The sequence below is a fragment of the Ammospiza caudacuta genome, chromosome 10, assembly GCF_027887145.1.
Source record: "Ammospiza caudacuta isolate bAmmCau1 chromosome 10, bAmmCau1.pri, whole genome shotgun sequence".
NCBI classification, from domain to species: Eukaryota; Metazoa; Chordata; class Aves; order Passeriformes; family Passerellidae; genus Ammospiza; species Ammospiza caudacuta.
This window is the reverse complement of record NC_080602.1, coordinates 2,676,717-2,746,508: the sequence shown is the minus strand read 5'-3', so window position 1 is coordinate 2,746,508 and position 69,792 is coordinate 2,676,717. Positions and strand designations below refer to the sequence as shown.

Sequence of the window (69,792 nt, the reverse complement as noted above, 5' to 3'; positions counted from 1 at the left end):
TAGGTTGAAATTTGCGTTAATTAGCTGTTGGGTAGTTATTGGGACAGTGTAATGAAAATCACAACCTATGATCTTGGTAAAGTTGCATACACAAAAGTTAGTATTGTTAGTCTCTTCTAGGCAATTATCTATAGTGACGTTGTCACAAGCTGTCCTTACGCAAGCACACCCATTTCCTATATAGTAAACTTGTGATTGTGTTCTATCATGCGGAAGCATTTCTAAGGTACATACACTATTTTCAGCATCTAAGCATAAATCTTCGGCTTCTACCACAGCATTTTCGCAAACATAGCCTAATTGTCCTCTAGGGATGCATGCTTCTGTGCTAACCGATTGCCACTTATTTTTGGTGTAATCATAACTGGCCCAGACGTTATGGTTTATTGGCCTGACAATGACATCTTGATGTATTGTCCCTAAAGTGAGGATGGGAAAGATACCTCTTTCCTCTGCCGCACTAATGGTGAGGACATAAGCTTCAACGTGTTCTTGTTGAGGTTCGTAAGTGAAGTTTACTAATTGCCACCAAGCTTGATGGTCCCTTTCAAATCGTGTAGTATGATTGTCCTTTAATATTGCTTCCCTTATTTCTTGAGGTAATATACCTGCCGTTCCTTCTCTCATTATTCCTGCCGCTACTGACTGTACCCATTGTTGCGTCTGAGAGCATTGGATAGCGAGTGCAATGTCTTTGCCAAGCTCCCCTGTGTAGTTAGCGAGCTTCACAAAATCCTCTGCAGTGTGGTTCGCTACCATGGTTAGTAATTTCACCACTAGCGATTGTGTTTCAGCTAATGTAAGCATGGATGTACTGAGAGGCACCTTAAGCTTTCCTAAGCTCGATGTGACGGTACTTAGATCGTTTACTAATACCTCTTGATCTATTGTGTTTACTATGCCAAATCCGGTGCCAATCCACCCACTTAGATCTCTTTTTGTTTTTCTGTGATGAGACCTTGTCGCTAGCCATGCATTCCATCCCTTAAGGCTTTGCTGTATAAATGGTCGGCAATCCTTTTGCAAATAAGTAATATCGGTGTGAATTTGCACCTTTTTTCAGGGAATAAGTGGGGTCTAACAATAATTTTAGTTCGTTAGATTTTCTTATCACCTGAGGCCCTATAAAGGTTAGGTTGTGTACTGCTTTACACTCCACTGGTAGGGTGGTTTCTTGAGGCAAGTCTAGATCTGGATACAATGGGATCACGTCTTCTGGTAATTGTATCCTATAATCGACAGCACGCCCGAGAGCACGCCCGAGGGAGCTAATATCCTGTCCCAGTGTTTTCAACTCCCTTTCACATGTGAACGTCATTGACTGATCCAATCTAAATGCCATCTCACACAGTGCTTTTCCTCCCTCAGGACCACTAGATATTACAATTTCTCCCGGAGAATGGAGAAGGGGGTGAGGGTCATAGGTTATGTTTTGAGGGCGTAGCTCCCCAAGTGAATCTTCTCTATAAATCACCCCCTTTATCGGTTGTTGTGATCCAGGTGGATCCTCCCTGAAGTCGCTCCACTGACATGAAATTGGGCCTTTTTGCTGGATCCAGACTGTGGGCCTGCCCATTTTCACTGGACTAAAGGTAATTAGGTTATGTTTAAAGGCTGGCATCAAGGGTTTAATTGTTAATACTAGCCGCCTTGTTTTCCCTTCCTCTGGGTCAAGTTCTCGACACCCAATTTGGACTTGGTCTCCCTTGTATGCTACCATGGAGGGCTGATCCCACACTTCACTTGCATATGGCTGATTGTTACGTAAGGCATAAACCTCAAAATAGGGCCCTCTCGTTCCCAACTCTGGGTGGATACACTGGTGCGCATGAGACCATGGGTCTATTGGGGAAGAGTCTTGGGGAAGCACTATACTTATCATTAGTCCAATGATCAGGGTTGTGAAGATCTGAGGTGGAGTCAGGATCATGATGTCTGCTCCTCTTTTTTATTCTCCGGAGCTTTCTTGACTCGTGAGTAATGGATCCACGTGGGTCGCTCCTTGATCCGAACCGCAGTGAAGGTAGTCAGCAGTACTTGGAAAGGTCCCTCCCACTTCTCTTGTAGGGGTTTTCCTAAAAGATTCTTAACATACACCCAATCACCGGGATTAAACGGATGCAATTTGCAGTCGGGTTGTTTAGGTTGGTGCCCTATCACCACAGTAGCATTCTTATCAAACTGTTTCCCCACCGTAATTACATAATCATAAATATACTGATTACCGATTTGGTCTATAGCGTCCCCATTTACAACTTGCATAGCATAAGGTCTACCATACAAAATTTCAAATGGGCTTAACTTTTCTTTTGATCTTGGTTTGACTCTCAGCCTAAGCAGAGCAATAGGCAAAGCCTGATACCACTGCAAATTAGTCTCCTGGCATATTTTGGCAATTTGCTGTTTGATGAGATGATTCATCTTTTCCACTTGCCCACTGGCCTGTGGACGATAAGGTGTGTGTAGTTGCCATTTGATTTGTAATGCTTTGCTTATTGCTCTCACCACTTTTGCACAGAAGTGTGTACCTCTATCCGAAGAAATGCTCTTTGGTACCCCAAACCGTGGAATAATTTCATTCAACAGTACTTTAGTCACTTCTCTTTCCTTATTTGTCCTACAAGGGAATGCTTCAGGCCACCCAGAAAATGTATCAGTTAGTACCAACAAATACCGAAACCCCCCTTTTCTTGGGAGTTCAGAAAAATCAATTTGCCATACTTCACCTGGGAATTTACCTCGATTTATGGCTCCTTGATGTACTTTGGTTCCTGTGTTCGGGTTACTTTTCAGACACCGCTCGCACTGGGATGTGACGTGCTTTACAGTAGTAAATAATTTCGGTCCTGCTATCCTGGCTCGCAAATGTTGATAAAGCGGATCTAGACCCCAATGGGCCTTTTCATGCTCCGCCTTCACAATCTGCCACATTATGTTCCCTGGTATTATCAACTGTCCTGTTTCTAATTGTCCCCATCCACTGTCTAACAGTTTACCTTTATTCTTTTGAATCCATCTATGATCTGATTCTTGGTATTCTGGCTGGATATTGGTATCCAGCTCTCCTGGTATTAGGGCCACTATTTCCACTTCTCTTTTCCTTGTGGCAGCCAATTTAGCTTCTGTATCTGCCTTCCTGTTCCCTATTTCTGGAATAGTGTTACCTTTCAGATGTCCTTTACAATGCATTATGGCCACTTGTGCTGGGAGTTGGACCGCCTCTAGCAATCGCAGAATCTCTTCTGCATGTTTGACTGTTTTTCCTTGTGTAGTCAATAGTCCTCTTTCTTTCCAGATGGCCCCATGAGCATGTACAACAGAGAAGGCATATTTAGAGTCTGTCCATATATTAATTTGTATGTTTTCTGCCAATTCCAGGGCTCGGGTCAGAGCTATCAGCTCTGCCTTTTGGGCTGAGGTCCCTGCAGGCAAGGGGTTTGACTCAATTACCCTTTCTGTAGTGGTGACTGCATAGCCAGCCATTCTTACTCCTTGCTTCACGAAGCTGCTGCCATCTGAGAACCAGTTGTCCGCACCTTCGAGCGGCTCTTCTTTGAGATCTGGGCGACTGGAATAGACGGCTTCAATTGTTTCCAGGCAGTCGTGTTCGATGGGTTCTGCTGGGGCTCTCCCTTCTAGAAATGAAGCTGGGTTCACAATGTTAGTTACCTGAATGGTTACGTCATCTGATTCAGCCAAGATGGCCTGGTATTTTAGGAATCTGGAAGGGGACAACCAATGGTTGCCTTTCTGTTCCAGCACAGCCGACACAGTGTGAGATACTAACACAGTCATCTTTTGGCCCAGTGTGAGCTTTCTGGCCTCTTCTATGTTAATTATCACTGCGGCCACTGCCCTCAGACAGCCTGGCCATCCTTTACTTACTTCATCCAATCGCTTGGAGAAGTAGGCCACAGCTCTCTTGTGTGTTCCCAACTGCTGTGCCAGGACTCCTAGGGCCATCCCTTGTCGTTCATGGGAGAACAGCCAGAATGGTTTTGATACATCTGGGAGACCTAAAGCCGGTGCTCTCATTAGCTCCAGCTTCAACTTCTTGAAGGCCCCTTCTGCCTCGGGAGTCCAAACTAGAACATCCTTAGTTTCTTTCAACAAATCGTACAGTGGTTTAGCGAGTATCCCGTACTGGTAGATCCATAGCCGACACCAACCTGTCATCCCCAGAAAGGCGCGCAGATCTCTCACTGTCTCTGGTTTAGGCATTTGACAGATGGCCTCTTTCCTAGCTGCTCCCAGGGATCGCTGTCCTCTGGAGACTTCGTATCCCAGGTACACCACTTCTTTTTGCACCAGCTGTGCTTTCTGTTGAGAGACTCGGTATCCACTTAAACCCAGGAAATTTAACAAGGAAATAGTCCATTCAATGCATTCTTCCTCTGTCACTGTTGCTATTAAGAGGTCATCTACGTATTGCAGAAGGGTGCCATCTCCCAGCGGCCTTTCCCACTGTTCTAATTCTTTGGCTAACTGATTCCCAAAAATCGTAGGGGAGTTCGCCCATCCTTGGGGCAATACCGTCCAGGTAAGTTGGGTCTTTCTTCCTTTATCTACAGATTCCCATTCAAAGGCAAAAATCTTTTGACTCTCGGGAGCTAAGGGAAGGCAGAAGAATGCATCTTTCAAGTCTAATACAGTGAACCAGGCCAAATTATCCTTGAGTCTAGTTAAAAGCGTGTATGGATTAGCAACCAAAGGATGTAATATCTTGGTTATTTCGTTTACTGCTCTCAAGTCCTGAACTAGTCTATAAGCTCCATTAGGTTTTTTTTTTTACTGGCAAGATTGGTGTATTAAAATCCGATTCACATTCTACCAATAACCCCAGTTCCAGAAACCTTTTGATTATGGGCTCAATCCCCTTCCTGTCTTCTATTCTCAAAGGGTATTGTTTTCTTACCACCGGTCTTGCCCCGTCTTTAAGTTCAACAACAATCGGTGCTGCTTGTTTTGATTTTCCAGGTATATCAGTAGCCCATACTAATGGGTATGCCTCGCTCAGGACTCGCTCAAAATTGTGATTCTCAGGTTTAGGTTTCACACAACTGATTGTTAGGCTTAGGGCTGTAATCAGTTGTTCTTCTTTTACTTGAAATTCAAATCTGTCCTTTTTGAACTTTATTATGGCTCCCAAGTTCTCTAGTAAGTCTCTCCCTAGTAGAGGTTTTGGCGAATTTGGCAAATACAAATCTGTATTTGATAGGTTTCAAAAAGTAAGCTTTTTCTGGTTGGCCTGTTGCTCCCACAACTTGTACAAATTCATCACTTTTAGGTACCAATTCTTGATTTAAAACCGAAAAAGTTGCTCCCGCATTAACCAAAAGTACTGTTTGAACTGTGCTTTAACCCACTGAGTTAATTGATCTACTATAATTAACAGATATTTCCACCGACCTACTTTAAGCAAGTCTACAGAATTAACCTGGATCTTTTGAAATAGCCGCTAGGCTGTTTTGCATCCTCCAGAGGGAGGGCTTTTAAACACCTTCTTATTTACCTTTTAACAGGTGAGACACCCCTGGGTAATTTGCCTTTTAATTTCAAATATCCCCATACACCAAAAAATTTTAAAAGGTGATCACAAAAGGCTCTTGTTATCCCAGTATGTCCGTCTATACAAGTTATCTAAGATCTAATGTGCCACTGGTTTTGGCATCATAATTCTATCATCAAGAAAAACTCACTTTTCCTCCTTAAATGTTGCTCCTAATTTCCTTATAGCTACCAATTTTACTAGCAGGAGGGAAAGAGTCTCCTGCTGGATTTCTATTTTTATTTTTGTAAGGTCATGATTTTAGTATCTCCTTTTCTTGAGGTCGCTCTTCTGCTTTTTTTTTTTTTATCAGCCAAATTATTTTTCTGACTCTATTATCCTTAAGTCCCCTTTCCTTCCAAACTTCTTTAAAAGTATGTACTACACTAAAAGCATATTTGGAGTCTGTATAAATAGTCCCTTCTTGCCTTTTTAAAATCCACAGGCTTGCCCCGACCAGGAGGGACTAAAGGGACCAGACTCCTTCACTCTAAACCTTTTTCTACCTCACCTGGATGCCAACCCATGTCATTAATTTCTAGATTGTCTTCTTCAGGTAAAGAATGAATTTCAAGTTTTCCTTCACAGGGTTTTATCTGTAAATTTAGGGCTATTATTAGATCTCTGCCTAACATATCTTCCTCGGCCTCTGGTATCAACAATAAATCATTTACTCCAAATTTGTCATTCGTTTCAACTTTTACTCCTTTTATTACAGGAACAGGGAAAGCTTCTCCTGTAACTCCGATTACTGAGATTTGTTCACAACTGATCTCACATCCCTGGGGTAATTTCATCACTGTTGACCGAGAAACTCCTGTATTTACTAAAAATACAAATTCTTCACTCTGAGGACCTACTCTTAGTTTTATTATCAAGGGCTCTTCTAGGTGTAATTCGATCCTCTTCGTTAAACAAAACTCTTGCCCTTTCTGATTCTCCTGAGAAGTTTTCTCATCTTGCTGTTTCTTCTGTTTCTTTCTGCAATTTTTTTTTGCAGGTGCCCCTTTTTATGACAATAAAAACAGGTAGGTCCCGCACCCTTCAAAGTGGGGCAAGAATTTTTAAAGTGGTTTTTTTTTTTTTTTTTTTTGTTTTTTTTTTTTTTTTTTTTGCTGCGGGAAAAATGCACAGGTCTTGTGTTCCTAAGAATAGATCCTGGCATCCACTGTTTGTCTTTCCCTGCAAATTTTCTGTATTCAAAACTGTCTGCAATTCTTGAACTGCTGCCACCAAAATTCTGGCATCTGCTTTCTGCTTTTTCTCATTTCTACTACATGCATCACAGCAACGTTCTTTAGGCTTCGAACCTTTCTTATCCTTTTCCAGGGCGAGTACCAGGGGGTCCTGAGGTGCTACGTTTACCCCGCACTCTCTTTGCCACTCCTGTTTATTTCTTAGGGTAAAGAACATGTCAGCATACATCACTTCGTACTCTGTTGACCTCCCATAGTTATTCCCTGTGTTGGTTTAACACTTCACACACAATTTTCAGTCGCTTTGTCCTGGCTTCTCGCGTCGCAGCGATGCTGCGTCTCATTCACTCTCAGCCATACCCACACACCTTTATAAAATAGTTCCTACCTTATGGTCTATATCAGAACAGACTGTTTTACCAGGTTTGGTCACAAGAGGTCGCTTACAGACCATGAGACACCGGTTTGCCAGATTCATACAATCGCAGCCGTAGACAATATAACAATTGCAGGGGGTCACAATTTTCTTCCGGATGTCTATCAACTGATTCTCTTCTAAAAGATTACAAAGAGAGTGACAAGGCGTTTCCTGTAAAATTTTGCAACAGACACATAGAACAGACACAAGAAGATCACCGGCCGACAAACCTCTCAGATAGCAGTCTCAGTTCTTAACCCTTAATTCGCAGTATTATAACATCAAACACAATGTTGAGACAGTTTCCCATACAGTATAAACGAACCAAAGATACCAAGATAAACAAATACTCCTTTCAGCAGGACTTTAACCTGCGTTCTCCCTCTTCTTTGTTTTTTTTTTTTTGTTTTGTTTTGTTTTTTTTTTTTTTTTTTTGTTTTTGTTTTTTTTTTTTTGTTTTTTTTTTTTTTTTGTTTTGTTTTTTTTTTTTTTTTTTTTTTTTGTTGTTTTTTTTTTTTTTACCCCTGTGTTTCTATTACCGGGACTCTAACCCAGTGTGGCAGGACTTTAACCTGCGTTTCTATTACCAGGACTCTAACCCAGTGTGGCAGGACTTTAACCTGCGTTTCTATTACCGGGACTCTCACTCAGTAGCAGGACTTTATCCTTTTCTCTACAAAAACAATGCCGGGAATCTAACCCTGGCAACCCAATGCTAGCAACCCAATGCTAGCAACCCAATGCTAGCAACCCAATGCTGGGGTTTTAACCCAGCTGGGATTCGTTACCGGGGCGTCCCCCAGCTTTCCCCTCGGGCGGTCACGTCTGACCCCCGTTTCCCTACCAATAAAACCAATAAACAATTAAAATACCTCTTAATTGAAGCAGGAGATGCAGGGAACCCTCCGTCCACCAAGGCGCCGGTCCAGGGGGGTCTCTTCTGACAAAAAATTCGTCAGGGGCGCCCAGAGAATCCCGACCCCGGACCCGGCCCGGGAGGACCTCAGGGCCCGGATCTCCTGTCTGGTCCCATCTGGGTCGCCAGAAAATGATGCCGAATTTTGCCCCAAAAGGCGAGAATAACTGCTTAAGAGACTCAGCCTAAGTCAGATAAGCAGGAGGTATTTTATTACGACGCGTCGGAGAAATCACGAAGTGGATTTCTGAGTTCACATAGCAAAAGCAAGCCTTATATACAATTTTGGGTATAGGATTACATCAGATCAGATACATAATCATGCATATTCATATGGGGCGTGGTGTAGGCGGAGCGTAGGTGGAGACATCTCTTTTGGGGAATTTTCAGGTGGTCGTTCCTGTTGCCTTCATCATAGATGGGGTCTTTCCGATGAGTCTTCCTCTTTAAACTTTTGAACCTCTTCCCTAATTTGGTTAATTCCCGGTGTACTTGGCTTGGTCTCTATAGCTTGGCAGAGTTCTTAGGGTCAGTTTGACATTGTTGGCTCTGAACATGCTTAGCCCATCAGTTCCCCCTATTCCTATCTCCTTCCTGTCCTTGTGTTCCATGCTTTAGCTGATTAATTGCTCTATGTGTTTCCTAATACTATGCCTTCTTCAAATGCCTCACATTCTATGTTTTAACTCATTATTTCTTGGAGGCTATCTGCTTTGGGGCTTCAGTCTTTTGATTCTGTCTTTAAGTTTTTATGAGGTTTTTTTTTTTAATTCTAGCTATTTTATTTTGATGATGAAAAATAGTAAATAAATAAACACAATTGAAAAAACCAAAAGGAGAAAGTGAGACCAGGACCTGCTAGCCTAGAGATTATGGGAGTGCAGCTCACTCAATGTGCCAGTGTCTCACCACATCCTTTCCTCATTGGGCCTCTCCTATTCCTCTTTGGCCATGTTTTCTTTGTGTCATCTGTGCTGCTCTTTGTTACTTGGCATTACAACGGGGCCACACATTGACACGTTTGGGGGACAATGGATCCAAAAGATCCTGTCTAGTCAAAGGTTTTCTACCTAGGTGTGTTCTGTGCTCACCAAAGGCCTGAGCAAAGAAACCAAGAGAAGTGTGCCCAAATCCCAAAGCTTTGCTCCTTTGCAATCTCCCACTGATCTGGCTCACAGGTGTCTTCAATCACAATTCCATAGCTAAGAAAAGGTCATGTATTTCACTGGGAAATGATGCACTGCTTTGGCAAAGTTCACCTGTATGTATATTTACCCGGGACAGCAGTGCAGCTGTGTTGTTTGCACCTTGTTTGCAGAAGATCATTTGGGATCTCCTTTTTGTGTCTCATGCAGAAAGGGAGCTCTTAATTATACCACGCTACCTAAACCACATTGGGATGTAGCTCTGTAGTGGTTCACAATGAAGCAGACGGCCTGCTGTGTCACTGCCAGCCCTGCTGAGCCTGCGAGGGACTGTAGTGTATCCCATGCCTGTTTTGCCTCCAAGCAGAGCTTGGTTTTCCTTATTAGTGTGGAGTAAATACAAGAGTAATAAAATGGGCAATTAAACTGGCCCCTTTGGAGGATACGCTCATGCTTTGGCATGTCAGTCCTGTACCTCATGCACCCAAGGCTTGTTACTCATCATGAAATATTTTAACAAAAAACCTCCGCTCTCATGTTACATCTGAATAAAACTGCATCAGATCATCAAGAATTCTGCTGTCAGGAACAAGACAAGAGCCTTCCGACACTCACTTGCAGCTGTCCCGGATTGCTGCAGCCCTTTGTGCAAAGCTGCTGCAGACAGAGTGTTTGGAGTTGGTTTGGGCCTTTATGAAAGATCTGTGGAGCAGTGTGCAGGGCTCTCCTGGCAGGAAACTGTTTGTCCAAGCCCAGGGACACGGTGCTGGCAGGAGCGGAGCGGCCCCGCTCCCAGCCCGAGAGTCTGTGGGCTGAGCCACGCCGGGGAGACAAGGCAGCGAGGGGCTCCAGCCCAGCTGCTTCACTGCCCTGCCCGCCCCATGGAGCTCTGCCGTGGGAGAAAGCCGACACCGGATGAGTCCCCGAGCTTCCATCAGCTGCTGGAACTGCTCCGTGACAGCTCCTGTTCTTCCGAGAGAGACCCCGGCGCCTTCTTGGAACGCGTGTCATGGGGGATTCTGTTTGATAATAAACTGTTGGGGGTTTTCCACTTTCATCTATCAGTAATAATTTCCCATTGCTGGAAAGGGATTGCAGGAACACTTTAGAGGAGACGACTTCTTGCACAATATCCTGTTTGAAGTTGTCTGAAACTGTGTGAGACAGATGGCTTCACACAGGAGCATCCCCAAGGCTGCTGAGGGGAAGGCACAGAGGAAGACAAACCCAGTATTTCTAAGGGAACTCCTTGACACCAAACCAACCTGAGTTGTCAAACAGCAGACCTGATGTTTCGAGACATGGGCCACAGGGGAAACCTTTCAGTGTGTTTGGTCCAGGCTGGGCTATGCTTGAGGCAAAGGTGTGTCAGTGTGTTGGATAATACTCTTTTCTTGACCTAGAGATGGGGCAACTGAGAGGTGTTTTAAAAACTTTTATTCCATTTTCAGTGTCATGAGAAGGGTGAGACAATACAGATGTTATAATTCACGCCATCACAATCAGAAGCCAACTACTTCCTAAATATTTTACATTATAAGTGTTTCTTGGTCTTTCAGCCTTTTGCCATGCCATGTTGTAGATGCGTTAAAGCCAATTATTTAAAAATACCCCTTGTGGGTCCCACTACAATGCATCTTTCATAGCTCTGTTTTTCCAAAGTCTTATTTGCAAGGCCATCTTTAGAAATATTTTTCTAGCTCCATTACTCTATCAACAATATCTGTCCTATTCCATGGAAAATTTTAAGTTAGCATTCCTTGTCTCAAGATTTATATACAGATTCATATTTTGTGGGCCTTCTATTAGGCTCTAAAAACTTTCTACAAACCCATTTCCCACATCAGTGGACTTGGCTCCTTCTCTCCTCGTTGTGCCTGGCAAGCACAGGAGCCCAGAGCTCCTGCAGAACCCATCACAGCACTCAGTGGGAGCAAACTTGTGTCCAGTCCTCACCCGGAGCTGCAGTGCCCAGCATTCCACCACTCTGGAATGAGGAACTGTTCCTGCTCTTTCAGAAGGAGCTAAGGAGCTTTGGCCTTCAGATCAATTGTCTGCAGGCTCCTGCAGTGCCTGGTGCTGTTCCCTTGCCAGAGGCACCCCAGGCCAGGGGGGCACATCTGGGCTGCTGTGTCTGGCTCTGGGGCTCCCTGTTCTGGGCAGTGAGGAGGAGCTGCAGAGGCTCTGCAGGACTGACAGGATGGGCTTTGGGGCTGGCAGGAGAAGCTGAGGGACCTGGGCTGCTGGAGCTTCTGAACAGGAGGCCCAGGGCTCCTCCTGCAACTGCTCCAAGGGTGGTTTCAGAGAATCTCAGAATCAGCAAGGGTGGAACAGGCCATGGAGATCATCAAGTCCAACCTGTGCCCTGACACTGCCTTGTCTCCTCTGGGCCTCCTCTCCTCCAGGATAAACAACCCCAGCAGCTCCCTCAGCCACTCCTCACAGCTCTTGTGCTCCAGATCCCCCCCCCACCCCCCCGCCTTGTTGCCCTTCTCTGGACACGCTCCAGCCCCTCCATGTCCTTCCAAAATTGGGGGGTCCAGAAATGCAAACAGCACTCGAGGTGCTGCCCAAGCAGTGCTGAGCACAGGGGAAGAATCCCAGCCCTGCTCCTGCTGGCCACACCATTCCTGATCCAGGCCAGGAGCCATTGGCCTTCTTGGCCACCTGGGCACACTGCTGGCTCCTGTGCAGCCTGCTGTCCATCAGTGCCCCCAGGTCCCTTTCTGCCTGGCTGCTCTCCAGCCCTTCTGGCGCCTTGTTGAGGGAGGGAGGCAGGGAGGGAACGGATCCAGATCCAATCCTTCCTGAAATGTGGTGTTTGCTGGCACTGCCAGTTCCCAGATTTTGATATTTCTCTATTCTGACAGAGCCCAAGTCCAGCAATTTGCTGGCAAAGAAAGTCAAAACCAAGCAAAGACCTGGTACCTACAGCAACCCGATCTTGGGTTTGCTGACACCCCCAGTACCCAGATCGGGAATGTTTCAGATGCCTGCACAGCACAATTCCAGCAGTTTGCTGGCACAGAAAATTAGCATCTGGGAATTTCTCAGTGCCAGCAAAACCTAAATGCAGCAATTTTCTGGCAAAGAAAGCCAGAACCCAGCAGCTTCCCAGTGCTGCCACCAGCACCACCCAGGTCTGGTGTTTGCTGTGCAAGTGCCCAGATCTGGAAATTTCCCTGTCCTGGCACAGCCCAAGTCCAGCAATTTGCTGGCACAGAAAGCCAAAATCCGGCAATCTCCTGATGCCAATACAGGCACCCAGACCTGGTGTTTGCTGCCACTGCCAGTGCTCAGATCTGGATATTTCCCTGTTCTGGCAGAGCCAAGTCCAGCAATTTTCTGGTAAAGAAAGCCACAATCTGGCAATTCCCTGCTACCGTCATTGGCAATGCCAAGATCTGGTGGTTGCTGGCACCACCAGTGCCCAGATGCGGGAATTTCCCAGTGCCAACACAGCCCAAGTCTTGTAATTTTCTGGCAAAGAAAGCCAAAACCAAGCAAATACCTGGTACCTACAGCAACTCAATCTTGTGTTTGCTGACACCACAAGTGCCCAGATCCAGAATTTTTCAGGTTCCTGCACAGCATAATTCCAGCAATATGCTGGCACTGAAAGTTCACATTTCACAATTTCCTGGTGCTGGCACATTCCCCACCCAGATCTGGTGTGTGCTGGCACTGCCAGTGCCCACATCTGGCAATTTCCCGGTGCTGGCACTACCCATGTCCAGAATTCGCTGGCAAAGAAAGCTAAAACCTGTCAATTTCCCCTTGCCAGCACTGCCCAATCTGGAGTTTGCTGGCCGCAGGATCCCAGGAAAGAAGGAAGGAAAGAAAAGAGGAAGGCATCCAGATCCAGTCCTTCCTGGAGCCTGGAGCCTGAAATGGGCTGTTTGCTGGCACTGCCAGTGCCCAGATCTGGAAATTTCCCAATTCTGGCACAGCCCAAGTGCAGCAATTTGCTGGCACAGAAATCCAAAACCTGTGGCAGCTTCCTCTTACTGGCTCTGGCACCGCCCCCACATCTTGTGTGTCATGTAACCAGAACGCAGATTTGGAAATTTCCCGGTGCCAGCAGAGCCCAAATCTGGCAGATTTCTGTTGCTGGCAATGACGCCACCCACATCTGGTGTTGGCTGGCAGCGCCAGCGCCCAGATCTGAAAACTTCCTGGTGCTGGCACAGCCCAAGTCCATGGATTAGCTGGCACAGAAGGCCAAAATTTGTAACTCTGCAGGTTCTGGCTCCAGCACCATCCAGCTCTGGTGTTTGCTGGGACCGCCAGTGCCCAGATTTGGAAATTTCCTGATACCTTCACAGCCCAGGTCTAGCTAGCAATTTGGTTTTAGCTAGCTTAGGAAGAGAAGTTCCTCTTTCTGTGGAGGAACTGTGACTTTCCTTTTTCTTGGAACTGTTTACACCTGCTCTGGACTGAAAACCCAGACAAACACCGGCAGCAGCAGCTCACACCTGTGGCCCCCCGAGCTCTGGGACGCTGCATTCCAGCACCAGAGGGACTTAGAAGAGACCAAGGCAGCCAACTACAACCCACAAAAAGGACTTCCTGAATTTGCCATCTCTTCACTACTGTGAGAAGTTTGATTTAATATTATTCATTTTTCATGCTTGTGAATACTTCACTTGTGAAATAAACTTGGGTTTTTTCACTTTTCTCAAGGGAAGTCTTTTCCTGAACTATTAGGAGTAGGGGCTGCTCGAACTTGCTTTCTAGACAGACCCATTTTGGAGCTTTCCTCCCAAAATTTGCCCCAAACCAGCACAAACAGTCACAATGAAAATTTCACCAGTGGCATCATTTCCTGGTGGCAAATCTTGTGACAGAAGCTTGACCTTGTTCTCCATGAGAGATTCTTGGGAAGAGCAGACAGGAGAAGATTCCTGGAAAACAGAAACAGCTTTCCAGAAGTGAAATGAAAATGAAAGAAACAATCCAAGGTGTTTTCCTCTATTTATTTCTATGCTCCCCTTTTCCATGTTGCACTGCTTCTCCATCCCAGTAATTCCAGATGCACCTCACCTCTAAGATTGGTGACTTAGTGATTTTTAGACACTCTAAAATACCATGAGCCACACAGAGTTTTCCTTCCCCTGTTTTTACTGGAAAGCAACACTAGATATGTAAGTGCAGTGCTGGGCTCAGGTAGGAATCCTACCCCAAGGGAAGTGTCCCGACAGTGTTTGATCCTCAGCAAGGACAATGCCCAGCAGCGAGCGAGGGGATCACTGTGCCAGCGTGCAGGAGTCAGGGCTCTGCATTTGGGCTCAAGGCTGCAAAGTTCCCGTGTTTGGGCAGACGGAGGGGCTGTCCCCGGGGCGCGCGGGGCTCGAACGTGGGGCTCGTGGGGCGAGCGGGGAACGGACACGGGGACGAACGGCCCCGGTGCCTCAGTTGCAGCGGCGGCAGCGGCGGCAGCGGCGGCAGCAGCAGCGGCAGCAGCAGCGGCGAGAGCACCAAAACAGATACTTCTGAACAGTCTTTCTCCTTTACTTTCTCTTTGTCTCTTTATTTCTCTTTCTCTCCCTTTCCCGCTGTCGGGCACCCTTCTCTCAGTGTCCGTTTCCCAGCGTCCCTCTCCTCTCCCCGCCTCCCTCTCCCCTGCAGGGCAGGGCCATGCCCCCGGCCCGCCCCCGGCCCCGGGCGGGGCTGCCCCGTGCCCGGCCCCGGCCGTCCCGCCGCGGTCTCGCCTCCGCCCGGCTCTGGGTGTACTGGCGGTGGCGCTGCTGGGCGGGCATCAGTGCCTGGTGCGGGGGCGGCATCGCCGCCCTTCGGCTCCGCCTGGCCCGAGCCCGGACCCGGACCCAACGCAGGGTCCGGTCCCGACCCCGGTCCCGGCCCCGGCTTCTCCCGGGGCCCGCGGAGCACACACGCGGCGCGGCCGCTCCCTCCGCCTCCGCTGCGGCTTCCCCGGCCCGAGCTCCGCCGCTCGGCAGCGCGGCCGCCGGCCCCAAGCCACCAGGGCCTGGGGCGGGTGGGGATGCCGGGCCCGGGGCGGGTGAGGGGCGCTCGGGGGCCGTTGCTGGACCCGGGCCGAGCTCTGAAAGCCGCGTCCCGCCCGCAGGGACGGCGCAGGAGGCCCTGCAGGAGCGGTACCGGCTGGGATCGCTGCTGGGGCGCGGCGGCTTCGGCAGCGTCTTTGCGGCCACGCGGCTCTCGGACGGCGCCCCGGTGAGCGGCGGGGCCGGCGGCGGACGCAGGCAGAGGGGAGGGAGGAGGAGGATGCGTCTGGGCATGACGGGCGGCGAGCTCAGCCCGCTGCTCTCCCTCGCTCGCAGGTGGCCATCAAACGCGTGCCGAGGGATCGCATCCGGCACTGGGGCGAGCTGGTGAGTGAGCGGAGCCAGCGGCAGCAGCCGGGCCGTGCCGGGCGAGGAGGAGCCGGGGCCCGGCGCGGTGGGAGCCGCCGTGAGCCCTGCGGGGAGAGCGGGCGTGGGTTGAGCGGGGCATGCAGAGCATCCCGGGCTGGCTGAGGGCTCCCAGAGCCCCGGCACGGCCTCGGCCCCACTGACGGCGTCGTGCTCCTCCCGCAGCCCGACGGCACCAGCGCACCCCTGGAGATCGTGCTGCTGGCCAAGGTGTCCGGTCGCTGTGGCGGTGTCATTCAGCTCCTGGAGTGGCTTGAGCTCCCCGACAGCTTCCTGCTGGTGCTGGAGCGTCCGGAGCGGTGCCAGGAGCTCTCGGGTTTCCTGGCGGAGCGGGGGTTCCTGCCGGAGGAGGAGGCGCGGGAGCTGTTCCGCCAGGTGCTGGAGGCCGTGCGGCACTGCACCAGCTGCGGGGTCCTGCACCGGGACATCAAGCCCGAGAATGTCCTGCTCGACCTGGCCAGCGGGCAGCTGAAACTGATCGACTTTGGCTGTGGCGCCTTCCTCCAAGACACAGCCTACACGCAGTTTGCAGGTGAGCCCTCGCAGGGTGTGCTCCTGGGCATCTCGTGGCCCAGCCTGGGTGCAGCACTGGGATGGGATTGATGCTAAGGCCGAGTTGTTCTGGGTGGGAGGGAGAGTGGGTTTTCTCCACTACTGGGTGGGTTTTTCCTTTGTGTGTCATGGTTGGGCCTTCCTTGTGTTTCTTCTGCCCTCTTCCAAGACCAGTGGCTTCTTTTCCATCCCCAAGTTTGTGCACAAGTCCCAAGTGCTGGTGAGAGGGCAGCGCTCACCCCGTGTGCCTCTGGGGCGGCCCCACAGGCCCAGGGATGCTGGGGCCGGGCTCTGGGAGCAGCAGCAGCCCCCTGCTGAGCTGTGTCTGTGTTCCACAGGAACCCTGTCCTACAGCCCACCAGAGTGGATCCAGCACCAACGCTACCATGGCGAGGCAGCCACGATCTGGTCCCTGGGCCTCCTGCTGTGCCACCTGGTCATGGGGAAGCACCCATTCAGGAGGGGCCAGGAGATCATCCGGGGGCGAATCTTGTTCCCACGATGGCTCTCTCAAGGTGGATCCTCATCTCTGGGCACGGGGGGAATACCAGTGCTGGGAGACAGCAGCGGGCTCATGGGCAAACCACTCTGGCAGCTGCTGAGGAGGTTGCACATGTCCTGCTCTCCTGCTGTCCTCCAAACAGAGCATCCACGGGGAAGTTTAGGCCCAGCTCTGGGCACACCCAGCATGACCTGGGCATGGGAACAGGAGGGCAACTTCTCCAACTGACTGGTGATTTCTGGTTTCTCTCCCCAGCGTGCCAAGATGTCATTAAGAGGTGTTTGTCCATGCAACCCTCGGACAGGCCATCCTTAGAAGATCTTTTCTGTCATCCTTGGGTGAAGGGTGTTCCTCTGCCCTAGAAGACTGAAGAGATCCACGTGCACAGTTGGATCCAGGGGCCTGGCAGGTACCAGCTCCACACATCTCTTGGCAATCAGTGGCAAAGCAAACCAGGCTGGTTTTGTCCTGCCTGTAGCTCTGAGCAGGGGTCAGCAGAAGGGAACATGCAGCTCTTGGGCTGGAGCTGAGCTGGAGACCCGGTGTGACAAGCACTGGTGGCCACCATCCCCCTGGTTTTGTTTGTATGGTTCATGGATGGCTGGGGCCCTGGGCAGAGCCCTGACAGCCTGGTCTGACCCCAGGGAAGGAGAAGGAGCCCCTGGAGAAGCTGTTCCAAATGGGGCTGGTGCTGGAGACACCAAGGACAACCTCAAAGATGACAATCTCTTCCTTGGCCTGGCCAGCTGAAGATGATGGACTTGGATTCTGGCACCTTCTTCAAAGCCAGGCTCCAGGTCCAATTTGCAGGTGAGTCTATAGGCAGGGGGTTGCTCCCGGATCTGGGCATGGCACAGCTGGGCACCAAAGGTTCCCCCTTTGCTGGGGCAGATACAATGAATTCTTCAGTCAGCTGCCCAGCTGCTTTTTGGCTCTGGGCAGCTGCTGAGGGCTGGATGTGCCGTGGCTGGCTGCAGGCTGGGCACATGTGCTGCCCTCCTGCTCTGCTGCCAAAGGCAGCAGGGATGGGCAGCTCTGGGCACTGCCAGCATGGCCTGGGCACCGCAGGCCTTGGCACAAGGGCACAGGAGCCCTCAGCTGACGGGCGGTTTCTGCTTTCTCTCCTTGCAGCCGGGCTCTGCGGCTGCTGAGGCTGCTCTGGGCTCTGCCAGGGCTCAGCTGGGCTCAGCCCTGGGCCCAGCTGGGCTGGCTCTGCCCTCACATTGCTCTGACAGCTCTGCATCAGACGAGCCCGTTGCGAGCACAGCGCCTGAGCTTTCTGCTTTGGCAGGTGAGTGAGACTCTGCTGCAGGCCCAGAGATTGCAGCTGGGGACACACATCCAACTGGCAAGGACCCAAACTCTCCACAGTAGCAGCTGAACACCTGGATCTGCACAGGGTGTTTTGTCTGTCCCATTCTTCCTTCTTTATTGGCTGGAATTGTGCAATTGCACTTTCTTCCTCCTCTGGCAGTGCCACGAGTGGGCCAAAGCTGGCGAGTGGGCCGTGCTCCTGAGGCAGTGCAGTCTGGAGCTGGTGGATGGAGAATTGCCCTTCTGCACTTCCACACCAGAGCAAAAAGCTGTCAGAGGGACTTTGTGACTCTAAGAAATCCCTGAAAGTTTCAATGGGAATGTTCCGCTCATTCCCAGGCTGAGAAGGAAGGTCGTCTTGTAAAGGATTTGGGCTTTGAAAGAGTTTCCATTCCCAGTCCTGCTTGGAGCTGGAAGGGCACAAAGCAACTTCCTCTTGCCTCGACCACAATTTAAAATAACAATATTGGAAACAATCCCCAAAAACTTTTTAAAAAGACTGCTGAGGTCAGTAAGATGGATCCATGCCATCAGCACATTTACAAAGTAAATAACTTTTCTTTTCAAAAGATAAGTTGCCTCTTAATTCAAAGTTAGAGATGACTTTTCACTGCACACTTGGGGTTTTTTCACACTTTCACATTTTATATAGTTTTTGATTACTTTTTCCTTTTTTTTTCCTTTCAATAGAAAACATGTCCTATAAAAGGAATGTCCTTTGCTCTTGGTTCCCATGTGGAGCAGCTCCCTTCCTGCTGGCTGAGCTGCTCAGGCAGAGCCCAGCAGCTCCTGGCCCTGCAGGGCTGAGGCTTTTCCCCGTTGCTGGGCACAGACTGATGGAGCAGCACTGCTGAACACGGGCACACAGAGGCACCAGCAGCAGCTGCCTTTGGCCACCTGGGGCTCCAAGGCCCAAACTCTGAGCAGCCAGGGCTGGAAGAGACTGGCAGCATCTGATCCCTGACTCTGGGCAGACAGGGCTGCACAAATGACCCCACAGCAGCAGCAGCAGCAGCAGCACATGGAGCTGACTTTGAGCACAGCCCCTGCCCCTCTTCCCTCCCGTGTGCAGCGGTGTCACAGCAGCCTGAGGCACCTGGGAGCCCCCAGGGCCAGCAGGGACTGGAGATGGCAGCCCTGGGCTCCTGGAGGCTGTGCAAGGAACGGAGCTGGGCACTCCCTGTCCATGGGGAGCTTCCAGATGGAAAAGGCTGCTGTGCCCAGGCAGCTGCAAGGGCACAGAAAGGAGGCTCTGGAGCACTGGATCTGTGCCAGTGCCACAGTCCTGGGCAGCAGCCAGCGAGCCCTGGGGGAACAGAGGGCACAGCAAGAGGGACAGAAGCAGGCAAGGGCAGAGACTGGAGAGAGCCAGGCCTGGGAGCAGGAACAGCTGCTCCATTGCACTCTTGGAGAAAGCTCTTGGCTGGTTCAAAGCGCTGAAAAGTGTGAAGGGCAGAGGAGGAGGCCACAGCAAACAAGCTCCTGTTTGCACAGCCTCCCCTCTCCGTGTCCCAGAAGGAATTGCATGGACTGTGTTCTTCTCTCCGAGCCGTCTTGTTCAGCATGAGCAGCTCAGCACCAGGAGCTGAAGGAGCTGAAGCCTCAGGCCACAGGAGCTGGGCAAAAGGGAACTTTTGGAGCAAAGGAATGCTGCTAAAATAGCCCCAGCTGAATGCAGCGGATATAATCATGGAATCACAGAATCCTTTCTGTTGGAAAAGCCCTCTGAGCTCACCCAGTACAGCCGGTCACCCAGCAGTGCCAAGCCCAGCACTAAACCACGTCCCTGAAGTGCCAAGGCCTGGACACCAGCCCTGAGTGAGGCCTGGACAGCAGGCCCTGAGCCAAAGGTGGCCTCTGGATGAACCTTCCAAGCAAAGGTTATCTTTGTATCTGCTCCCTGATGAAATATGCATGGTCATTAACACTGTGATAGATGTAGCCACTCCTTAGTGAAACATGTATTGACCTTTGTGTATTTAGAAGCCAGACAAGGCCATGAAATCTGACATCTGGCCTTGTTTGGGGCTGTATGGTCAAAGTCAGCTCCCTTGGTTCCTCCTTGAGCCCTGGCCAGGCTTTGGGAGGGACCCAAGAGGAGGATGAAAGCAGATGTTGCCACACTAGCAGTGCTGTCAGTTTGTTCATTCAGCACTGTCAGAGCTGGGCCCTCTCCCAGCGGGGTTGGAGCCTCACCTGGGGCTGGAGGCACCTGCAGGAATTCCCAGTGCCCAGGAGTGGCTCTGCAGCCCTTGGCTGTGACAGCTTCCCCAGCTGCTGTGTGGGTCTGGGGGATGGTAAAGGCTGAGGGTAAATGCTGCTGGATCTTTGTTAATCACTGCAGGCAATCTTTGGTGGGGATGGTTGGGTGCATTGCTGAGCTGCTCCTTTTGTGATTCTTTGCTGCTCTGAGCTGCAGGAAATGACACTGATTCCTTCAGCTGGAGTCTGTATCTCTGGTGCTGACCCTGCCCACTGGTAAAACAAAACTGGCACAGTCTGGCCAGATGCCAACAAAATGTCATTTGTTCAATGTAAATGTGAGGAATCAGTCCCATCAGAAATTGCCAGCTGGGAAGCCCTTCCCTGGAGTTCCCTGGCTCTGGAGTGGGCTGAGGTCGGAGCCCCTTGTGAGCAGTGGGGCAGTCGGGTAAAAGAAGCTGCACCCCTGGATGGCTTCAAGTGCATCCAAAAATTGCAAATGGAAAAGGAAAACACCTTGTGGGTTTGGGCAGACAAAGATGAATTTGTTGAGAGTACATAGGAAACAGCACTTTCAGAAGGAACAATGATTATTGGAATGCTCCCACATGGAGCAACAGAAGGTTTTAATCTTGAGCTAATATGCATTTGTACAAGTGAAATATTGATATAATAAATATCTATATACATATTTATAGTATATAAAGACATATATATATATATATTAATATATTCACATATATATGTGGGTATATATGTGTATACACATATGTGTAAAAAATATGTATATATTTTTTATATTGTTTAACACATCCTGCCAGACCAGATCTCCCTGTTTGCTCTAAGGGCCCCTGTGGAAAATGCTCTGATCCACGGGGCTCCGTGCGAAGGCTGCTGTGACACTGAGGGACTTGCACAGCAATTCCATCCAGGAGCCTGGGTGCCCCTCAGGGACTGGGACCCGGCCCCTTCCAGCCAGAGGGGAAAGGGCCCCCCAAGCCTTGTTAGCCACAGACAGCATGGGAAAGCTGAACAGCAAAGGGCCTGGGGGCATTATTCTGGAATTAAAAAGGTGCCAGCTCCATGGACAACAGAATTCTTGTTCCTAACTCGAATGAGATTGAGAAAAAATAATGAAGAACGGTGTCACTAAAGTACTACTGATGTCTGTAAGGTGTACCTTGATAGTCAGCCAGAATCTTTGTCTGCCACAAATACCTCTGGTGTTTCACCAAGGGATTGGTCATCAAAATATAATGATGGGTTATGATGGATTGCTGAGCTTCTTTTGTAATTCTTTGCTAATGATGATGTGCTTTGCTGAGCTTATCCTTTTGTAAATCTCTGCAGCTGTGCATGATATAAATGACACAATTCCTTAACTTGGTGTCTGTGTCTTTGGTAGTGACCCTGCCCACTGGTGAAACAGGGCCCCCTTTTGCCTAAGTGTTACCTGGGAAGGCAAAAGCCCTCCCTCCAAAATTCCCCCCTTCCTCCCTGTTCCCCCCTTCATACCCTGAGCATGATGTGCTCTGGTCTGGGGTATGCCCGGGCTCAGTTTGGGTCCCCTGTCCTGGCTGTGTCCCCTGCCCAGCTCCCCCGCAGCCCCAGCCCCTCCCCAGCGTGGCTGGACGAGGGGCAGGACAGGCCTTGGCTGTGCTGCAGCTCAGCAAGAACAAAACCATCTCTGCGTGCTCAGCGCTGTGCTCAGCACCCGGCCCAGCAGTGTCTCAGTGCCAGGGGCTGTGCCCTCAGTCCCTGCCGGGGGTTTCCATGGCAACTGCCAGGCCAGGTGACCCAGGTGTCCCCCCAGTGCCGGTTGCCATGGAAACAGTGCCCAGCCCTGCCCCTTTCTGTCTGGCTGACCTGGCCTTTGGCCCTGGCAGTGCCGGTGGCTGCTGGTTCCTGGTGCCAGAGCGGCCAGCGCGGCACAGGGCAGGTGGCCATGGCACAGCCCCCAGCAAGGGATCCCCTCTGGCTCTGGGCACTGACACCAGCCCTGAGCAAGGGCCCAGGGCAGCTTTCCATGGCCACCAACCATCACAACGGCTCCGGGCATTGGTTGCCATTGCACCAAACCAAGGAACGGGTCCCCGTGGCCGTTGCCATGGCACCTGGTGGCACCAACGAGTGTCACTGCAATTGTACCTGGAACAGCCCTGGCACCGCTTTGTCCCAGGGTTGCCATGGCAGCCAAGGGCAGCAACAGCTCTGCAGGCAAGTGGCCATGGAACCTGGCTGCAGAAATGGCTCCTTGGGCTGGTTTCCAAGGAAACCTGAACTGATGGGGGTTGCCATGGCACCCAAACCCAGCAGTGGGGTCCTTGCAGTGTCCATGGCAACAGTCCCTTGCAATGGCACCACTGCATGTTGGGATGATGATGCACCCTCACAGCTGGCCCAGGGCAGGTCTGGAGTGCTTCTGGTGGCAGCTTGGGCTTGGCACACAGTTGAGGAGGATGTCTGTTTTCAGTGGGGAAACTCAGGAGTTTTAGATTGCTTCAAAAACAAATGAAGGAAAATCCCTCTTTGGCTGTGTGCAGCCACTTCTCCAAGCAAAGCAGGTTCCAGGTGAGTGAGGAGAGAGACCATGGGCTTGGGAAATATGAAGCAAGGTTGTCCACACTGGCTCAGAGCTCAAGGCACCACTTCTCTGAGCAGGCCAGGGCTCCTTAGGAGAGTCCCTGGATCAATATCAGTCACTGAATGCTGCAATCACCTCTTGTGTAATAAGAACAGCAATAAAAAGACACCCTTTAAAATAGGACTACATATTTCCTGGAAGCTCTTTGAACTATTTCTCCATAACTGTCAAAGGAAAACCTCCTAATGAACTACACTGGAGCAGAGGGAAATCAAGGCAGAGCCAGGGTTTGTCAGGACTTGCTTGATCCTCATGAGCCTCACTGTGCATTTGGAGTGAGCCCTTGAACCTCAGGGCCTGGGAGGAGATTGCACAAACCTTGCCAGGAGTCAAAGGCAGAGGAAACACCCCAAGTGTCTCCAGGCATTCATGGCTCCCTCTGAGGTCCCTCTCCAACACAGGCTCCTCATGGACTCCTTGGAGGAGAGAATTTGTGGCCAGGATGGCACAAAAACCTCTCAGACAGTGTGGAAAAGAAAATCTAAAGTACCTTCAACACCTTGAGTGTCTCAAAGCATTAATGAGCCCCATTTCGTGTCAGTACAAAGCTCTCCAGGGACTAATTAACGCAGATAATTGGGGCCATGATTGGACAAATATCTCCCAGAGTCTATCCCAAGGGAAACACCAAATACCTTAAAAGAACTGAAGTACCTTGAAGCATTTATGAGCCCCACTGAGTGGTGTTACTGACAAAGCCTCTCTAAGGACTAATTGCAACACATAATTAGAGGCCATGATTGCACAAAGCTCTCAGAGACTCCAAGGCAAAAGCAAAACCCAAAGTCCTTTGAAAAACCTGCAGTCCCTGGAAGCATGAAGGAGCCCCCAGGACCATTCCTGAGCAAGGCTCCCCAGGGACTCCTTCCAGCAGATCCTTGAGGCCATGGGATGTGGGCTAGGGGAGGATGCTGAGGGCAGGACAAGGGGCTGACAGTGCCCAGCCTGGCTGGGGCTGTGCCAGGAGGCCCCCGTGCCTCAGGACAAGGTGTCTCCTCACAGCCCTTGGTGGCACAGACCCTGCTGTGCCCCAGGGCACCAAGACTTGGCTTCTCTTTGTCCCCACCTGTCATCACTGCCTCCAGTTCTCTGCTCTGCCTGGGGCCTGGGGACACTTTCCCTGTGGTGTCCCTGACAGGGATCTCTTCAAAATACAAGAAACTTCAGTGTTTCAATAGAACTGAGTTCTTAAGGGTTCTTGAGGGTTGTGTGACATCACAAAGCTGGCTTTGACATCACAGAGCTTGCTGTGACATCACAGAGCAGGGTGTGAGGCTATAGAGCAGTGTCTGCTCTCATAGAGGGTGGCTCTGAGGCATCAGAGAGTAGGTTGTGACCTCACCTGGTGGCTGTGTAACATCATAGAGGAGGCTGTGACATCACAGACCAGATTGTGACATCACAGGGTGACTTTGTGACATCAGTCTTCTGCGATGTCACAGCACTGCTGTATGAAATCACAGGGTGACATAGAGTTGGCTCTGTGATATCACAGGGTCAGTGTGATATCACAGGGTCAGTGTGACATCACAGGGGCTGTGTGACATCATGGGGGCAGCATGACATCACAGGGGCTATGTGACATCACAGGGGCTGTGTGACATCACAGGGGCAATGTGACATCACAGGGGCAGTGTGACATCACAGGTGCTGTGTGAGGTCACTGGGGAGGTCACTCTGCCCCGGCCCCCCTCACAGTTCCCCCCAGAGCAGTCCAACCCTGCTCGTGCACAGCGGGGTCCCCTGTCCCCCCGGGTCCCCCAGCCCCGCAGCCTCCCCCAGAGGATGTTCCACGGGATCGACCCCAGAGCCTGACACGGGGACGGGGGGACGGGGCCCTGGGCGTGGGACAGGGGGACAGGGACCCCCCGGCAGCGTCCCCGTGTCCCCCAGGGCCAGAGCCTGGGCCAGGGCTCCTTCACCCTGTTACAAACGAGGCCTTGAGAGCGCTGAAAAACCCCCGGCAAGGGATCAGCCAAAACCAGATTTAATATTAAGGGACAGCAGCACAAAGTTCCTTGGCAAGAGTCACTCTGCTCCTGACTGGACACTTCAGGCACACCAAGGAAACAAAGCAACTACAAAACCAAACAGAATCCAGGCAATAAAACCAGAAATTAACCTGGAACTGTCCCTGTGTGTGCATGTGTGAGTGACACAAGGACAGCAAGGGCAAGGATAAAAGGAACATGGCCTGAAAGCTTAACAGAGCTCAAACTTAACAGGACTTTACTTATACATTAACCTTAACTGATACTTTCAACCTCACAGTTTAGCAAAAGAGCAGAGTATAACAGCATGTAACCTAACTTAAACCTATGACTTCGCAATTTAACAGAGGAATAACACTTAACAATATTGAACTTAACATAAAACTTATACTAAAGGTAACTGCTTAGCAAAAGAAAACCTCTCAGCAGCATTTAACTTCACTTAGGCCTTGTGATTTAACCTTCCCTACAGGCCTGACTGACTCAGCTATCCAAGGCACTCAAGCCCCTCAGAGTGCAGCATTTCTGCCACATTTCTCCAGCACAGGCACTCCTGTGTGCACACAGACACAAAGAGTCAGTGCAAGGCACCTGTGAGCAATTCCCCTGAGGGCAGGAAATGCTCACTGTGGGTCCTTTGGCATCTCCCCAGCGGGTGAAGGGTTGAGCCTGGAGGAGTGGGGGGATCGGCCCAGGCTCCGTCGTTGTTCAGGATCCCCGAGTGCAGCAAACGGGAGAGTTCCCGGCTGGGAGAGGCCCCACTCAGAGGGAGTGGCTGACCCAGGAGAGCTCCAAGGGCTCCTTTTGGAGCGCTGTTTGCAGGGCCCCAAGAGAGGGGCTTCAGTCCCAGCAATGGTTCATCCTGGCCGCACTTGGCATCAGCAGCTTTCTTTGGCAGTGTGAGAACAGGGATGTTGTGCCGCTCAGGGAACACAAACAGGTCCCAGGACTGCTCCTATAGGAACCAGGAGCTGGTTGGGCAGCAGCAGTGCCTGGAGCAGACAGTGTTTGTGATGAGCTGCAGAGGAGCTGAGCCTGGGGCTGTTGGCCAAGGCTGAGGCCCAGGGAGCATTTCTCAGCTGGCAGGGCGGCCTGAGAAGGGGAGGGGGGAATGCAGCAGCACAGGCCCATGGAACCAAGGGACCATTGTGACCCTGTGGGGCCCTGTGAGACCAAGAGACCATTGTGACACTGTGGGGCCCTGTGAGACCAAGAGACCATTGTGACACTGTGGGACCCTGTGACAACAAGGGACCATTGTGACACTGTGGGGCCTCATGGAATCATGGAGAGCACTGTGACGTTGCTGGGCCTCATGGATCCATGGGGACTGTACTGACGCTGTGTGGCTCCATGGAATGTAGGGATCATTGTGACACTGAGAGGCCTCATCAAAACAAGGGGCCATTGTGACAGCGTGGGTCTGCATGGAACCATGGAGACCATTCGGACACTTTGGGGTGTTATGGAACCAAGGGGCCATGGTGACACTGAGGGGCACCATGGAAACACAGAGACCATTGTGACACTCAAGGGACTCATGGAAACGCAGAGACCATTGTGACGCTGTGAGGCCTCATGGAATCAGTGAGACCATTGTGATCCTGGGAGGACCATTGTGATATTGTGGGGCCTCGTGAAACCAAGAGGCCGTTGTGACACTGCAGGTCTTCTTGTAGTCAAGGGGCCATTGTGACACTGCTGGAACCCATGGAATCAAGTCACCATTCTGACACTGCGGGGCCCCATGGATCCAAGGAACCATTGTGACAATATGGAGCCCCACAAAACCAAGGGAACACAAAACAAGTCTGGCTGCTTTGGCCTCCCATAGACTGCCTGACTGGTCCAACTGACCTTTGCATGTTGAGTGTCACTTCTCATCTGCTGCTGAAACACTGAGGCTCTGTGCTTTCCTTCCCAATGGAAAAGAACTGTCCTCCTGCTCTAGGCACCCATGGCCAGAATTGGGATTTCACCTCCAAAGGTCCTTATATCCAGGGATTCTTCCAATAGGAATATTGCCAGGACAAGTCTGTCTGGCAGTGGTTTCACAAGGGTCACCTCTCATCCGTCCCCAAAACATTGGGAAAGGCTCCATGCTCTCCTTCCTAAGGAAAGAACTGTCTGCTTCTCCAGGTGCCCATGGCTGAGATTGGGTTTCCACCTCCAAAATTCCCTAAATCCAAACTCTGCAATTACTGACAATCTAGCTGGCCGTGGCCTGCTGAGGCTCTCACTTGCCTTCCAAACCTTGAGGCTCTGTGCTTTCCTTCCCATGGAAAAGAACTGTCCTTCTCAGCCAGGTGCCCATGGCCACAATTGGGATTTCACCTCCAACACTGCCTGTTTTGACAGACTGGAGGAGATTGTTGGCTCTAAACATTTTGTGTGTGGGGGAGGAAGGGGCAGGTCCAGCCTTGCCCTGCCCTGTAAGCCCAGCCCTGCCCTGCCCTGTGACCCCAATCCCCTCAGGGGCCTTCAGTGGGTTTACGGTTTCTACCTGAAGGGCGGCACCCTGAACCCCCAGCACCGCCGTTCCACCCTGGGCACTGGGGCCCTCTTGGCTCTACTCAGTGCTGCCGCTGTACTCGGGGCACCCTAAACCCCGCTAGGGACCCGTGTCCTCCTACTGCAGGGATTGTGCGCGACTCACACTGCCCCGATCCTCCACGCACCCGGAGCTCCATTCAGGGCTTGCGTGCCAACTCACCAATTCATCTGCCACCTTTACTCAAATTTGGTGCACAGGAAAAACACCAGCCAGATATTTGTAAGAGGTCAAAATGACACAAAATTCTACTGGCAAAGTGCAAAAAATCAAGAACTTTGGAATAGGATTTAACGCAACATCAAATTACACATAAAACACTAATCATAGCAGTAACTTCATTAACTTAGCCCATTTATCCTGGAAACATTAAAACACGTAAGCTGTTAGGGTATCCAAAAATGTTCCATATAAAGAGCATTAGAACAAGAAGAAAGAGAGAGAGACAGAAAGACAGAAGCTCTATAGAAAGACACATATATGACTAACAGCTCCTAGGGTTCCAGTGTGGGTGAGACACAAACCCCAGGAGAGGGCAGAGTCCATACCAGGGGCTCACCTTGTGCTCTATATTTTAAGCCCCCGGGCCCTTGTGAGCCTCCCCCAGGTGGGATTTCTGATCACACAGGCAATCAGGGCTGGGTTAGCACTGTACCCACTGTGTGACTGATTGACAGCTCATCCCACAGTGTCTCAGGACATTGATCTCATCCAGCTTCTGACAGTGACCATGGTGACACAGGGGAACCTCATGGAACCGTGGGTCAGTTGTGACAATGTGGGTCCAAGGACACACCGGGGGATGTCATAGGTAGAATAATGATAGAAGAAAAGTATTACCGCGCCTGAGTGGGCGCTGCTGGTGATAGAGAGACGGTGAATCTTGTTTCTTGAATCAGAAGGCTTGATTTATTAAGATATTATATATAATACATTATGACTATACTAATAAGAATATAGAGAGAGGTTTGCAGAGCAGCTAGGCTAGATAGGAAGAGATAGAAAAGAATCCCAACAAAGCTGTGGCCAAGGACTCAGTCCTCTGGCTTATACTTTGTGATTGGCCCTTAATTATAAACATGGGAACATGAACCAATCACCAATCAAAATAGGTGCCCCTGTTGCATTCACCAGCAGCTGATAATAATTGTTTATGTTCTCCTCTGAGGCTTCAGCCTTCAAGAAGACACAGAAATCTGAAATAAAGGATTTCTGTGAAAAAATGTCTGCGACATCTCACCTTTCTAAATTGTATAAAATAAAAAAAAATGCTGATGTGGAATGAACAGGAAATTTCTTTACCTGTAGAATATACAATAACTAACAAATCACTAGAACAATGCTACAATATAAGAAAAATGCAAAATACAATGCAAAGAGAATTTGAGTCCATGCAGCTGAGTTTCAGGAACAGTCCAAGAGCCAAAGTTGTTTCCCTTGGAATATCTGAGAGTCCTTTTTGGTCCTGAAAACAACTTGCTGCAAAAGGAATCCCATCAATAGTTATCAAAAAACCATTGACAGTCATAACACAATTTTTAAACAGTTTGTGGAATGTCCTTTCTGGCCCTTCAATGCTTCAGAGCTGCTGCCCGCTGTTTTCAATCTTTTTTATTTAATTTTAATTTTTTTTTTTTTATTGAAAAACAAAAGAGCAGCACCCGAGCAGAGCAGTGCCAGACAAGGAAAGGCCCTGGGGGCTCTGTCCCATACTGGACCAGGAACCCCAAAACTGGCTCACAAAGGGGGACCAGGACCGGTAGGAGAAACCAGAGTCCCCAAAAACATAAGGAGGCCACGCAGTGGGACCAGCCCAGGAATTTTTTGAGCCCAACGGCCCAGGCCAAACCCATGAGGAAGGCTCTGCATTCCTGCAGGCCTGAACCCTGCTGCCAGTACAATGGCAGCACGGGTAGTGAGACGCTTCCTTTCCCCTAAACCACTGAGGCATGCCAGCAGCAGGGAAATAGAAGCTGCCCCGAGAATCTTCATCTTGGGTCTGGGAATGTTTGTTTCCCACAGCAACATGTCACCACCCCCACCGGGCTGGGGACCAGAGGCAGAAATTTCGGGAGCCCCCTCCCCCTCGCCGCTAGGGCACAAGATGGGCGGCAGAGATGGCAGCCTCTATGGGACAGCAACCGAAACACCACCCCCCAAACCGCCGAGCTTGAAAGCCGGCAGCTGGACTGCCGCAAGAGTCAGCTGGCGGGCAGCCCCCGCTCCACTGAAGGAGAGACCAGACTCCGGGGCCGCTTCCTGGAGCGGGCCCGGGGCTGGCGGGCCGGCCATGGGGGGCGCTGGGCCAGGGTGGGGGCCCACGGGGCTGTGGATGACGCTGGGGCTGGCCTGGAACGCGGCAGTGACTCTGGCCACGGAGGAGCCGGCCGAGGAGGGAATCACGCTGATCGTGGGATCAGCCGCGGGCTGCTCCGAGAGTCCCGCAGGTTCAGCGCCGTTTTCTGCCGCTGACTCTGGGACTGTCTCGGCTTGAAGCGGCGGGGATGCGCGAGAACCCACCTCCGCCGCGTCCCCCAGCCCTGAAAGCAGCGGCAGGCACGACACGGGGCCGGCGCCGTGCCCCGCCGCTGACTCCGGGGTCTGCTGCAGAGGCGCAGTCGCAGTCTCCTTCGGAGCGCAAACAGGCAGCAGCGGAGCCGGGAGAAGCGGCGGGGCATCGCTGTTGCTTAGCAACAGGTCAATCGCCGAAAGTGCTGTTCTCTTCTGCCTTCTCCGACACAGGCTCTGGCGGGGGCGGGGAGGCCGGTGAAACCGCGGGCGGGACCTCCTGGAGTGACGGCTCTAGCAGGGGCGTGGAGGAAGCCTCGGAGACCGGTGCCGCTCCGATGTGTGAAGGAGGCGGAGTCTGAGAGGCCGGCGCTGGCTTGAGCGGCCACTCCCATCCCCCCGGAAAGAGAGAAGGGGGGGGAGGACAACACTCCATCTGAGCATGCTCCGGAGCAAGAGTAAAAAAAACTTCTTCGCGCCGCGAAGTTTCAGCCCCCCGCGCCGCGAAGCAGGGGGGGGCGAAAAGCCCAAAGTCATCACCCATGGGGTCTTCTGCCAAGGGCGGTGGAAACGGAGCTTGTCCATAACAGTTAGAGATCCATTGAAAACAAGCTGCTCTGCGCTTCAGGACTGGGAAAAGCTTTATAAATGCTGGGTAGATAGAAGGCAACACGCGTCCCTGACTGTAGACGCACTGGATAATTGAGTCCATGCACTCCCAGACGAAAACATCTAAAGCGTACAGGACATCAGTAAAAAACCCAAAAAGCTTTGCCCATCGAAAGAACCCATAGATATCTGTTTCTGACAAAAAGCAACCATCTTCTCTGCACCAATATTTCCAGAGGGCAATAAGCTTTTCCTCTGAAGCGGAGAACTGAATGTCTTCTGGCAAGGCATGTGTCTGCCAAACAAACAGCCACAAGCTATGAAGGGCTGGTTCATCAGGGATAGAAAAGCCCACAGTACCTTCTAAAAGAGTCCAGCTTGCTCTGGCCAGCTCCACAGGTCTGCTGCCCTTTTCCATCATCTTTCCTGATGGTTTTCCAGAAGAAGGTTCTGTTGTGGTCAGCCTTGGCTGTGAACTCTGTCCAAATCAGGATCTTCAGTTCTTCAGCTCCTGGCTTGAATCCACTTTCTTTGGTCACTTCAAAGCAACCATCAAATGCCACACATACAGGATTTTACCCAGTGCAGCAATTTTGCTCCTCTGGTCTTATTAAATTAATTTTTGCTCTGACACGTCGGGTCACCAGATATTACCGCGCCTGAGTGGGCGCTGCTGGTGATAGAGAGACGGTGAATCTTGTTTCTTGAATCAGAAAGCTGAATTTATTAATATAAGATATAATACATTATAGTTATACTAGAAAGAATAAGGAGAGAGGTTTGCAGAGCAGCTAGGCTAGCTAGGAAGAGATAGAAAAGAATCCCAACAAAGCTGTGGCCAAGGACTCAGTCCCCTGGCTTACACTTTGTGATTGGCCCTTAATTATAAACATGGGAACATGAACCAATCACCAATCAAAATAGGTGCCCCTGTTGCATTCCCCAGAAGCTGATAATAATTGTTTATGTTCTCCTCTGAGGCCTCAGCCTTCCAGAAGACACAGAAAACTGAAAGAAAGGTTTTCTGTGAAAAAATGTCTGCGACAGAAAAGCCTTTTGAAATGAAGCCTTGTTCAGCCACATCAATAGCTGGCCTATCATCTCTTCTGTGTGCAACTAAGCAGTTACAAGTTCCCATGTGAAGCTATTTTGAGAATGAGACTTTGTGACCATTCTATTCTGAGGGTGAAAAACAAATGCACCTGCAATAACAAGTAATTTGTCCCATGAGAATCAGTGAAGAGGTAAACAATAGAGAGATTTGATGCACAAGTAAAATCTATTTTATTAACCAATAATCGACTAACTGATAAGAAACCTTTGAATGAACTAAAGGTGCACACAAGGTCTGTTAAACTGTGTAAAATGAGTTGTATGAATAAAGAATAAAGAGTTCTTCTCCATCTTAGCTTAGTCCTATGGGATTTCAGTTCCCCCCTTCTTGATGGCTTTGGGTTCTCCCTTCTTTGGAGCTTTGGGTTCCGCCTTCTTTGGGTCTTTGTCTTCCTTCTTCTCTGGGATCTTGGTTTCCTTCCTCTCTGATGCTTTGGTGTCCTTCTTCTCTGATGCTTTGATTTTCTTCCCTTCTGATGCTTTGCTTTCCTTCCTCTCTGGGATTTTGGTTTCTTTTTTTGGAATTTTGGTTTCCTTATTCTCTCGGGTCTTGGTTTTCCCCTTTGCTGGTATTGGAGGTTGCTTGCCAACAGAGACACTCTTCTTTCCCTTCTTCTGCCTCTCTTCCTCCTTCCTCCTCTCTTCCTCCTCTAAGGCTTTTGCCTCCTCCTCGACCTTTTGAGCTGGCTCCTTCAGCTCCCTTCTGCAGACAAAACAGAAAATATGGCTGAGAGTCCCACCAGAACCTTGGGCTCCCTCGTCCTGGCTGGCCCTGCACTTCATTCCTTGACCCTGAGGCCATTTCCGTGAATTCTCCTCAACCCACAGAGGTTGGGAACATCCCAAGTGAGGGCATGGGTGGAAGGGGACCTCCAGGACCGGCCAAACCTGAGCTTTGCCATCATAAGGTCTTGACTGTGCAAGCTCCCTCTGAAGGCACAGCCAGACCCCTCCAGCCCCTGCCAAAGGCTGATCCAGCAGCTCTCTGCACTGGTGCCTGGAAACGCCCTTTGTCTCTTGGCTTCCCAGTTTAAAGCAGAGCACAGATTGCTGACATCTGCTTAGCTCTCCTACAGTTCTTACTCAGCTCATTCAGCCCCCTTCTCCCTGGGCATAGCTGAAGCATGATTTTAAAGAGTTCAGATTTCAGCTGAGGGTTAGAAGCAATTCCCATTGATCAGGATGTAGGTTAGATAGGCAGACCATAGGTTAATGATTATGAGATGCTTAAGCTGGAGCAGATTGTTCTATTGTTTACCATTAGGAGAGGGAAGTGGAGGAAGTGAACTGTTATAAGAACATCTTGAAACCAGTAGAACAATGGTTAGCACCTGGGCTTGATGTCAATCAATCACTAAGCAGGGGACCTTGGATGGTGCCAGAGGGTCACAGAGACCTGATGAAGACATTCCTGACTTCATCCCCTAAGACCACTGACCCAATTCGAGACACCAACCCAATTCAAGGGAAGAATTGCACAGGAGTGAAGGACCAATGACCTCATTTGAATACAGAGCAGGGATGGGAGGTGCTGGGGTTGTGCAGATGTATTGTGTGTAAGATCTTGGGAAATAAAGAGAGGGCAAAGAACCTTGGACAGCGCGGTCACGCCTTTTAGGGACGGCTCTGGTGCCGCCCGCCGGTGTTAATAAACATCCCACTGTCTAACTTTAATTAGTTAGAGAGTCTCTGCCCGTGATCTTCGGTTTTAACGACTCCTAGCCTGCTCCTTCATGAGAACAATCCTATCAGTCAGAAAGCAAAGGCTGCAGGAACTCCTCTCCTGCAAGACAGGCTCTTGTCGGGCAGATTTCCTGCTGGAACCCAGCTGGGACCAAGCAAACCAGTGCTGGCTGCCATGGAAACCACTGGAAGCAGCCTCGTCCGTCTCCTCCCCATGAAACCAACTTCAGCCTGGCCTGAAGAAGTCCTGATGCACAGGCTTGCTTTAAGCACCTCCACTCCCAGCTCCACACTTGGCCTGTGTGTCCTGAGCTGGGCTGCCTTGCTGGAGCTGAGCTTCTCCTGTGCTTGCCTACGGCTGCAGCTGCAGGGGAGCCTAAAGCACAGGAGTTTTTCTGGCTGCTATGCCACCATAAGGAGAACCCTGGCAGATCAGCAGTGCAAGGACTTCATCTGTGGCAGGAGCAGGACCCAAAGCAAGGTTTGCTCTGTGCCCCACGCCTGCCCATACCACAATCACACTGTTCTGGTGAAGAAGGCAGATGATGAAGAAGATGCCACTCAACACCATGGACTTCAAGACACCTCTAAATGCGGTGCCAAGGCAGGCCCAGAGCCCAGCTCCCCGCAGAGAGCAGCTAAGCCAGGAGGGCTCAGCACTCAAATAGAGAAGATGATGTTCTGTCTCAACAGAAGAAGGTCCTTCCTCTCTTGGCAGCCAGGGAGCTCAGAGTGGCCATCCCTATGTTGCTGCTGGCCTTTGCTCTGCAGCTCCTCTGAGCTCAGAGGCCTTGGAGCAGGGAAGCCCTGCAGGGACAATAACCCGTGGCAGAGCAGGAACCCACGGAAGGCTGACTCACCTGTCCCTGAGAGAGGCCTGAGAGCCACAGTTGATCTCCTGGGGGCTCAGGGAGGAGCTGACACGTGAGGCCGCCCTGGGCACCAGCACCTCAGAGGTGGAGCCTCCCTCCATGTGGCACAGCTCCGGGACATTGCAGGTGGTGTTGAGGTGGCCAGAGAAGGTGGAGGTGACCTGCTGGCTCTCTCCTGGCTGCAGCACACCTGGCAGTGGCAGGATATTGAAAGACTGGATGGAAGACAAGTGAGATTGAGGTGTTGAGCATGGAAATGGATGCAGAAGAGCATCTTGGAGCTGTAGCCAGAGGGGCCTATTCCCCAAACACTGCCAGAATCACCCTCACCTCATCCTGCATCCATGCCATTGACCAGTGCAGGGACCATGGGGAAAATCTTCTCCCATACTCACAGCACAATGCATTAATTAGTACATTACATGAAAGTGAACTAGGATGTCTCCTGGCAGTAGAAATTCTCTCTGATGCACAATTTGCCATTACAAAGTTTCAAAACCTCCTGCTTTTAGAAAAGGAGGAGACTCAGAGTGAGAGCTCTTGGAGCTGAGGGAAGGAGTCCAGTCCAGCTCATCTGACTCCTGAGGCTCTTCCCCTCTCTCTCTGATTTAAATGCTTCTTTCTCAAGGTGCTACAGCAAAAGCTCCTGCAACAATTTCCTGTGGAGCACTTGAGGAGTTCCAGGGGGAGCAGTGCCCTCCACAGGTGCTGCACAGCATCCTTGGGCAGCCCTGCAACGTGTCCTGCACGGCCTCTCCAACAAGCAGCTGCTCCAGCAGCACTTTGCGATGGCCTGCAGGGATGGGAGGCCCCTCTGTGGCCAATGCTGAGGGCCCCCAGTGGCACTGGCAGCTCCAGCCCTGCTTGCCACACTGACAATGGGCAAGGGAGTCAGATTCCCTCTTGCCTTCTCTGCTCCCAGGGCAGTGTGCGCCACGTCCAGGGAGCACCTGAATCCCTCCAAGCCTCGAGGCAGGTGAGGGTGCTCAGGACTTGGTGCTGGCACCCAAAAAACAAGCCATTTTCTGTGCTGGGAGGAAGAGACAGCCCCTCTGCAAAGTCTGCCTTTGTCAGACAGCTCCAGGGCCAGCAGTGCAATAGCAGCTCTGGGTGAAAGCAGAGCCCTGCAAACAGGGAGTCTGGCTGCCTTGGGAAGAGGGTCCATGGAGATCAGCATAATCCCAGCTTGCTCTGTGAGGGAAGCTGGAGGTGTTACCATGATGATGCAGAGAAAAGCCTCATCTTACACTGGGAAGGAAACAAGGCAAAAAAATCCCACACTCAGCACAGGCCTGTAGGATCTGAGCCAGCTTCTCCAAGGAAAACTCTCCTATTTCTCCCTCCCCCTCAGCCCATGTCCAGCCACGTGCCCTGCTGCCCAGCCCACTGTCAGGGCACAGCACAGCAGGGCAGCAAAAAGGGAGCTCAGCATGAGCAGGACTTGGTGCTGGCAGGCTGGGGAGGCAAAGCAAGCAGTCGGTGTACAAGAAAATCTACCTCTGCTCCTGAAGAGTGGGTAAAATCCTGCACTTCTTTCAGGGCTCTGGCTGCCTCCTCCTGTCCAGTCCTGAAGTGCCTCCATCGAGTTGCCGCACAATCCAGACTGGTTCTCCTCTCCTTCGGTGGCTGGGGTTTGAATTTAGGTGGGTGGAGCTCATCTCTGGAAAATAAATAACTATGAACAGGGACCTGCAGTGGGAGAGAGGGAGGGAGGGACACCTGCACGAGCAGCTCCTGGCCAGGATGCAGCCCCTGGCTGGGTGCTGGCTCGTTGGACTGAGAAATGGTTTGATCCAGCCCTTCCCAATCCAGGCTGGGGCAGGTCTGTTCTAAAGGCAGCCCAGGGATGGCACTGAGGTGCTGCAGCAGCTGCAACTGCTCGCATTGAGCAATTACAGAGGACAGGCATTTACACCTGGTGGGGATGCAAAAAGCACAGTGGGAGAGGAAAAGACAGAGAAGGCAGCAAAAAGGTGAGATTTGAGACACCGAGGGGCAGACCCAGCCAGTGCCCAGCCAGCACAGCCCACCCAGTGCCCAAGGCCAGAAACTCTGCAGCTCCACCAGGGATTTATCAGGAATGTTCCCCTGACACCGCTGGGGGGTTGGTTGACATTTTACAACACTCCCAGGTGACTCAGGTCGCATTCCCCATCCATCCTTCCTTCCATCCATACATACACAGGCTGTGGTGCTGGGATCCTGCCAAGCTCTGCCAGCCTTGGGCTTGGGGAGATTTCTGCCAGCCGTCCTGAGCTCCGTAATTGTGCTCTCTGTTCCAGGAAGCAAGCAAGAAAGATTTTAAAAAACCCAAAACAAACCACAACAGAGAAACCTAAAAAACCTTCAACAGCTCAACCCTGCTCAAGTTATTTCTTTAGGGACAGCTACCACTCTCCAGCTGAAATGCTGGGCTTTTGGGGAAAAAGAAAATTACATGTTCACCTCCAAATTGAAAAGGATTAAGCTAAGAGAACCTTTCAAACTAAAAGTTACTGTCCGAAAGGTTTTATCTTTGCAAGAAATCTCTAGGTAAGACCAGCCTGACGGTTAAACAACTGGTTCTTCTGGTGGGGAGAAACCCTCCTCTTTAAGGGAAGCAGCCTGATAGTTAAAAGCAACTGTTTGCTCAAACTTCAGGCTCCCTGGCACAGCCTGCATTGCCTTTCCTTCCTGTTCACTGATTTACAGGCAGTGCCACGACGGCCCGGGTTCAGATGTTTGGTGCCATCCGGGGAATTTGGCATTGCCATTTCCATATGTTTTAATCAAAGTTTCAGTCCTTGCAACCACTCTTCAAATGCCAGCTTTCCTTTCTTTTACAGAAAGCTCAAGGTTCCCAGAAGACTTCTGACATCCTCTCTTGCGCTCAGAGAGATGACATTTTCAAACAGATGTTTCCAAAGTTACCAGCATTTGAAAGAATAATGACCTCAAATGCCCCCTGGATTCCAGCTGAGCCCAACTCCATTCTGTGTCAGACACTGAGATTCCCACCTCTAAGGCAGGAGCTGTTTGTGCCCCCGTCCCTCCTGTCCTTCTCCCCAGCAGCCTGTGCCTGTTTTCCCCGGCAGAATCCCTGTCCCTGTGCACCCTGCCAGGAGCAGCTGCACACAGGCTCACATCTCCCCTTGCCCTCACCAGGGGGTTTCTCTCATCCCCGAACACGCCGATGAGAACGTTGGTGCGATGAGTGCCCAGGGCCTGCACTGCCACCACAACTGGGATCTCTGCTGTGCTCTGGGGCTGCACAATCCCACAGGGCTTGGGGCTGGAGTAGAGCACAGCAGAGTCCTCCTTGCGCTTCTGGAAGGGACACAATGAAACGCAGATTCAGAGGGACCTCTCAAGAAACTGTAGGCTCCTTAACATCCACCACAACAGAAACTTACACACACCTTTAAAGCTCCCCAGGACAAAGGTCAAAGGCACAAACAAGATGCAAGAATTGTAGGGTTAGCACTCCCAGGGGATCCTGCAAGGAGGCTGCCAGCACAGGCACTGGTGTCTGTGGGTGCAGCAGCTTTTCACAACCCTCTAAGATCTCCCACAGGAAAACACCCTGAGGACTAGAGCATCAACTGTTTTTTCAGGAGCTTAAACTGCCTCCTAAAGTTTACAGTTGGGTAGGATCCTGCTCTCAGCAGATCTTTAAGACTGAATAGAAAGCAGCAAGGTCTTATCCAAACCCTTTGTTCCCCTAATAATCTCCTCAGGAATATTTGACAGGAGGAGGTGGATGTGATGCCAAACCTGGGGAATAAGCCCGTAGCAGCCAGGAAGGTGGCTGGGATTCCTAATGAGGATCTTTCTCTCGTAGGGCACCTTCAGGTGGCACTCATCACACAGCACCACTGGGGAGGACACTTGGAGCTCAGGAACGAGACATCTGGGCAAAGAGATGACCCCAGGACAATCAGAGATACTGAGAGAATGGAGAATGCCTACCCCCAAAGACTGTGAAATGGAGCAGAACCCATTGGTCACTGTCAAATGCATATTGAAGAGCCCTACAGGGATAAATTGCCTTCTACCTCTTCCCACTCCCACATGTCTTGTCAAGGAGGGGCAAACCCTGAGAGGCAGCACCCAGAGGCTGCCAAGCGCCCCAGGCAGAGCACTTTGCCCCACAGCTGCCTCAGCCCCTCCTTTACCCAAGAAGGCTTGCAAGGACTCCTGCAACAGTGCCAGTGACCCACGAGCGCTGGGGGAGCCTTCCCAACAAGGATCAGTGCTCCCTAAGGCTCAAGGAACACACAGCTCCAGGGTCTCAGTAAAACTGACTCCCTTCTCTGCCATTGTGCTGTTGCCCTGCCTGAGAACTCAGCTCTTTGCCCCAGCCCTGGAGGGCACGAGACAGCAGCTGCCCCACAGAGGGGCTGATCAGCCCCTGCCAGGCCCTGCAGCTCCCTGGCTCCTTCACTGCACAGCTCCAGGCACTGCCTGGCCCCAGCTCCACCTGCTGTACACAGTGGCAGCCCAGGCACTGCCTGGATGGCTCTGCCTGGCACAGGGAACAGCACCAGGGAGCTGCATCCCTCTGGGCATCACACTGACACCCACAGCAGCACAGCAGCATGGAATTCTGCTGCAGCAACAACGACTTTTGCTCTCAACTCTGACAACATTAAAGCTCAAAACGGGAAGCAGAGGGAAGGACAAAAACTGGAGCTGACCTGCCACATCAAGGGCTGCTTTCCCCTTGTCACACCTTGCCCTCCCCACTCTTGCTGGGAGCCACTTCTCCCCTGCCATGTGCCCTCATGGACAGAGGCAGAGCCTGACTCTCAGCAGCTGCTTGGTGTGGCCCAAACCAGTGCACCGTGCTCACAGCCAGCACAACTCCACCTCTTGCAGCCTGAAGGAGAGGAGGCCCTCAGGAAATTTGTTCCACCTCAAGCACCAAAAACAAGGCCAATCAATGATATCATTCCTGGTGCCTTTAGAAGAGGGCCCAGGACCGTGCTGGGCTGTGAGCAAACGTGCTTTTCACCACGGGCTGCTGCCCAAGCACTGCTGTTCTCGTGTCCAGCTGGCACAACATGAGGACATTCAGCAGCACTTCTCCTTGGCAGCTGCAGCCAGCACAGCCTGGGCAAGGCAGTGCCTGGGGGAGGCCAGGCAAGGGCTGGTACCTGGCTGTGATGATCAGGGATGCCACTCCCTTGCCAATACCCTCCAGGTCCACCAGCAATCTCCGGTAGAACTCCATCACCGTGTTGGAGCACAGGGTCACCTGGTGGAAGAGAAGAACAGTCAATGCTTCCTTACAAAAGCTCATTACCCACGGGTGATAACCTCCAGTTCCTGAGGGAGGATTTGCCCTTCATTCTTCTGCTGCTCCATGTGTAGAGCACAGTCTCAGAGTAACAAAAGCCTTCTGGCAATACCACATTTGTTAAACACACCTTGCTATAAGGGCACAGGTCAGTGTTGGGAAATTTAGGAGACTAGAGAATGGAAAAGTACAAGACTGTGGCTAATTCCAAGTCCTGCACCTGTGAGATAGCGTGTCCTTGGGCCTAGCTGTAGTAGGATAACAAATAGTGAGAGAGACATGAGAAAAGAGAGATGTAACCCCTAAAGAAATGAGGAAGAGTTAATGGTATAGTTTAACCAATAGATTGCTTGGCTTACAGAATATTCATAAGCTTATTATTTGCTGTATAAGTGTTTGAAGCTTTCTTCAATAAACTGGACCTGTGATGAACCACCTGGTGTCCTGGTCCCCTTCCTATGTCAGGTCAGCTACGTTAAAACATTAGACTACAGCTCCATGCAACACTGCATTCAAATTAAGGGGCCAATTTCTCATCTGACTACAAAGACATCCATGCCGAGGAAATCTGACTCGACCACAACGAGTTCAGCTTTACAGCAGGAGGCTGAGGGCAAAGTGTGGCCCAGCAGGTGCTGGGCAGTTCATGGCTGCCCTTGGACCCTGACCCCAGGCTGGCTCTGAGAACTCCGGCCCCACGCCAGGAGTGGGGAACTGCCCCGGGCTGGGCATTGACCAGAGGCAGAACCCTCAGAACTGCCCCAGGGTGAGCACTGACCAGAGGCAGAACCCTCAGAACTGCCCCAGGGAGGGCATTTACCACAGGCAGAACCCTCAGAACTGCCCCAGGGTGGGCATTTACCACAGGCAGAACCCTCAGAGCCTCTTGCTCTACGCCGCAAGAGACAAGCCACCAACGGGACCAGGCAGAGGAGAAAGGAGGAGGATCTCTGTCTTGAAGTTCCACAAGGAAGGGTTTATTCCAAGCAAAAGGGTCAAAGCCAAAAGAGCCCTGGACACTCCCGTGCAAGGGCTTTTGTACAGATACAAATCAGAGGGTGAATACAAACAGCAAGCCAAAAGGGAATCCTCAGGGGAGCACTGAGGGGATTACATCAAGTGTCTGGGGCCACTTTGGGTAGGAGGGTGGGGAGGATGGCTCACTTGGGCCAATGGGGCCTCCAGGAATAGGGGAATTCCAAAGGGGCATTGCAGACAGGGATTGGCTCCAGGTTAAATTGGCAAAGAAGGTTGGGGAACAAAAGGGGCTGGGTTTGACAGGCAGGGAAAGAGCTGGAACAAGGGGCAGGGAATGGCATGAGGGACAGCTTTGAGGGAGGCTAAAACCCAGGGGTAAACCAACTCAGGGAGAACACGGGGTACCACAGAACAAACCACTTAACAAGGAATCAATACAATAAATTTGAACCGCTACACATGGCTGCAGAGTTTTTTGTCTCCACTGGAGCTTCCTGCAGTGAACACAAATCATTCTGCTGCCCAGGAGGGGGGAAATGACACCACAAAGAAAAGCTCACTGCTTGATACAATGACATCTCTCTAACAGCCACCTTCTGCCCTCATCCTTGCTCTGCCCCATTGCAATCAAATCAATCGCTCTCAAAAACACAAGAATGGCTTCAGGCCTTGACCATAAGGTCTGTGAACTCAGGCATATGATTTTGGAAAGCAAACAGTGCTCTTTGAGGAACATCCCGAGTAAGCCAGCCAGCAGAGGCGTCCCAGCAGTGCAGATCTCTCAGTGCCAGCATGCTCCAAGCTGGCACCAGAGCTAAAGCCCTCCCACCCTGCAGTGCAGCTCCAGCCCTGGTGCTGCAGCGGCTGTGGCTGGGCTCTTGCCGTACCTCGATGTCCCGGTGTCCCTGGGGGAGGATGGTGCCTCCGCTGGGATTGATGGTGAACTCCCTGGGCTCCACATGGAAATGGATTCCCTTGCTCCAGGCCGGGTCGGTGTCCCTGCGGATCTGATCCACGCTGTCCACAGCCGGCTGCGTGCCATCGTCCGACATGCGGAGCTGGAACGTCAGGGGCACCGCGGAGCTGTTGGTGAGGCGGCAGCGCTGCGTGTAGGGAAAGCCTGGGCAAGGACACAAATATCCATTCAGGCACCCAGCAGGCCATGATCCTGGGGGCAAGATCCTGGCAGGATCAAAGTGGCATTGGAGTGGAGCTCTCTATGATCTGAACTACAGCTCACCCAGAAGCTGCGTGAGGAATTAATCGTCACTTAGCTCCCTTTGACACAGATTCCAGACTGCAGCCTTGAAAATGCCCACTCCTAGCCCTGCTGAACACTGCAAGCTTCTCTCTTTGTGATGGGGCCAAGCTCCCTCACCTGCCCCAAACCAGCACCAGTTCTCTCTCAGTGATGAGTGTGCACCCAGACCCAGCATTTACTCTGAGAATTCAAGCTGTCCAATTCCCTGCTCAGCCTGCCAACACTCCCACCTTTTTCAAGACATATAAAGAGTGAGTTGTCAGTGAGAAGAAGCTACAGCAAAAGAAAGTGAGGATGGAATCCGCAACTAGAACGTGAGGCAAAGAACCCTAATGCAGCTTCTCTCTGCAGGATCCTTAAGGCATCTCTTGCTTTGGGCCAAACAGACTGAGCACGTGACAGCTCAGAGCCCGCTCAGCTGGGGGCACAGCCGAGCCTTGCTTTGAGATTAGCAATCAGGAACCAGGTCCCACCTCAGCCCACAAACAGGGACATCACAGCCGTGCTGCTCACTGAGAGTGCTGCCTGCAAGGGTTTACCCCACTTTGGCTCTGAGATTTGCTTTCCATCCTGCAAAGCCAGAGATACAGCCACTCATGGTGGGGATGTCCTGCAGAGCGCGCAGAGCAGCCACAGCCTGCTCTGCACTGCACATCTGGCTGGGCTGGCCAGCTCTGTGGGGAGGAGACTTCTCCCCAGGCCTGCTCACCAAGAGTCAATGGGACACAGATGGGGAGGAAAAACAACTGCAGCTGCAGCCCAGAGCTTCTCTGTGCCCATCCAAGTGACCACTGCCAGCTCCAGCAGGGACTCCAGCAGGGAGGCAAGAGAGGCACAAAAAGGACAAACCCAGATGTCAAAACCTCCAAGGAGACTGAGGCCAGCACATGCAGACAACAGTCAAGAGTTACAAAGAAGCAAAAATACAACAGCTGCCTTCAGCCGAAGAGCCCTTAGGAATGAAAATTGATTCAGCAGGATCAATCTCCTGCTTCAGAACCATATTTCCATCTCTTTCCTTTCGTGTTTCATTCCTTCCAAAGTCAACTTGACAAGCGCCTCTGTGGTGATGCAGGCTGGGGAAGAAGAAGCTCAAGAAAGGCAATGAGTTTCCTTCAGAAGTTCATGAACTTCATTGTTCTGGCTTTAGGCTTGGCAGTGAACGTTGCCCTGGGTCTGGGAAGGGGGACAGGGGTTCTGGGGGGTTTTGGCCCTGGGCTGGGCTTTTCCCTGGGGGGTTTTTGGGAGTTGTGGCGTGATGCCGTGGGCGGCTGTGCAGTGGGAGCTGAGGCTGGGCAGGGAGCGGAGCTTCCCTTCCTCCCGCTCGGGGGTCGCAGCTCGGCCGCTGCTGCTGCGGGAGGTTTGTGCTTGGCCCGGGGCTGCCCTGGCTGCAGCTCAGCGCTGGCACCGACCCTGCCTGCCTGCCCCGCTGCTGCTGCTGCTGCTGCTGCTGGGCACTGCCCGCATCCCCCTGCCCTCTGGGGCTTTGCAAAAGGAGCATTTCCTCCTTCCCTTCCCTTCCCGCACCGGCTGGGGGGGATCCCTGGCCTGCCAGAGCCCACAGCTCCTCCTGCTGTCACCAGAACTCCACCAAAGGGGAAAAACAGGACTGGGAAATGTCTGTTCTTGCCTTCTTGTCTGTGCTCTCCTGAGACAGTCTAGCAAAGAACTGTTATTCCTTTTCCCACACTTTTGCCTGGGAGCCCTGTCATTTCAAAGGGATAATCATTTGGAGGGAGGGGCTCATCTTTCCATTGCAGCAAGATTCCCACCTTCCTTGGCAGACATCTGTCTTTTAAAGCAGCACAGAGACACCAGAAAATTCTGCCTTTCTATTCCTTGCTTCCACTGGATCTCACAATGGCAAAATGCCCCCTGAGGCAGCAGCAGCAGCAGCAGCTCTGCAGTTCACAGCCTGAAGAGGCTGCTGGGGCAGAGCAGGAGTGAGGGATGCTTTTCTGTTGGAAGGCACACATCCCTGAGGCTGTGTCCCAGCCCAGGGAACACTCACCAAAGGAGATGTCCCCGAAGTCGAGCTCAGCGAGGTCGAAGTGTAAACTCGGTGCAGTGACGCTGCCCCTGCAGGCCGAGGACAGAGCAGGCAATGGCTCGGTTAAAGGCATTGCAAAGCTCCGGCTGTCGTGGCTCGGGGGCACAAAACCCGGGCTCAGGGCACCCGGGGTTTCCAACCAACACAGCCCCGTGTGCTCAGCACAGGGCCCTGGGCACAGGAGGCAGCTCCAGCCAAGGGGCAGCAGCCAACAGCCCCTGATGGGCTCTGGGCACAGGGCAGGCAGGAGAAGCCCCCGGGTTGCTGGGGGTCCCATGAAGGACCCTGAACACACACCCAGACATGGCTCCGTGCCTCAGTTTCCCCATCTGCAATGGCATGGACATCAAGGTGTCCCCACTAACTTCTGTAAGCAGCCCTTCCAGCCACAGCTTCCCTGCTTTGCTCCTTCTGAGCTGCAACTGCTGTTCCCATGGAGGAGCTTTCTCAAGAGAGTTTGACCCACACAATCATTACAGACACTTTCTGAGATATAAATCCAGGGCATTCCCAAACATCCTCTGAAAAGAGCAGCAACAGTTCTACCCAGGGCACAGATGAATCCTAGAGGAAAGGACCAGCTTGTCAGCAGTGCACCAGCTGGCACAGCCAAGAGCAAGAGCTTCAACAACCAAACTTGGCTGTCCTGAATCTAGCACAGAACCTCACCTTCCCTTGAACTCAGCAGGCACACTCCAAAAGCCACCAACATCCACTGAAATCAGCACTTGAAGCTGCACAACATTCACCAGTTGATTTCATGGTTGATGCCAATCAGTGCCCACTCTGCCTTTTGGTTCAAAATCAAGAACCAGTCAGCTGTGTCCTCTATTGTACTCACAGGACTGCCCCTGGCTCTGCTCTGCACATCTCAACAAGAGACACCTGCCCCTGCTCAAGGAGAAAGCTGCTTATGCACAAACACCCCATGGCCATTTTGGGGGAGGGACAGAGGAGAATCAATTATTTGATGGTGAAAGGTTCCCTCTTGATTTCCAAATGAAAAAAGCAGCACTTTTCCTCCAAAAACAAAGGCAGCAGATTTGTTTCTGCACTATGGGCAGACCTGCTCACCACTTTTCTCTTGCTAAGGAATAACTTCCTTGTTCTTCTTTACCCATCTCCCTTATCTCATTGGTACCATCAGGTGCAGATTGCTTTCATTTCTTCACTGCCTTGAGCCAGTGCTCCCCAAGAGCAGCAGCCCAGCTCCAAAGCTGCAGAGCAGCCAGCATCAGCTCTCCTGCTTCCACTCCATTATCCTGCAGCACATGGCTCAGGCTGGCAGGGACAAGGCCTCACGCTGCTGTGGTGCTGAGCACTGAGCTCTGCCTCCCCTATGATCCGCCCTTCTCCCTGTGGCTGGGCCAGGATTGTCTCTTGCCATGGCACCAGCCCACAGTTCCTGACTCCCACATCAGCGCTTTGCTGGCTGTGCAAAGGAGGCACCAGAGCCCTCTGGGCACAGGAGCTGGGGGCACAGCTTGTGCCCCACAGCATGGCCATGAGAGGTGAGCTGAGGCTGCTGCTGCCCATCTGGCATGGATTATTCACACAAGGTTTTACAAACACTGCTGCTGCTGCTGCTGCAGAATCAGCCAGGCTGGCCCATCTGCAAAGCCCTGGGGGCCTTGCTGGGTGTTCAGGTGGGACATCCCAGAGCAGCTGCTGCCCAAAGCTGATCCATCCCACTGCCTGCCATGGCCCAAGGCACAGGGAGATCCCTGCAGGGACGAGTCATTCCAGCTCCCAGCCACCACACAGGGCAGGAGGCAGCCTGACACCAAAGCAATGCCAGCGGCAGAGCAGAGATTCAGACCTCAGGAAACACCTTTCTCCTCTGCTCCACCCCAAAAGGAGGCAGGTGGGGGATGTCCCAGAGACAGCTACAGATGTGCCCACCCAGCTCCCAGGGTCCTTACTTGATGGTCAGGATGGCAGGCGTAGGAGATCCAGCCACACTGAACTGGAACTCCTCCTCAAAGCTCCCCAGCACGGTGGCACTGAAGGAGATCTGCACACTCTGGCTCCCACCTGCTGCAATGATGCCTTCCTCGGGGGCAAACTTGAAACACAAACCCAGGTTGGTGGCTGAAGGGAGACAGGTGAAGGGAGCATCAATAGCTCCTTGGTTCATCAGTTTCACCTGCAGCAGCAAGAGAGCAAAATGGAAATACGTGTGGAATCTCCCCTTCTTGTGAGTTATTGTCTAATGATGCAATGAACACCCAGAAAAGGCAGAAGATGTTTTGTGCTGCTGAATGGCAGAAGTCCAAAGATTCAACAGGACAACTTCTGCCTTTGGGTTTTCATGCAGAGCAGTGGCAACTCCACAGAACTGCAGTCACCCTGGGCTTATCCCATGGACACAGAGCAGTGCCCCTCTGCCCAGCAGCACCAAGCGCATTGAGAGCTGGCGCTGAGAGCAACGTGGGCTGATTGCAGCTGCCTAGGGAATCACCCCAGAGCTGCTGCTGCCCCAGTGAGCACAGCTCCAACAGCACCATCTGCTCATTCACCTTTTCCCAGACCATGAAAACAATACATTGAGAATGAGGCATCAGCGTCAAAACGTACAGAGAGCACCATCGTTTGTAACAAATCTCAGCGTGTCTTTCCCATCCACAGCCAAGATTTTGAAAGTGTCTGCCATGATGCAGTGCCTCATGAAGTTTTTGCAAGCTTGACTCTACTGGGGGGGAGACAAATAGGTAGAAAAACCCTTTGCTTTATTCCCAGGAACACTTTTCTCTTTCTAGAGCCAGAGATGCACCAAGGTTGAAGTGCTGTGAGGGACTGGTCAGCAAGGGAGAGAACTCCCAAGGATTTCCTGTGATTGCAGCAATAAGCAGAAGACACTTGGCTGGCAGCTGTTGGCAGTGGGCTGAAGCTCAAAGGCAGCCACTTTGGTGCAGCTGCTTCTGCAGAGCCCAGTCCAAAGGTGCCTTGTGTCTGGCACTGCCACAAAAGCCTCTGAACATGCAGCTTTTTGACCCAGGCTTGGTTTCATGGGCCAAGGAGTTGTTTTGTAGGAAGCCTCCCAGCTGATCCCTAAGGAAGGCTGCCCAAAGGCAGGGACTGGGGCTTCAGGAACAACTGACACACCTTTGTGTCCCCCCAGATTTGAGCAGTCCATCAAATATTCCCTGCTCACAGCTGCCCAGGTTGGCAGCAAGTCCACAGCTGCACCAGGCTTGCTGCTGCCTCAGGAGCCATCAGGATCCATTCCAAGCCCTGCTGCTCACCTCATAGACATGGGGGGTGTTGACGAAAACGTTCCCAAGGTTCAGAGTATGAGAGCTGAGTTCAACCAAGGGTCCTTGGCCTTCCCCTCTGAGCTGCAGGGGCAGCCTGCTCTCACAGCCTGGGGAGAGATGTCCATTGCAGTACAATCATTCCCTCTGCTACACTGGATTTTCCAGGCTGCCTCAGTGCTAGTCCCCGACTCTGAGCTGGATGCAACCAGCTCCTGATGCTGCAGGAGAAGATATGGACCCTTCTCTTCCCTCAGGACATATCCCCTGAGGCTGACTTGCAATTTCTAACCCATTCCCTGGGCTGCTTTCCAATTTGAGCCACCAGTTTGCTGAGTTTAAAACATCTCTGGTTCCTGTAGTGACAGGCCATGGAGGTATGGGTAGAAATGGAGAGAAAGGAGATTTGGGTGAGATATTCGGGAAGAAATTTTCCCTGTGAGGGTGGTGAGGCACTGGAGCAGGTTCCCCAGGGATGTTGTGGAGGTTCCAGCCCTGCAAGTGTTCCAACCCAGGCTGGATGGGGCTTGGAGCTCCCTGCTCTATGGGGAGGTGTTCCTGCCCATGGTAGGGGCCTTGGGACTAGATGATCTCTAAGGTCCATTCCATCCTTACCATACTGTGATTCTGTGGTTTCCTTCCCCTGCACCTAGAGGAGCTTTGAAATCCATTCAGTGCAGGCACAAAGCTCCAACAGGGTTTGGCAATTGCCAAACTCCCTGGCCCAGGAGCACAGGACTTTGTTGCCCAGGTGCTCCCCTTGTGACACTCAGCACTGTGTTCTATTGCCACAGACTGAGAGCTGCAAGGTGACAACTGCCACACAGGGAGAGAAGCAGCTGCTGGCCAAGGCTGCTCCCTCTACCAACAGCCCTGGCTCAGTGGGCTCAGCCCCCTCTGCTCTGCTGCTGTCTGGGCACTGGGAGGTGGTCCAGGCTCAGGGAGCCCATTTCTAACTCAGCTCCTGCTCCCTGATGATGGATCCATGGCAAATGGAGCCATCCTGGAGGCCAGGGTCCTGCAGGGGCTGAGTCCTTGTTCACTGAAGCTGTTCTGCTCTGGAGCTCTCTGGCCTTTGAGGGAATGCTGGCAAAGCCACGGCATGAAAACCTCTCCCTGCACTGCCTGGGCTGTTCTGGGATCAGTCAGGCACACACAGCATTCTGAGCCCTGGCCTGGCACGGGAGACTCCCTGGGAGCTGCAGGGCCAGGGGGGATGTGCCAGCACTGCCCTGCTGACCAGGGACCCTTCCCAGCACTTCCATGGGAGCCCAGTGGGCTCAGGCTGGCACCATGGCTTCACTGAGGGGGAGAGAGGCAGGGCAAAGGAGCTGCACCTGAGATGCTGCAGTAAGCCACACTTCCATACTCCAGTGCTTCCAGGGGTTTGAAGGTCACCTTGATTTCAGCTGAACAATTCGGCCTGATTTCTCCCTCCTACACCAGAAAGGGACAGCAAAAGATTGGTCTGCAAACTTCACATTCTTGTTTTCACCACCCTCCTGTAAGCCTTTGTTTAGAGCATCAGTGATGAGTGAACAACACAAGGGGCCAAGGAAACACTCCAAACCCAGCCCAACACAGCTCTCAATGCTCAGCTGGTCAGCTCCCACTCTCCACAATATTCCTGCTGCTCTGACACAAGCTCTTGGGCACATCATGCTGCTGTCAGCTACAGTGGGATGCAACTGCCACTGTGCCCTGCTGGCTCTTGGCCTTAGATGGGCCATAGCTGTAACCAAGAAGAGAACATGATCCCCTTCCTTGGAAATAAAAATATTAGTTTAACCTCTACTGAAAGAAAGCAGAGGTTGGGATTATTCTAGGGTTTACTCCAAGATGAGAAGGGTGTTCCACTGTGCACACACCAGGCATTCATCATCTCTCACAATGCCAGTACTCAGAATCAAGGCTCTGGTTGATGGGAGCATGTGGCAGTTTGCTTGCACCACCAGAAAAGGAAAAGGTTTTCTGTCCCTGTGTGCAGGACAACTCCAAAGGCCCATTTTAACCTTCCACCCTGGTGTCCAGGCTCACAGATGACGCTGGAAGGGACACTCAGAAATAGTGCAAGGCATGGTTACAGGAGGGGATTGGCATTTCTGTCATTAACCTTGGGCTGAATTTGGCCTCCTTTTGCTAGGGAACAATTGCAAGCTTCAGGTCAGTGTGTGAGCTGGCAGTGCTCCAACAGCCTCTGCTGAGCCCCACGTGTCAGGGGAGCCCCTGCCTACAAGAACTGCTCCCTGGGACACTGCAAGGACACGCAGGCAGTGCCCTGAGCTCGAGCCTGGCAGCAGAGCTGGGCTTTGTCAGGCTCCCAGCCCTGCCTGGAGCCTGCAGGGCACAAATGCTTTCAGCAGCGAGCCCTGCAGCCTCACCAGAAACTCCATGTCCTCCCTGCCAGCACATGGAGCCAGCTGAGGATCTGCCCAGTGACCGCAGCCGGGGAAGGGGTGGGTGTAGGGAGTAGGGTGGGTGGGAGGAGGAGGAGGAGGAGGAAGAGAATGTTCTCAGCTATCACTTACCATTGGCTCAAGGAAAAAAATGTCATCAGAGAACAGCATGGGGTCTTCTTGCACCTTTACCATCTTCTCCTTGTCCATGCTGCTCAGGAGGGCACTGTGATCTCCACAAAAGCTCTTCACCTTCTCTGTTTCTTTCTCCTCTGGGAAGTTTTCCTGAGACACCTCTTTGGGCGGCCGCAGCAAGCACTGCCTGCAGCCCCAGGGAGAGACAAGGCCAGCAGATGGTTTCATGAGCCACAGATTTGCAGAGAGAAGTGTGAGCGCCAGAGAGCAAAGCACTTGAGGAGCAGCAGCAGCAGCTCCCCAGCAAAGGCTGAGCCCAAGCCACGAGGGTCCCACAGGGATCAGAGGACAACTTGCTGTTCCCTGGCCCAGCAGGGAGTTTCACTCCATCCTTGCAAGCTCAGCAGAGGTTTGCAAAGCCAGCATCCCTCCAGAGAGCCTCCTGCCTCAAAGCCTCTGCCACAGATGAGGGAGAATCAACCAGCCATTTCAAGTGGCTTTTCCTCCCACTGAGCTGCTCGGGGGGGCACAGAAAGATCACAGAGCACCCACTGCAGCATTTCCCTGGCAAGGGGAGACAAAGCTGGCTTGCAGCTACGTGTTACCAGCATCACTCTTTGTTTCTTCCAGTTTGGACCTGCCCCGTTCCCTACTCTGCCTTTCACAAGAGCATCCCAGAGCACTTCCACAGGAAATTGATGAATTCAGGCACCGAATCCCTTCAGGGACATTCAAGTTTTTATATGCAATATGCATGAAAACAGAGGCTCTGAGAGGGGAAGGAACTTTGTTGTGCGGGAGGGAGACAGCAAACTCCTGGAGAGACCTTTCCATGAGCCAGAGCTTTTTGGATCCCATCCCAGTGCATGGCACTAGAATGTCCTGAGAGGGAAAGGATCCTGCACTATCTTCTCTCACAAAAAATCCTCTCTGCTCTGAGAGCACAAAACCTCTCTGACAGCAGCACAGGGACACACTACCAGCCCGCATGGGCAAGGAGATTTTGAAGGAACTAAAGGGAAAAAAGAGGCTGTATCACCTTTGGAAAGAGGGACTGGCAACTCAGGAAATGCTTAAGGATGTTGCCAGGTCATGTAGAAAGAAGAGAAGAGAGACAAGAGCCCAATTAGAACCTGAGGAAATCCAGTCATCCCAATCAACCTTTCCTTCCCAAAATGCCATCCCTGGTTGGAGTATAAATGACCTGGAATGCTGAGTGCTGAGCTCCTGAAGCCCAGGGACACACACCCCAGTGCCGGGCATGGTTCACTTGGCCTAAACCATTCAAAAGCACCAACATCCCCTGAGGCCACACGTTAGTTTCAGTCTTGGGCCTGTATCTCACTGAAATGCATCTTTCAAACCAACCTCCTCTTCGCTTCATTCTCTTCTTCCTCAGTAGCAAAAGCCTTCCACTGGAAGTGGGCTGTGATGTTACTCCTGTTTTCAATGAACAGGGTTCTGTGGCTTGACATGCTGGTGAAAGTCTTGTCAAGCTCCACGGAATTTGGGCTCAGCCCAATGTTGACATCTACAGCTTCTCCCTGGAGCTTTGTGTGGATTCTTTCTTCACCTGGAACAAAGCAAAGGGGAGTCTTTGCTCAGCTCACTGGCTGATGGAAGCACAAGGGACAGAGCAAAGCACAGGGCACAGAAGAAAGTGTCCCAGTTTTGCGCTGAAGGAGCACTTCTGTGGACCACCCCATTGATCACATCCTTCAGCTCTGTGTGTACAGCGTGAGGATGTCCTGGGCACCTCCTAAAACACCTTATTTCTGAGGGTGTTTGTAGAGATTTGGCCCCAAGGGGACAGGATGGACAGGGAGATTGGTCCATGTGCTCCGGTGACCCACTCAGATCACCAGGATTTCTGCATCCAAGTCCTTCAGGTGACAGGGCTGAGGAGCCCTGCTCAGTCCTGCCTTGCCCAGGCTCTCCCTGGGCATCCCAGGAGACTCCTGATCCCTTGGATCCCTTCTTGCTGACCAGCAAATATGCCTGGGGGCAGCTGGGCAGCAAAAGGAGGCCCAGAGGAACAAGTGAAGTGACAGCCCACAGCAGGAGGGGACACAGGTGAGGAAACACAACCAGCCTGGCTCTGCAATGTGACAAACCACTACAGAATGAGCACCGTGAAAATCATCTCCTTGTCCAAACCCACAGCCACATCAGTCTTTAAATATTTTATACTGTTCTGATCTGAAAAACCAAGCTGGAGCATTGCAAATCAAAGAAGAAAGGGACAAAGGAAAGATCAGTGAGTACAGAGCAGTTTCTACATTAAGACTGAATGGGATCCCTCAGTCTAGAAATCAAATGGGAGATAGATGTGAGAGGTTTGCAACAGCTTCAACAGCCTGGGAAATGGGGACAGGGAAAAAATTGTTTTGATTTGTCACAAAAAAGGAACTTAAAGGCCTGAAAATGTTGTTAGACAGAAACTACATCTATGTGTAAGGGCCACACAGAAAAAGGGCCTGTGACAAGCCAATGGAGAAGCAGCATATGGGACAGAGGTGTGCAAGAAATCCATTGCATTGGAGACAGTCTGATGGAGACCTCACCTACAGCACTGCCCAGGAATCAAATAAAACTTCACCCAGGCATAGCCACATGGTAGTGGAGAATCAGAGTTCCTCCTTCCTCCACTCAGCAAGTCCCAGCAAAACAGCAGTCAAAAATCTTTGCCTTTCTCAAGCCCCTAAACACCAAGGAGTTCTCAGTTTGCTTTGGGGTAAGGCTGAACAGGGGAGGCACCTCTGGAGGCAATGCAGGGGATGGACAGCAGGGAGCCATGTGCAGAACTGTCCTGTGCCCTGCAGGGCCCAGCACTCACCTGAGCTGCAGCACACGGCCAGGGAGCCGCAATGGGCACCGCTGGCCAGCGGGTGAAATGCCACTGTCACCTGCACGGTGTCACCAGCGCCCAGAGCTCCTGTGGCCGGCACCACGGAGAAAGGACTGCAACACAGAGAGAGGGGTCAGGCCTGGGGACGCCTGGCCATGAGATTCCTGCTGCACTGCAGCTCCCTGCAGCTCCCTTGGCCAAGCAGGGAGCAAACCAAGCACAGGCAGCACAAGAGACAGAACAGACAGGATCACAAACAGCCACTGAGCCACTGCTGACAAGATCCAGCCCTCACAAGACCCTGGGGGTAACAGGGCCTCAGCTCCCCATTCTCTGCATCCAGCTCTCTGCAATGAGCCTCAAGGCTCCCACTGCCAGCAATCCCATCAGAGAATGGTTTGTGAAAAGCACAGAGAGGGTTCAGAGCTATTTGCATGCACAACTTGACACTGACTGCCTCAGGAATTTCTCTTTTCCTGCTGCCTACAAATCCCATCTCAAGAGATGCAAATGGTAGGGCACTCCCTGTCCTGGGAGATTACAGCCTAGGAATCAGACAGGGAGAAGGAACTTTTCCCTGAAGACCAAGGAATAGTTCCTGTTGAATTTGCAGTGTGCTTCTTTGGTTTATTTTACCTTGAAATCATCGTGATTTAGCCTAAAAAGGGCAACTTTTAAAGGCATTTCAATGAAAGCTGCTCTAAGAAGAGGAGTAATCAAAACTCTGAAAGAGTGCAAATGCAGACTAGAGCAATACAGTGACATGGAAACCCAAAAGGACGATGCCATTTACAGTCTGAAGGGTCCAATCCCAGCTAAATGGAGCACCATGAGCAGGAGCACATCAAGGAAGCAGAACCGGAGGTTTCTGTGTGTTTGCCAGCAATGCAGTCTGGGACTCTGGGCTGTCATGCAGGCTGGTAACTGTTTGCTTGGCCCAGCAGAGAAACTCTGTGCAATGTGTTGGAAATAATGATGCAGATGCGTTGGTGCACTTTGGATTTAACAGGAGCAATCAGGATTTAGTCACCAGGTAAACAGCTCTTGCCTGACAAACACAAGACTCTGTGCTTTGATGCTCAGGGACAGCTCAGGGGAAATGTGCTTCTGCCCAGCAGCTGCTGGGCTTTGTGCCCTTCTACAGCCCCACTGAGGAAACAAAAGTTCCTGGCCTTGGTGCTTTGTTGCTGGTCAATCTGTCACTTCAAATATGTTCTGGGGACTTTGCTGATGAATGCATCACACACAAAAACAAAGAGAACATTTGGCAAGCTGAACTTTGTTCATGTCAGTAGTAACAGCTGATGAACTCGCTTCAGGTTCTGCTCATTCAGGACCTCTTGCTGTAATTATGGGCTGACCTGTTCCCATTGCCACTGGTGAGAACATCACTGCTGGCTGATGGAGAAGCCTTGGGCCAGCAATGTTCATGTGCTGGACGTGAGACTTTGGAGGGAGTGGAGGAAAGACAAGGCCCCAGCAGCCCCAGAGCCAGATCAGTGCTCGTGCTCCTGCATCTGCCCCGGGGCTGATGCCAGCACTGCTGCAGCTCTGCTGGGGCTGGGGGGATCAGGGCCTGCTGGGGGCAAGGCACAGCATTCTGTTCTTAGTCTTTGGCCAGAAATTTCACCGCAATAGAGAAGCTGCCAGTTAGGGGAATCCCTGGCCAGGCTTCAGCACTGCCTTCCATTCCATTCCCTTCCCACTCCTGCCCCATCTTACATGCTCCTGCCTTCAGGTGGCAGGATGGGAATAACATTCCAGGGATGACTTCAGGGCTTGCCTGAGAAAGAAGGTGTCTTCTTCTTTTCAAATTATCAGGAGAAGAGGATCCAGCCAAGTTCAGGACTCAGCTGTCAGGACTGAAAAACTGAGTGCAAATCAGCCCCCGCATCGCCTCCATCCCTGGGCTCTACCCACCAGACTCCTCTGTCCCTGCTCTAGCAGTCATCTCTCACACACACCTGGCTCCCCAAGACCCAAAGACACAAGCTCCACAGCTAAACTTAACTCCTCTGAATTTCGGCCAACACCACTAAACTGTTCCCTGAGCCCACAGCTAGAAGAGCTGTGAAGGAGACATCCCTGACACTGTAAGAACCAAATTAAAATCGCTGTCAAGAGGTGGGCCTGGAAAGCTAAATTTTGGGCTTTTCTCTGTTAATTGTCAGCTGCTCCTTAAGACACTTCTCATCCTGTTAGATCCATCCTCTCAATGAATCACTACTGCACCTGACAGGCAGAAAAGATAAGGTATGGAGGGGGTTTTAAAAGGTTGTTTTCTTCTGCTTTTATAACTAGGTCCATTGACATGTTTGTTTTCTTGTAAGGCATCTAAAGACAGGTCCATGTCTCCCAATGGCACCTTGCAACCCCCAGACACTGCTCTTGCTTTGAGCAGTGTCTTTGCTCAGATGATTTCCAGAGGTCCCCTCCAGGATCACTGCAAAGCCACGTGCCTGTGGCCTCCCAGAGAATGGCTCTCTTTGGCTGACAGTGCTGAGGAAGCATTTCTGAAGCTGCTTGTGCTCAGCAGGGTGCAAGCCAGCTCCCAACATGTTCCAGCAGCCTCCAGGAAATCTGGGACACAGAAAGCTCCAAGGCCACTGAAAGCAAGAGCAGAATGCCTTCCATCCTGCTCACTTCCAGCCAGGCTGCAGGGCAGCAGATCCGGTGCTTGGTTCCTTCTGTAGCTCTTTCCCAACTCTGCTCTCACCCAAAGGTTTTTGCACAGGGACAGATGAGCTGCCTCACCTCTGCGTGCTCAGCTGGTACCGAGCTGCCCGGGCACCGACATTGCGCACCAGCAGAGTCTGCTGGGTGCTGACCTTGACTGGACACTTGGAGAAGTCCAGCTGGGCAGGGAAGTCCAGCACAGCTCGGGCACCAATGGCCCGAATTGGCACAACGATCCTTTCCCTTGCAGTGAGGCACACCAGCTCGTGGCAATAATCCTGCAGGAAAAGAAACTGGCTCAGCACAGGACATTTAGTGCCATCCCCATGGCAGAAGAAAAACCATTTCCTATACCCCTTCAAGGGCATCCATTTACCTATTGCACCCTCACATGAACACTAAGTTCTACTGCTATGTCACGTTTTAAAGGCACCTGCGCACTTTGCAAAATCCGTCTCAGTGGCATTCAGCTCTTGTGTCACTTGGCTCATACAGATAACAGCCCTAGGCCACCATCATTTCTACTCTAAACTTTAATGATGTTAAAGAATTCCTAAGCCCCTTCTAAGCAACATGGAGCTGGGGAACACAGGGCATTGCTCTTTAGGCTTCTATATTCCCACTGTCTGAGAATAGGACAAAGTGTTCAACTAACTCTTAGCAGCAAAAGGAAGAGGAGAAAACAGCTGCACCCAAAGACATCCTGCACCTCTGGCCTGGTGCAGAAACATCAGTTGGCTCACAACTCCCCTCTAACTTTGCCTGTCCAACCAAGTCAGGAGAAGAACGGTGCTAAGAGGTAGCAGGATGCTGTTGGAAAGGGCCTCTCTTTGTTTCCCTGCAAGGCTTCCTCCCTTCCATGCCATGCCCTCAACCCTTCTGTATGAACAAGCCTCCAGATCAGAACATGAACCCTCCAGATCCCAGCACTGAGATCAGACTTGCCAGGGCCTCAGCACTGCTGTTCAAAGCTCCCCACAAAAGCACCTTTGGCACGGAATGGGTGCCAGCTGACAGAGCAAGCACAGGGACAGGCATGAAGACAGAGCCCCAGCAGTGTCACTGCCACGGGCTCTGGGCTCACAGCTCTGCCTGCAGCTTGTACCTGCCCTACACCAGCTCCTTCAGGCAGGTGTCCAAGTGCCCTGCAGCTCAGCAACCTCCTGCTGACCAAGGGCACCCAGGGCCCAGTGTGCCTGTGCCAGGCCGGGCTCACGGGCACAGCACATCCTCTGCCCTGGCCCTGCAGCTGTGCCATGCTCACTTGTGCTCTGGGACAGCACAGCTGCAAGGCTGCACAACAGAGGGGGTGAAAAAGCACCGGCTGTGCTCCAGCCCAGGGGCAGGCAGGGAAGCTGTTGGCAGTCCAGGAAGGAGGAAAGCTCTCTGACCTCTTTGTTCCTCCGGTGTTTTCCATCAGAATGAAACCCCTTCCACTGGACCTAGAGATGGCCCAACATCTATCAAGAGCCCTCTGTCATTTTCATCCTGTTTCCCGTGCATCTTCCCTTGGCAATGCTCAGCAGTGTGCAGGGAGGGCAAGCAGAGCCTGTCAGGCCTGGCTGCAGTGCCTGCCAGCAGTGCCAAGGTGTGACTGGCTGCAGGCTGCCTGCCCACGCCTGGAGCCCAGCTCACAGCATGCAATGGGCTGGAGCCAGAGTGCAGGGAAAACAATGGCTGTGGAGATCATTGTGTGCTTTGGCTCCTCCAGCCTCACCTTGTTCTTGCTGGGGGTGAAGCGGATGCGCACAGGGGCAGAGGCGCCCGGCGGCACGGCACGGTACGCATCGCTGGAGCTCACCAGCTGGAAGTAAGGTGAGCTCTCCATGGAGACCTTCACCACGTGAAGAAACTGCAGCAAAGACATGAAATTATGATTTTGCCACTTGTGGAAACAGGACGAGAGGAGACCTGTCCATGCCCTGCTAACATCCCTCCCCTGCCCCTTTTCCAAAGCACTTCCAGCTGAGCAGGCACAGGCACATCATTCACAAGGCTGAACTTGAATCCCTTCTCTCTGGCTCCAGCATTTTGGCCAGGGCCAGTAGGGCAGCGCCTGCTGGGAAGGAAGGGCCGAGCAGGTCAGCACCAGCAGGATGGAGACACAGCACCTGAACCAAGTCACCTGCATGTTCAACAAGGCCAAAAAACCTGCTGGCTTCTGCCTGCACACAGCCATGAAGTGGTCATGTTCCCGAGGGGGAATGTGCTACCTAAAAGCAAACCAGCCCATTTCTGTGGGGGAAGGAAGAAATTCCCTTCCAGCAGATCAGGTTTGGGTAGGGACCTTCTGGGGATACAGTCAGGCAGGCAGAGCAGCAAGACAGGAGACCAAACACTGTGGTCTTACTGGGAATAAAAGCAAACCTGAAAAGCAAAAGAAGGAATGAACACAGCAAGACAATCCCTAAAACAAGGAGATGGCAAAGAGAATTTAAATGGGCAGCAAAGCAGCAAGCAAGAATCATAAAACCATGAGAGCAACCAGCTTGCCAAAAGTGACAGAAACACAGACAGGCGGTGTCTATTGACCATGGGGCTTCAGAGGCATTTTCTGCCTGGAGAAACAGGACCAGCACTGTCTGACAGTGTGGTTCCAGTATGAAAAGCCAATCTTGGCTCTCCAGGGCTTCCTGCTGCCTGTGCAGGCAAGCTGGGCTGCTGGGCATTCCTGCCTGCAGCCAGCAGGCCAGGTTCGGCCCTCTGGGGTACACATGCACAGCACACATGCATTTTCTAGCACAAAGATATCATCAACCCCTGAGCACCAAAATGCTCTCCAAAAGTCTAAACCAGATGATTTGGACTCCCTCCTGTCTCCTCCCACCAGCCCACTCTTGGCACAAGCCTCACTTGAGAAAATGTTTCCCTGACTGAAATTCAAATGGTCTCAAGTTTTCCTCTTTACAGTGGAACACAATTGACATTTTTCAACTTTTTCCCTCTCAGCTCTCTTGGGAAACTGCAAAACAATGCCAATTTCTTCAGGTGAAGGTGGAAACCTCCAGGAGCACATGGCTTTGGATGTGCTGTGCTTCTGCAAAGGGAAAGCAGAGCACCGTGTTGCTTCTGGAAAAGTTGAGCAGAGCTGGATGAAGCTGAGCAGGAGCCTCAAGTGGAACCTGAAGGCCTCTCACTGCTTCTGCTCCATCACTCTGATTGCAGGGCTCTTGCAGAACACGGTTCCTGCAGGGCCAATGCCATTAATGAGAAGTGATTCCAGCATAAAGTGCAGAAGGCTCAGCCCCGGAGCTTTGCCTGTGAGCTGCACAAAGGGAGCCAAACTGGCTGAGAGAGGCAGAGATTCCTACCAGGAGCCAAGATTAACCAAGGACACACAGGGTGTGCTATAGACCCAAGGCAAAGCATGAGAGCAGGTAAGAACTGTACAGCCCTCAACATTCCTGTCAATCCAGAGCTTTCAAGAGAAGGAAACTCCTTTGGGATAGACACCATCAACGCCTGGCCAAAATCTGGGGACAATTCCCAGCACAGCAAGATTTCCACCATCTTGCAGAAGAAGGTGCTGAGACATTTTCTTCTGCATGTGCTGCAGCAGATAACTTGCTTTGCTGTACACTGAGGGAATGACAGCACTCTCCTCTTCCAGCACAGCGTTAAAGCTCTGCGTGCCAGCACTTACCTTGTCCTTATTCATGAGAGACAGCACCATTTCCGACACCTGCCGAGCGACGAAGTTCTGAAATACCAGCTCTGGTGGGGAAACCCCAAACCAGCTCTGTTTCGGGGCAGCTGACGGCAGCTGGAGAGGAGAGAGAGCAGGGAGAGCTTCAGCTGCTGTGAGGAAGGTTCATGCAGGAGAATCTTCCACTGATCCCCAGTGAAGTACAGACTCCGAGGGAGCACGTCTGCCCAGCCCACACTGGGCAAACAGTGGCTCACCCACCTCTGCTCTGAGCTCATCCACAGCTGCTGGGCCACACAGAGCAGGCTCAAGCCAAGCTGCTCTTTCGGCATGGATTTCTCCAGGTTTCTTTCTCCAGAATGCCAGGCAGCACGTTCCTAAAACACAGCCCTGTGCCCATGCGGTCACAGAGCTCTGGGGCACTGACTGAGCACTCATGGAGTAAGTAAAACCCATGAATTTACAGGAGACTCCATGGGAAAGGATTTGGGATGTCTTTTACTCTGAGACAGGGAAACCGAGGCCCACACAACTGCAAATATCTTTTTTGCTCTAGAACTTAGACTTCAGTAAGAAGAGCACAGGACCAGAGCAGGTGTGAGAGATGAGGTGACATTTGGCTGAAGCCAAAAGGTTATTAAGCAAAAGAATGGAATTTGTTGGCTCTGTGTGTTATTTGTGGTTTGCATTTGTTCAGGTTGGTTTGTTGAGTGTCACAAATAGAGGGACAGGGTTGAAGACCTGACCAAAAGGAAGGAGGACGAGCAGGGAGCGGACAGAAAAGTTGGTGCTCAGTAGAGAATGGAAGCTCCTGAGTACCCATCCAATGGCAAAGGGCACAGGGACCGCCCCAGCCGGGTACAAAGGGGATACAAAGATTGCCATTTTCTCAGAGGGTGTGTGTGTGCCCTTGGCTCTCAGGGAGGGAGACATCCCCAGCTCAGCTGAATCCTTACTAAGAAACACTTTTCTTTTGCTTTGATCATTTTGTTCCTTTTCATTGTATTTAAAAGTTAGTGTGTTCCAAAGAGAGGAAAAGGCAAAAATAAAAAGACAAATGAGCTGAAAATAAAAAGACAAGTAAGGTGGATGCTGAATGAGGATAAGTTTCAGTTATTTTCTCAGCAACTTGGGTAAAAGTAGAGTTGGTATCTCCTTTTTCAATGGCCTTTAAATGGGTGCTTTCCTGTCATTACTGCAACCTTATTTCATGCCATTGTAGAGGCACGTCTGGAATGACACAACAACAGCAAATGCTTCTGGAGCAGAGACATTGCTTGGAGAAAACTCTGCCCTGCTTTGTCTGCCTTCTCCAGCCACACTGCTGTCACCGCAGAGACACAAGCAGGTCTCCTCTGTGACTTCACAGCAGACACATTCCGCTCAAGGGAGTGGCTGCAGCACACTGTCCCTTAGCTGTGCCCTTTCCTGAGGTGTTCCCAAGGCCCCTCTCCAGGACAATCCTTAACCTGGATTGTGTTCCGTGTCTCTTGCTGCCAATTTCCTGCTCAACAGCCCACCTCAGTCACCTACCCGTTTGGACTGTGCTTTATACCGAGCTAGTCCTGCCAGAAAAGCAGCTTTAAACACACCTCTGAGTAGGCACTGATCCAGACAAAGCACATCCACTCCCCTCTGCCTAGGGCCAGTCCCCTGTACATCTGGCAGCCTGCAAAATCTAACACCCCGTCAGGCTCCAACACATTGTTCCAGCCCAAAGCAGTAATGCAATTTGTTGTGTTCCATCTGAAGGAATTCCTGCAGATCCTTGGCCTTCAAAGGCCAACGCTGCCACTCTGCAGGGAATTCTGTGACCCCGAGCATTTGATGGTGACCACACCAAAGCAAGAGGTGGCTCCTTCAGCAGGAGAATGGCAAAGGGCAATTTTGGGCCTCTGTGTCCCCAGCCTTCCTCCCATTGTTTTAGCAATGGCAGCTGCACTCCAGCACACCCCAGCAGCTTCAGCAGAGGGTATTTGTGTTGGCTTAGTGCAGATCAGGACTCCCAGTCCACCACTCCCAGCACCTTGCAATGACAGCAGGACCTGGACACTGAGGCATTTTGCTGGAGGCAAGCCTGTCACAAGCACACACCCTCTTCAAACTTCATGTGAAACAGAAAGGAAAAGAGCAGGAAAAGGCTACCTTTGGGCGAGTCTCACTCCTGTCTAGAAATGGGCCAATTCTGGGCAGAATACTCCCCCCAGTGCTGGCCTCCTTCTTCCTGCTGAGAAACTTCTCCCTCTGGAACTTAGAGGGAAGCAGCTGAAAGGCAAAAGTAAACCAGCTAGAGCCTCAGAGTTGTGCCTGTTCAGAAAGGCTTTTCTCGAACAAGTGGCACTGGTGAATAACTTGTGATCACAGCCACTAGGACATTCCTGGAAGCCCTGGGAGTTTCCTGCTGAAATACTTAGCATCAGTGAATTAATAATACAGAGTGGAACACACATACTCCAGCCATATGGCTCTGTCCCATTGGCTTCTCCATGACTGGATGGGACATGGTTGGGGATTTCTGCTCTTTGGGCATTTGTTTCCTCTTACGTTTCATTGGATTGAGGCAGTGACCTTTCCAGAGAATGGGGAGGAGCTCTCAGAACTGCCTGAACTCCATCCCTGCACAACGCTCAGAACTCACAGCAAGGAGATATCGCTGCTGGATGAGTCCAAGAGATGCAAGAAAGGAACGCTGTACCAAGAGTGAGGTGCACAGCAATGTCTCTAGGTTTTAGTTCTCCCTGTTGATTGTTTTCTCTGCCTGGGCTGACAGAGCCCTCCACAGAAGAAAACAGAGGCATCTCCTTGACAGAGCCTCAGCAGTGGGGCATCTTCAGCCAAGTGAGCTGCAGACAGCAAGGGACCTTTGCGGCCCTGGCTCCAGCGCTGCCTGCAGGCCTGCATCTGTGCCCACACAGGAGCTGGGAGAGAACAGCTGCTTTGGAAGCTCTTCCAGCTGGGACCAGCCGTGGCTCTCAGGGCTTTGGGCAGAGTTTGAGCTTCCCCCCCCCCCCGCATGCCCAGGTGCCCAAGGGCAGCATGGTCAGAGCAGCACCGGTGAGTGGTGCCCAGCCTGACAGAAGGAATTCCTGTGGCACAGGGAAAGGGACAGAACACATGCTCAGGCCTTCAGCTGTACATTGGTTTCACTTGGCTCTGCTGGCACAGCCAGGCAAGACACAGCTGAAGCAACCCACAGTGTTCCCTATTGCACCAGGACAGCCCCAGCAACAGCAGCACAGCACAAAGGGCTGGGCAGGGGCTCTGCAGCTTCACAGCACTGCTGGACAACAGGGGCAGGGAGAGCAGGGACACCAGGGCAGTGCCAGCCTTAACACAGCCCCAGGGGGTACTCACAGTATTAGGCTTCAGCCCTTCCCTGGACAAAAGACGAGGGGTCGGTGTCTTCTTTGGCAATCCAGACGCCATTTCCAAGGGACGGTGTCGCAGGTGAGCGACAGTGCCTCAACAAAACTGGAAGGAGCAACAATGGAACTCTGAAAATCCACAACCCAATTCATGGCAGATTCAAGGCATATTCTGGTGCTAAAAATCTTACATTACTTGAAAGTAGCTAAGTGCTTGTTTGGTGTAAGTAGCTAGTATAATTAGGCATCCAGTTGGACTTTATTTGAACTCTATGGCTACCTTGTGCAATTCAAAGTTAGATCATACTGAAACCTGGAGCTAAAAATCTGAACATTAAAAGCAGTTCGAACAGACAAAGCTGTAGCTTAAATATTACTCAAAAATTGCTAGAGTGGGCCTCCTCTTCTTTAGGCTAAAGCACCCTTGCTCTCTCAGCTGCTCCTCACAGCTGAGAGACTAATGAGAGACTGGAATGTTATGGCTAATGGCTTAAATATCATTATAAAGGACTTTCTGCCCATTGTGACAAAACTCTATAAAGAAGCTGCGAACACCCAAGCCCACCCCTCCCTGAAAATGCCTCCTGACTGGAACTTGGCACTGTGAGTTAAGCTGCCTAAGGGAACTTGAGACAAGATCAAGGTGACACTATTGTCCCATTAGCTCAGGTCTGGGGACAAGTAAACAAGGCTGAGGAGTAAAACCTATCCACAACAAAGCCAAACCCAGCAGCTGTCCTGAAAATCAGCTCTGTCTGGGTTCAGGCTGGGGAAGTCAGAGCCACAGACTCTTCTGCTGAGGCCAGGTTTGCACACAAACCTCCCAGCAAAGACCTCCACAGTGCCTCCAGACCCATTCCTGAGGCCTCGCACCAGACGACTGCAGGGCATGCAAAGTAACACAGCAAATCTGAAAATCCAGAACCCAACTCATGGCAGACTCAAAGGATATATGGGTGCTAAAAATTTTATATTATTTGAAAGTAGCAAGAGACAGTCCAACTTGCCCCACTCCTGGGAGGTACCTGGGCAAGGTATCACCTTGCCCAAATCTGCATTAATCCATTGGAGTCTTACATTTTGCCAGACCTCACCACAGAGAAGACCAGAAGAGGATTTAATGGTAGGCCAATGGGAGCCATGGAATGGTGATATTTTCTACTAAACCTCTCTCTGTCACTCTCTTTCTCCTCCCCCCCTTGCCAACCTCCAGCCCCCTCCCACTTTTTCTTTTCTTTCTCTCTCTTTCTCCCTCACATTTACTGTTCCATAAAATCCAGACCATTGACTTTGGCATATGGTCTCCTTTGCACCTCAATACAGAGGCAACTCCCTAAAAATTTTAAAACCCAGATGATAAAAACCTACTGAAACTTGAACAGAACTCATTCACCTTTAAGCAGTTTAAGCAGTTACTATAGGAAAAAAATGTATATACTACTATCTTTAGAAAATGTTCCCACTTCTTCCTGGTCAAACCACCACAACATGTCACTGAACTGCTGCGCCAGAAGACTGGCATGATCACATCCTCTATTTCCCTTTGGCATTCTCTTTCAGAGCACAGATGAAACAAAACCAAAAAGTTCAACTTTAGTCGGTCTTTACCTTCAAGTGAAATTCAGGACTCCCTAGCAGACACCAGTGTTCTGCACGCTGCTGGGCTTTTCGCAGAGGCCAATGCTCTGCACCTTTAGCAATTCTCTACGCCGACAATTCACCCGGCGAATGGCCCGGTGCAGCCGCCTGCAGGAGCCCAGGCTGCGCACACCCAGCCAGGGCCGCGCTCTCAGGCAGCTGAGGCCGCGCCGCTGTCACAGGCGCTGAGGGCCCGGGCGCGGTTACCGGGCAACCGCGGCGCCGAGTGCGGGGCCGGGCCGGGCCGCAGGGCTTTGCCAAGGACATTGGCACTGCAGCGACTGACTGCAGTTTGGGGCTTCCCAAGAGTCTTTCTGTAACCAATGAAAGGTTAAAATGTGGTGACAAAGGCACCTATGCCAGGTCTGTACATTGCTCTTTGTAGCACTAGTATCCGACCCTGGCTGGAACAGCAGGAGGCGGTGAGGCAGCAGGGAAGGGGGCTCAGCCGGGAGAAAAGGAGGCTCAGGGGGGACCTTCTGGCTCTGCACAACTCCCTGACAGGAGGGGACAAGAGGCTGCTGCAAGTTCAGGCAGCGCCGGAGCCGCCTGGCTCCCCCTCTCCGCCCCCGCTCCGCCTCTTCCTCCCTTCCCTCCTCCTCGTCCTCCTCCGCTCCCGCAGCCCTTGCAGCCCCCGGCAGGGGCGGGGATGGAGCCGGGACAGGTCGGAACGCAGAGAGGCCTGGGGGGATGCCCGGACTGGGAGTGACTGGGCTGTACTGGGATCATCCTGGGAGCAGCTCCTGGGTGACTGAGTTCTACTGGGATCATCCTGGGATCACACTGGCAGTGAGGAGGAGCAGCGCGATGGCTCCAGCGCTGGGGCTGAGGGCGCTCCTGGGGGGCCAGGGGCGAGTGGGACCCCCGGCACCGGGACCCTGAACCGCCACTGCCAGCACCGGGACCCCCCTGCTCCCCTTAGCCTGCACAGGGACCCCCTGAATCCCCCTGTTCTGGACATCAGGTCCCGCTGCTCCCCTTTTCCCGGGCACCCCATGGCTCCCAGCCTCCGGGACAACCTGGAACGCCTTGGTCTCCCATTCCTGCCTTTCCCAGGCACACCTTTCTGCAAAACCAGAGATCCCCTGAAGTCCCCATTTCTGAACATCCCGGGTGTCCCCACTCTGGTCCCCACTTTTTGGGAAACCCTGGACTCCCCTTTCCTGGGCTCAAGGACCCCCTGGAACTCCCTTCTACCTCTCCACGTCCCTGCCCACCCCCCCATTTTCATGACCCTGACACACCCCTGGCACCCCAATTCCTGAGAACCCAGATGCCCTTTTACCCCTTTGCTCAGTACTGAGACCCCCCTACACCCTTTATCCGGCACCAACTCAACCTTTTCCCAGCCCCTTCTTCGTTTTTTAGAAGCACAAGACCACTCTTTGTCTGTTCGAACTCCTCATGGGATTACAACTATTTTAACATCTGCTTACTTTAACATAGAAGCCTTTATTTGATATCAATTTGAACACTTTAATCTCTTTATAGTTTAATGCGTTATGAAGAAAAAGAGTATTTTCTTGTTGTTAGAAACACCAGAGGTTTATGTTCACAAAGGAGACAGAGGAATCCTTTCTGGCTTTATTCCAATAAAGGGAGAGGCCATGGGGCATTCCCCTGGGATCTCTTGAATTTTTGGAGGATGCAGCCTTCTTTTTATCCTCATTTCCTGGCCACATTTCCCTTCTCTCTTTCCCCTTGGCTGAGGTGCTTGAGAGGTACAGATGCCCTGATACGCCTGACACCGAAGATTTCCCAAAGATTTCCCTCTAATCTATAACCCTCCCTTTTAGTTTTTAATTCTTACGGAGTTTAGGGGTTTTTCTTCCCCATTGTTTCTTTCATTTCTCAATGGCTTATTTCGTTTATCTGCAAACCTAAAGTGTATTTGTAAAAGCAAATATCTTTTTCCAATTATCGATCAGTGGAATCCTTCCCATTGTTTCTTTTATCTTCCAGAGCTAGTTTTATCTACGAGCAGACCCACAGATTGTTAGTAAAAACAAATTCACTATTCCTCTCCTTTACAGCTTACAAGAAAATTTCAGCTCTAAAAACAAAGCATCTTCTCAGCCCTCTCATCTAAGACTTAACTTCTTCTTTATTGACTTGAGTGTCTTCATGTTGTTTTTATATACTTGCATTTTGTTCTTTTCTCTCACTCAGAAGAAGACTGAAGTACTGAAAAACTTAACATCACACATGAGGCCTACCTAACCCACCAATAACTTGTAACAGAAAGCTGTGGCTCAGTTGTGTTCAGATCAGCTTTATAGTTGGAGTTTCGTTTTCTACACCAGCCACAGAAGTCTCTGGTCTCAGCCACGCTAAGAAGAAGCAGCAGCCTGACAGCGAGATCTTCGCAGCCACAGCCAGCCCTGCTCTGGCTAAAGCTCCGCAGCCTCCCCTGTCTCCTTGCCCGGCAGCTGCTGAAGCCCAGCCCGGCCAAACCAGAGCCCATGGAGAGAGAAGCCAGCAAGCAGCCCAGAAAATAGAAAAGAAGCCCCGCCTGCAGCAAGACTGCCAGCCCAGCCCAGCCCAGCACAGCCCAGACACAGAGCAGAAGCCAAAACCCAGCAGCTCCCTGCCGACCAACAAAGAAAAAAGGTTTCTGAATTTTTTCATCTTTACCATGTGTGTTTCACAAAAGCGTGTCTAGCTTTCAGTAGCTCAACAGACTGTCAGATACACAAAAAGCTTTGCATCACTTCCCTAAATTTCCTCCCACTCCAAAGCATAACACAGGGCCGCTGGGAGCAACTGGGATCAGACTGGGAGCAACTGGGAGCAACCAGGACCATACTAGGAGCAACTGGGATCATCACGGCATCAGAGAAGGATCATACTGAGAGGGACTGGGTCTGTGCTAGAGGCAACTGGGATCACACTGGGAGGAAATGGGGACATGCTGGGGAACAATGGGATCATACTGGGAGCAACTGGCACCACACTGAGGGTGACTGGGATCCTTCTGGAATCATACTGGAAGTGATTGGGAGCAGGCTGAGAGCAACTGGGACCATGATGGGGCAACTGGGATATACAGGAAGTGACAGGAATCATGTTGGAGGTGACTGGGAGTGGTTATGAGAACTGGAATAATGCTAGAAACTACTGGGAGCAACTGGGAGTGAGTGGAAACACATTAAGGACAATTGGGATATACTGGGGGAGACCAGGAGTGACTGGGATCACAGAGGAAGCTTAAAGTTACTGGAATAATACTGGGAGTATCTGGGAGTGACTGGAATCATACTGGGGGCAAATGGCACTGTACTGAGAGTGACTGGGTTCATATTGGAATCATACTGGGAAGGACTGGAACCATACTGGGAGTGCCTGGAACTATGGTAGGGGTGAATGGGAACAGCTGGGACTGTGCTGGGACCATGCTGGGATCATACTGGGAGTGACTGGGATGATACTGGGATCACACTGAGTGTAACTGGAAGTGACTGGAACCATCCTGGGGGTGACTGGGAGCCACAGGGCCCATGCTGGGAGTGACCTGGGGGGAACTGGCCCAGCTGGGGCTCAGGGTTGTTCTCCCCCAGGGCTGCCCTGGGTCCTGCTGCTGTCCCTGGCCCCACAGAGCCGAGGGACAGGGGACAACTGAGGGACAGGAGACAGGGGCAGGGACGTGGAGAGGTAGAAGGGAGTTCCAGGGGGTCCTTGAGCCCAGGAAATGGGAGTTCAGGGTTTCCCAAAAAGAGGGGACCAGGGTGGGAACACTCGGGATGTTCGGGAAGGGGGAGTTCAGGGGGTCTCTGGTTTTGCAGAAAGGTGGGGCTGGGGGCTGGGAAAGGCAGGAATGGGGATCCAAGGTGCTCCAGGGCATCCTAGGGTGACGCCCATGGCAAGTCTGGAGGCTGGGAGCCATGGGATGGCCGGGAAAAGGGGAGCAGGGGGTCCTGATGTCCAGAATGGGGGATTCAGGGGTCCCTGTGCAGGCTAAGAGGAGCAGGGGGGTTCCGGTGCTGGGGGTCCCACTCCCCCCTGGCCCCCCAGGAGCGCCCCCAGCCCCAGCGCTGGAGCCATCGCGCTGCTCCTCCTCACTGCCAGTGTGATCCCAGGATGATCCCAGTAGAACTCAGTCACCCAGGAGCTGCTCCTAGTATGATCCCAGTTGCTCCCAGTCATTCTTTATTATGATGCAATTTGCCCCTGGCACAGTTCCAGTTGGTCTCAGTTGCTCCCCCTTTGAGCCAGTGTGTTCCCAGTTCTCCCAGTTGCCCCTAGTGTAGCCCCAAGTAACTCCCAGTATGATGCCAGTCTCTCCCAGCAGGGCCACAGTCATTGACACTTGCCCCCAGTTGCCCCCAGCATGGTCCCAGTTCCCCGCAGCACGCTCCCAGTGGCTCCCAGTGGCTCCCAGTGGCTCCCAGTCCAGTCCCAGTCATCGCCTGCATGGTCTCAGGCACTCCCAGTATATCCCAGCTGCCCTGAACATTCTCGTAGTCATTGCCAGGCACTCCCAGTTACCTCAGCATGGTTCAGCTGCCCCCAGTTTTATCCCAGTCACTGCCAGGACATCCCAGTTGTCACTAGCATGCATCCTGTCATTCCCAGTTGCTCCCAGTTCTTCCCACTGTGTGCACAGAGAGCTCCCAGCATGGGCCTGGTAGCTCCCAGTAACCCCAGTGTCACGATCCGTCCTTATGAACGGGTTTCGTGATCGTTCATGGATTGATCTCAGGGTGCAAAAACCGACACAGGACAGGGGGATTTGCAGTAATAATCAAAACAAACGCACCTTTATTGAATGACCACAGCAAAATGCAATAGAGGGATTAAGGGAGAGAAAAATTCAGAGAAAGAGAGAGAGAGAGAGAGGGAAATATAACTGCCAAACATAAAGTCCTTTGGTCCAGTCCAGTTGAGGATCCGCCTGTTACGTCGGGGAGATCTCAGAGGCGCAGTTCATCTGGACCCCAATTGTACTCTTTTTCAATGGGGGAAGGGGGAATGAATTTTGCAACCGAATCAAAGGTAGTTTTGGGGAAAGAATGGTGTTTCGAAAGGGTACACACAGTCCATGTTCGGCAGTGGGCATGAGCCATTGTTTTTGTGGCCCAATGCTCACACCTGCAACATCCATCTCACTTTGGTCAGCTTGCCTCTCCCCACACACCTCCCTCGGGTTGGGGGTCTCAGTCCCAGTCCTTGGAAAGTATAAGAGGGGGGCTTCTCACATGCGGGTTTGATGTCTGGGTCTCTTGATGAAGAGGCTTCTTACATCTCAGTCTGTGTGTCACGGTGGTTGCAAACGAGTGAGAGGGGTCTTCTGCAGGGTTCCACCACTCAGGAGAAGTCCAGCCAGACCGAGAGGTGGGGCATCTTCCAAGGCTGTTGTTGCAAAAAGGGCACGGTGCCCCCTTCTCATTGGGCTCAGTGTAGCATACAGCAAACAACACTTGTGGAAACAGTAGCTTAGCAATGCTCTCAGATCTCAGGGCCTTGTGGCATATGACTTTCTCCTACAGAGGAGACGGGGGGAGGGGGGGGATCTTCTCTTCAGTGGTCCTCAAATGACGATCGTGAGGCAGATGAGGGAAAATTCGGACAGACTCTTACACCTGCTCAAGGGGAGGTCTCTGTCCCTGTCACTCCCTTGCTCTCCCCCCCCTTTTCTCTTTCTTTCCATCTCTCTCTCTACCTCACATTTACTGTTCAATAAAATCCACTTTGGATTTGGTCTCGTTAGCGCCTTAATTGGGGCTGAGGCATCTCTCTAACAATTTTCTTAACCAGATTGCCACATGATTTTGGCACAGTGAGTTCAGGGCACTGTTGTCTGTCCCCAGGTGCCTTTGACAACAGCATGGTTCCCGTCCTCTGAGGAGGTTGTGGTTCTCTCTGGAGGAACTCTTGGAAACTTGGACACAGCTTCCTCTGAGCAACTTACGGGAGAACTGATGAGGAAAATGGCTGTTGTGGGTGGCCAGTGAAAAGAAAATATTTTGTTGTCCTTCCTTGAAAAGTGTGTTAAAATCATTGGAGGAAAGGGAGCAAATGTTACCAGCGAGACTGACAAGGTTCATTCACCCCACGGTGAGGAACATAAGGCTGCTGAAAGTCCTACAAGAAGCCCAGCTCAAGTACCTAAATTCC

General features: G+C 51.7%; 3 protein-coding genes across 3 annotated transcripts; 1 reads left to right on the top strand and 2 right to left on the bottom strand.

Annotated features, from left to right (window-relative positions):
- Positions 1-1,926: 1,926 nt before the first annotated feature.
- On the bottom strand, positions 1,927-9,703 carry LOC131562102 (uncharacterized). The gene is given in 4 exon segments (XM_058811675.1): positions 1,927-4,788; positions 4,790-5,205; positions 7,225-7,299; positions 9,670-9,703. Coding segments are annotated over 4 exon segments (3,387 nt in total).
- Positions 9,704-13,339: 3,636 nt separating this feature from the next.
- LOC131562101 (serine/threonine-protein kinase pim-1-like) lies at positions 13,340-17,028 on the top strand. Its single transcript, XM_058811674.1, has 6 exons — positions 13,340-13,401; positions 15,181-15,415; positions 15,523-15,573; positions 15,778-16,144; positions 16,503-16,679; positions 16,922-17,028. The coding sequence occupies exons 1-6, from the start codon at positions 13,340-13,342 to the stop codon at positions 17,026-17,028; spliced, it is 999 nt and encodes a 332-aa protein (XP_058667657.1).
- A 10,914-nt stretch (positions 17,029-27,942) lies between these two features.
- On the bottom strand, positions 27,943-58,702 carry LOC131562099 (hydrocephalus-inducing protein-like). Its single transcript, XM_058811673.1, has 15 exons — positions 58,673-58,702; positions 56,747-56,881; positions 55,108-55,307; positions 52,342-52,466; positions 50,874-51,078; positions 49,503-49,692; positions 45,643-45,866; positions 43,682-43,749; positions 41,297-41,529; positions 39,289-39,389; positions 37,979-38,042; positions 37,295-37,357; positions 34,204-34,368; positions 29,691-29,972; positions 27,943-27,984 (listed from the first exon to the last, which is right to left on the bottom strand). Exons 1-15 carry the CDS (start codon positions 58,700-58,702, stop codon positions 27,943-27,945), a joined length of 2,127 nt encoding a protein of 708 aa, XP_058667656.1.
- Positions 58,703-69,792: the final 11,090 nt, after the last annotated feature.

Coding starts and splice junctions, on each gene's coding strand:
- LOC131562099 (XM_058811673.1), bottom strand. CDS start 58,702: ATGGTGCTGTCTCTCATGAATAAGGACAAG. Junction 52,467..55,107: donor TACCAGCTGAGCACGCAGAG/GTGAGGCAGCTC, acceptor TCTGTGTTGCAG/TCCTTTCTCCGTGGTGCCGG. Junction 37,358..37,978: donor GTGATGAGTGCCACCTGAAG/GTGCCCTACGAG, acceptor GTGGCAGTGCAG/GCCCTGGGCACTCATCGCAC.
- LOC131562101 (XM_058811674.1), top strand. CDS start 13,340: ATGACGCCACCCACATCTGGTGTTGGCTGGCAGCGCCAGCGCCCAGAT. Junction 13,402..15,180: donor CCAGATCTGAAAACTTCCTG/GTGCTGGCACAG, acceptor GCCGCTCGGCAG/CGCGGCCGCCGGCCCCAAGC. Junction 16,680..16,921: donor CCCACGATGGCTCTCTCAAG/GTGGATCCTCAT, acceptor TTCTCTCCCCAG/CGTGCCAAGATGTCATTAAG.